Genomic DNA, 72,089 nt, shown 5'->3' with positions numbered 1-72,089 from the left:
GGGTACTACTGAGGGGTGTTGCGGTGCTCAAGGTTCAGCAAAGATTGCCTTGCTTTGAAACTATTCACCTTGTTCTATGGTCCCAAGGCACAGCTGTTTGTCTATCCTGAACCCCCCTCCATCCACAAGGAGTACAGTAGATGCCACCTTTGGAGTAGCATGAACCCAAAAAAAATTCATCCTTTCCTTAAATAGCTCAGGAGTAGGACCTACCTCAACAGGAGGAGTGTTCCATGACCAGGAAGGTGAGACCAAATTAAAGGGACAGTAACCTCCCTGTTACAGTCTTTTTATATCCTCTGCACATGATTGAACAATTCAACACAGCTTTACTGAATATTTTCTACTCCTTTATGGCTTGTTCATCTCATGTCTGCTGAGTTGTGTTTTTTTGAACACCACTGCACATGTATGGTGCGTTTATATGTGCCCTGTTCCAGTGGCGTAGCGTGGGTTGTCAGCGCCGGGGCAAGGTTAGTAATTTGCGCCCCCTACACAAACCTACTAGACCATTACACAGACCACTACACTGATCTAGCTGACCACTACACAGACCACTACACTGACCTAGCTGACCACTACACAGACTACTACACTGACCTAGCTGACCACTACACAGACCACTACACTGACCTAGCTGACCACTACACAGACCTACCTTATTCCTACACTGACCTACCTGATTACTATACTGACACCTACACAGACCTACCTGACCACTACACAGACCTACCTGACCACTACACAGACCTACCTGACCACTACACAGACACCTACATTGACCTACCTTATTCCTGCACTAACCAACCTGATCACTACACTGACCTACCTAATTTCTACACTGACACCTACACTGACCTACCTGACCACTACACAGACCTACCTGACAATTACACTGACCACTACACAGACCTACCTGTTTCCTGCACTAACCTACCTGATCACTATACTGACACCTACAGAGATCTACCGGATTCCTACACTAACCTACCTGATTATTATACTGACACCTACACTGACCTACCTCACCACTACACTGACCTACCTCACCACTACACAGACCTACCTCACCACTACACTGACCTACATGATCACTACACTGACCTACCTAATTACTATACTGACAATTACACAAACCTACCTGACCACTACACAAACCTACCTGACCACTACACAGACCTACCTGACCACTACACTAACCTACCTGATCACTATACTGACACCTACCTCACCACTACACTGACCTACCTGATTCCTGCACTAACCGACCTGATCACTACACTGATCTACCTTATTACGACACTGACCCCTACACTGACATTCCTGATTCCTACACTGACCTACCTGACACCTTCACTGACCCCCCCTACACTGACCCCTTCATTGACACCTACACTGACCCCCCCCTACAGTGACACCTACACTGGCCCCCCTACACTGACCCTTTATCCCTGCCGTCCTTCACTGACCCCCCTTCACTGACCCCCCCTAGACTGAACCCCATTCACTGACACCTACACTGACCCTCCCTACACTGACCCCTACAGTGACACATACACTGGCCCCCCCTACAGTGACCCTTCTTCCCTGCCCCTCCTTTACTGACCCCTCTTCACTGACACCTACACTGACCTCTACACAGACACCTTCCCTGACCTCTACACTGACCCCTAGACTGGCCCCCCCTACACTGACCCCCCCTACACTGACACTTACACTGACCCCTCTACACTGACCCCCCTACACTGACCCCTAAACTGAGCCACCTAGACTGACACCCTCTACACATTGACTCCTACAATGAACCCCCATACATTGTCCCCCCTACACTGACCCCCCTACATTGACCCCTTTACTGACACCCTCCCACATTGACACCTACACTGACCCCCCCTACATTGACCCCCCTACACTGACACCTACACTGACCCCCCCCTTCACTGAACCCTTACACTGACCCCCTACATTGACACCTACACTGAACTCCTACACTGACCCCTTCACTTACCCCCCCCCCCACATTGACACCTACACTGACCCCCCTTCATTGACACCTACACTAACCCCCCTACACTGACCCCCCTTCATTGACACCTACACTAACCCCCCCTCTACATTGACCCCCTTCATTGACACCTACACTGACCCCTTCACTGACCCCCCCTACGCTGACCCCCCTTCATTGACACCTACACTGACCCCTTCACTGACACATACACTGTCATCTACACTGACCCACCTTCATTGACACCTACACTGACCCCTTCAGTAACACCTACACTGACCCCCCCCTACACTGACCCCTTCTACACTGACCCCCTCCTACACTGACCCCTTCATTGACACCTACACTGACCCCTTCACTGACACCTACACTAACCCCTCCTAATCTGACCCCCCCACACTGACACTGACCCCCTACATTGACACCTACACTGAACTCCTACACTGACCCCTTCACTTACCCCCCCCCACATTGACACCTACACTGACCCCCCTTCATTGACACCTACACTAACCCCCCTACACTGACCCCCCTTCATTGACACCTACACTAACCCCCCCTCTACATTGACCCCCTTCATTGACACCTACACTGACCCCTTCACTGACCCCCCCTACGCTGACCCCCCTTCATTGACACCTACACTGACCCCTTCACTGACACATACACTGTCATCTACACTGACCCACCTTCATTGACACCTACACTGACCCCTTCAGTAACACCTACACTGACCCCCCCCTACACTGACCCCTTCTACACTGACCCCCTCCTACACTGACCCCCTTCATTGACACCTACACTGACCCCTTCACTGACACCTACACTAACCCCTCCTAATCTGACCCCCCCACACTGACACTGACCCCCTACACTGACACCTACACTGACTCCTCCTACACTGACCCCCCTTCATTGAAACCTACACTGACCCCTCCTACACTGACCCCCCACACTGACACTGACCCCCCCTACACTGACCCCCCTTCATTGACCCCTTCACTGACACCTACACTGACCCCTCCTACATTGACACCTACACTGACCCCCCCACACTGACCCCCCCCACACTGAAACCGACACTGCCCATCCCACACTGACACCTACACTGACCCCCCCACACTGACCCCCCTACACTGACCCTCCCACATTGACACCTACACTGACACCTACATTGACCCTCCCACACTGACATCTACACTGACCCCCCTACACTGACACTTACACTGACCCCCCACACTGACCCCCCCATATTGTTCCCCCTATACTGACCCCCCACACTGACTCCCCCTACATCATCCTCTGTCCTACTGTGGAGGAGTTCACTTACCTGTTCGTAAGGCACCTTAGATTTAAAAATGGCGCCGCCCGGCGTCAACACGTCATCCATCACCCGTCGCCGCGGCGCAGCGCCATTTTACATCTAAGGGGCCGCAGGAGCACATTTTTCGCCCGGTGCGGCTGGCCCCCCCAGCACCCCCCACGCTACGCCACTGCCCTGTTCACAGCATACATATGCAGTGGTGTGCCAAAAAAATGCAGCTCAATGTACATAGTGTTATCAGGCCCTCAGTATTTCAGCCCCAAAGACTCGCAGAATGAAAAGTAGCACGTACATTGTATAGAATTTCAAAGCAAGAAGCAGAGCTTATTTTTATAAAGAGCAAAAATGGTGGCATCCACAAACAAAATGTATATAATTAGGAATCCAACAAAAAAAATACAGGGGTTGATTTACTAGAGTCAAATAGACTACTTTGCAAGGGAATTTTTCCCAAAGCTTAGTGAATGAGGTGAAGCTCTGCCGACTTCCATCATCCAATCATGAGCAAACAAAAATGCTGTTATTTTATATTCCTTGCACGTGGTTGAGTAAGGTAAGCTCTTGGGAAAATTCCCTTGCAAAGTGCAACTTTCCTTGCAACTGATAAAGTCTATTTGCCTTAAGTGAATCAACGCCAAAGTCTTGAAAACATTTACAAGTATTATTATAATCATGTACAACATAAAAAAATAACTTGTTACCTTTCAGAATATTCAAAAACAGTGAAAACAGTATACATTACCTGGACTAAACTGGAACTAAACTATTAAAAAAAAAAAAAAAAACTACTAAAAGAAAACTACTAAAGTACTAAACTACTGGAACTAAATCCACTGCTCTTGCCATAATGTGCACTGCACATTATAGCACACTTACCGTCTAGTGTGCCCTCCTCAAGTGACACCGGGTTCACAATCCTTTTGTCACTCTGTCTACAGCCACTGATTTGTAAAAACTGTACTATATAGCATTTTTATCTTAGTTCTGCTTTGAATGGAATAATTATTGAAGACCTAAGGATGGCTACTTAAAAACATATCATTAGAGAAGTATGGAGGTTACTGTTACCGACTTTCTGTTCTGTTTCAAATGTCACTTTATGTACTCATTTACCTCCTCATACCCAGTCTGTCTGGACAGTATGGTCACCTGCTGACTTGGTATCATCCACAGGCAGCTTAACTCTTCAATTGCGACACAGAAGTTGAACCCAATGCAATTTTACTTCAGATAATTGCAGATCATTTTTCTACTCCTCAGGAGTGTAAGAAGACAATGATGTTGCAAAGCTGTCTCTATGCAAAAAACTAACACTGACTGAAAGAATATGGAATAAACAGGGCAGGTCTAGCCTAAGACTGAACAAACTAGCTTTAAACAGGAGGGGATTGTCAAAGGGAAATACCAAAGCTCTTCAGGAAGCAAGTTCTAGGGGCCAAAAACCATCACTAGATGTCAGCATACTATAACAATAGTAATCTGGTTCAGTTCAATACAATGCAAAAAAATACACGAGTAGGGACAGAACACCTTCTTAAAATACTAACGTCCTGCCTGTTTTTTTATTCATTCCATCTCTTTCTGAGGCACAGACCCAGAGCAGGTTTAAAAGCAAAATGGGCAGTGTGACAGGCAGGCAACTAGTATTTTAAGGAGGGATAAAAAAATAAAAAATAAATACAGCCTCTATGTTTCTTTCATAACAGGTTTTCTTTAATTTATTTAATTATTCTGTGCCCATTTTATATTTTTCCCCCGAAGCTGCATATCTTTGGATCTGCCCTGGTTCCCAGCACAGTTTATTTCCTTTATCTCTAAATTTAGTGACCGCAACGTTAAAGGTTGAAAAATACGTTTGATATTGTAATGGATCATTGCCATTTCATATGAGCTGAAAACAAAAAATCATAAATTATTAGGCTTAGCAACTTACTCATTTCAAGAAAGAAGTTAAAACATAAAAGTTTTGCTATTGCATAACCAGCATACAATAATTAGCATTTTATGACCTGACAATGCAGCAAAGGCAAAATATATTTCCATTTTAAAGCTTTGTTCACTTTTAAGTGGTGTAGAAGGTGTGAGTTTTTTAAAATATTTCGAGAGTAAATTAGCATATTTATGAAATAACAAAGCTTGTATTTTGTTGCAGCATTGACACGCTTACTTCCTTACTGTTCTATTTTTTAAAATTCAAAACTAGCTAAAGAGGTATAGGCATTGGAAAAATGTCCTTGAACCTGTGAAGTCCCTGGGGATTATTACCTTCTATCCAAAATGGGCCGTAGCAAGTGTGTGTCTATATACAGAAAGTAAGACATAGACCTAAAGCAGCAAAACCCTTCAGGGGCTATGATGAACATGCGTGGTCTATGCCAGGGGTATGCAACCTTTGAGGCGCAGAGATCTACCTGAACAACACAGAAAAGATCAAAGATCACTGGGGTGTGGCGCCCCCATTTTTTTTTTTTTTGAGAAGTTAACTTGCAAGCCCCTAATAAAAAGCATGACAGCATGAAGAAAGCTTAGAAAAAAAAAATAATAATGTCACAGTAAAAATATATACTTACCCTACCTTAAAAGTTAGCTTATGCAAAAACTCTGCATTCAGCTTCATTCACAATTTTTTTTCACATCTGGGGAGTAATTGGTCACCCCAAAAGTCTGATGCAGGAATCCATCAGGAAGGCAGAACATCTGGTACTGCAGGCTGACCTGGCTAACTAGTTTCAGGCCTGGCTGGCCTCAATGGTAACCTGGCTGTCTGCTCTAAATTATGGCCAATGTAAATAGTATGTAGGGCAGTGTCCAGGGGTCAGCAGAGGCCAGTAGGGCAGTGTCCAGGGGTCAGTAGAAGGTAGGGAAGTGTATAGAGGTCAGTAGTAGGTAGGGCAGAGTCCAGGGGTCAGTAGTACTTAGGGCAGTGTCCAGGAGTCAGTAGTAGGTAGGGCTGTGTACAGAGGTCAGTAGTACGTAGGGCAGTGTCAAAGGGTCAGTAGTAGGTAGGGCAGTGTGCAGAGGTCAGTAGTAGGTAGGGCAGTGTCGGGGGGTCAGTAGTAGGTAAGGCAGTGTCCAGGGGTCAGTAGTAGGTAGGGCAGTGTCCAGGGGTCAGTAGTACTTAGGGAAGTGTCCAGGGTTCAGTAGTAGGTAGGGCAGAGTACAAGGTTCAGTAGTAGGTAGGGCAATGTCTAGGGGTCAGTAGTAGGTAGGGCAGTGTATAGAGGTCAATAGTAGGTAGGGCAGTGTCCAGGGGTCAGTAGTACTTAGGGCAGTCTCCAGGTGTCAGTAGTAGGTAGGGCAGTGTACAGAGGTCAGTAGTTACGTAGGGCAGTGTCAAAGGGTCAGTAGTAGGCAGGGCAATTTCGGAGGGTCAGTAGTAGGTAGGGCAGTGTTGGGGAGTCAGTAGTAGGTAAGGAAGTGTCCAGGGGTCAGTAGTAGGTAGGGCAGTGTCCAGGGGTCAGTAGTACTTATGGCAGTGCCCAGGGGTCAGTAGTAGGTAGGGCAGTGCCCAGGGGTCAGTAGTAGGTAGGGCAGTGTATAGAGGTCTGTAGTAGTTAGGGAAGTGTCTAGGGGTCAGTAGTACACAGGGCAGTGTCCAGGGTTCAGTAGTGGGTAGGGCAGTGTACAGGATTCAGTAGTAGGTAGGGCAGTGTCTAGGGGTCAGTAGTAGGTAGGGCAGTGTATATAGGCCATTAGTAGGTAGGGCAGTGTCCAGGGGTCAGGAGTACTTAGTGCAGTATCCAGGGCTCAGTAGTAGGTAGGACAGTGTACAGAGGTCAGTAGTATGTAGGGCAGTATCAAGGGGTCAGTAGTAGGTAGGGCAATGTACAGAGGTCAGTAGTAGGTAGGGCAGTGTCTAGGGGGCGGTAGTAGGTAAAGCAGTGTCCAGGGGTCAGTAGTAGGTAGGGCAGTGTACAGAGGTCAGTAGTAGGTAGGGTAGTGTCAAGGGGACAGTAGTAGGTGGGACAATGTCCAGGGGTCAGTAGTAGGTAGGGAAGTGTACAGGGAAAAGCAGGGCAGAGAACAGGGCATTAGCATGGCAAAGGACAGGGGGTGAGCAGGGCAGTGTACAGGGAGATCAGGAGGGCCCAATACAGGGGGTTCAAGAAAGCACGATACTGGGAGGTTAGGAGAGCACAGTACTGGGAGTTCAAGAAGCACAGTACTTGGTGCTCAGGAGGGCATGGTACAGGAGGAATCAGGGGCACAAGAGGGCATGGTAGAGGGGGGCGCAGAAGGGCACAGCACATTAGGGCTCAGAAGGGCATGATAAAGGGAGCCTCAGAAGGGCACAGTACAGGTGGGTACACCACAGGGGGGCTCAGAAGAGAATAGAACAAGGGGGCTCAGGTGGGCACACCATGGGGGGCTCAGGAGGGCACACCACATGAGGGCCCAGGTGGACACACCACATGGGGGTCCAGGAGGGCATAGTACAGGGGTGCCCAGGAGGGCATGGTACAGGGGGGCTAAGGAGGGCACAGTATGGGGGGCTCAGGAGGCCACACCACAGGGGTGCTTAGGAAAACACACTGCAGGGGGGCTCAGGAGGGCACAATAGAAGTTTACTGATGCAGCACAGTGCAAGAAACCTACTGCAGCTGATCTTCTTTTTCTAGTCCCTGCCAGCCCTCCTCTCTTGTCCATTTCATATGATGTCATCTAAATACTCCTTAGTGGACTGAAGAGGAGGGCCAGTGGGGATCAGCACCATGTACTGTGGGAATGAGCACGGGCTCGTTCGGATAGAAGCCCGTATTCGCCCGAGCTATCCCAACTGAAATTTGTCAATGGCGGCGGCTAAACATAGGTGGCAGAAGTCCCTGCCCTGCAGCTGCTAGTAAATAAGAGGCACACTGTGGGGCAGGGATTAGATTTGACAGCCTTCCAGCCTGAGAGCACTTCCCTGCGCAGTCTGAGGAAGAAGTACTTGCAGGTAGGCAAGGCAGTGACTCAATTGCATTCTACCTGTCACCTGCCTGTGGTCAAACAGTAGAATGCAATCGACGGGTTGCCAACCCCCTTTCCATGCATTCTGCACTGCAGAATTAGTTTGTGTCAAATAAACAAATAAAAATCTACTCCAGCCTCTTACAGCATACATTTTACACAGCACTTCTGAGCTTCCAGAGGTAGGAGGTGGGGTTCTGATGTCACACACTGCACAGTATAGAGCAGGGAGCTTAGTGTAATCTGAGACATGAGTGGATGGAAAGGACATCCCCCCCCCCTTACACAGTATTATAGAGAAACATGCACAGCTAAGGCCGTCACCCACCTGCTGTGTGCTAGAGAGGCAGATTCTGGGATTCTGTGGTAGTGGCATAACCCACCAGCAGTGACTACAATACAGACAACAGAGAGAGGAGAAAGCAGATATGAATCACACTCTGTGCTTTGGATTAAGGCAAGTACACACTATAGAAGGATATGCTCTATTCATTTTTTTCATTTCAGAGGTTTACAACCACTTTAACTACAATACAAATCCAAAAATGTCTATGCTAGTATACAGTATATATTCTCTATTATACTGTATATGCAGATTGCAACAAAGACAGCAGTGTGTGTGTGTGTGGGGGGGGGGGGGGGCACTAAGAATCATAATTTACAACCTGTCATAATTTTTTCTCTTCTTTTGTTTCTATTTTTGGTTACCTCTTTGCATTTGTATCTACTTTTAGCACATTAACCCAAAAGAAGAAGCATATCTAAGGTAGGCTGAGAGGAGTCAGAAGACCCACAGTTCAAAAGACATAAAACCATATCATTTGTTGGTCTGTACAGGTAAAAAAGTGAATATAAGGGACTATGTCGATTGGCTTTCAGCTTTTTTTGATGGTTGTATAGTATGTAAAACCTGTCTCAAGGAACTAATTGCCAGTGGCAAGATTGCCACTGCCTATCTGCCCGTCTGTCCCTATGGAATTGTTCCCTCTGTAGCCAAGTGCTACAGACCCTTTTGAGAGCATTCAAAATTCATTCACAGGGGCATTTTACCTGCAGTTGTCCCCTTCTGAGAAATGACGAGCTAGCAATTCAATGCTCATTAATAATGAGTGACACTGGTTGGTATCATCCCTAAATAGACATATTGAACCAAAATCAAAAGGAAAAAGATGGGACTTTCAAAATACCTTGCCAGTGTCCTATGGACAGCATAATAACACCCAATTATATAAAATATACAATTTTATTCATAGACAGTATAAAATCCAACATTAAAGGAGTTGTAAAGTCAGAAGGTTTTTGATCTTAATGCATTCTATGCATTAAGATCAAAAACCTTCTGGGTGTAGCAGCCTCCCCAGCACCCCCTATTACTTACCTGAGCCCCATCTCTCTCCAGCGATGTCCATGAGTCCCTCAGCCATCCGGGACTCTTCCTCCTGATTGGCTGGGACACAGGCGCAGCGCCATTGGCTTCTGCGGCTGTTAATCAAAGTCAGTTAGCCAATCAGGAGAGAGAGGGGGGCGGGGCAGAATGGCAGCTCCGTGTCTGAATGGACACAAGAAACTGCAGCTCGGCTCAGGTGCCCCCATAGCAAGCTGCTTGCTTTAGAGGAACTCGATAGGCAGCAACGAGGGACCCGAGAAGATGAGGATCTGGGCTACCCTGTGCAAAACAAACTGCACAGAGTATAACATGTTTGTTTAACCACTTACCGCCCGCCCGCCGTCATATGACGGCGGGACGGTGCGGCTATTATCCTGGGCGGACGTCATATGACGTGACCCAGGAAATGCACGGCAGGCGCGCGATCGCGGGCGCGCCGCCGTCACCGGCAGGGGGGAAACAGCCACTGGGCGTGGCTGTTTCCCACGTGATCGGCTGTGTTCCAATGACACAGCCGATCACAATGGAGGCGGCCGGGAGATGACCGCGCATGCGCGATCGGGAGCGCGCAGCGCGGTCATGTCGGTGGCACTGTGTTCCGTAGGAACACAGCTGTCACCGGCAGTAGTAAAAAGTCACTGACAGTGACTGTTTACAATGTGATCGGCTGTGAATCCATTCACAGCCGATCAGAAAATGTAAACAAAGAGCAGTAACTGACTGTTACTAGCTCTTCTCCCCTCACACAGCTTCCAGTATGAGGGGAGCAGAGCTAGAAATAGTGAGTTACTGCTCTGTACACAGGTCAAAAGTAAAATCACACTAATAAAGGTCCCCACACAGTCCTCAGCCCCCCCCAATGTCACCTGTCACCCAACAGTCACCTCATCAGTGCCCAGAAATTGACACCCATAACGTTCACATGTGAGCGTAGCGATCGCGGGCAGAATCACCGCGATTCTGCCCGCAATCCGGAAATCATTGCAAATTGCGGGACGCCTGTGCGTTGCCCGTTTTTTGCAATAGCACCCCAAAAGCTGTGCAATGTTGCCACCATTTCCGCCTGCCGAATCGCGGTAACATCGCGCAAACAACGCATGACGCCCAAAAAAGGTACAAGAGCTTCTTTGGGGCGTCATGCGTTGTTTGCGTGATGTTACCGCGATTCGGCAGGCGGAAATCACAGCAACATCGCACAGCGTTTGGGGTGCTATTGCAAATCACGGGCAACGCACAGGCGTCCCACAATTTGCAATGATTTCTGGATCACGGGCAGAATCGCAGTGATTCTGCCCGCGATCGCTACGCTCACATGTGGACATAGCCTAAAGTTCACTGGTCACCAGAGACTGCCATCAGTACCGCCGTGCACCAACGCCCGTCACCTGTCACCCATCAGTGACCATCGCCCGTCACCCCATCAATCACCGTCACCTGTCAACCCATCAGTCATCGTCACCTGTCACCCCATCAGTCATCGTCATCTGTCACCCTATCAATCATCGTCACTTGACACCCCATCAGTGATCGTCACTTGTCACCCCATCAATCATCATCACATGTCACCCCGTCAGTGATTGTCATCTGTCACCCCATCAATCATCGTCACTTGTCACCTCATCAATCATCGTCACCTGTGACCTCATCAGTCATCGTCACCTGTCACCCCATCAGTCATCGTCACCTGTCACCCCATCAGTCATCGTCACCTGTCACCCCATCAGTCATTGTCACCTGTCACCCCATCAGTCATCGTCACCTGTCACCCCATCAGTCATCGTCACCTGTTTGCCATATACATGCAATCACTTACTGACCGCCTAACGACTATATGCGTCGGCCATTAAAAGCTAAATACTGGGGTTATGGCAGCAGATAGCCCCCATAACCCCGGTATTTTTTGAAACGGCGGGCGGTCGGCTTGCAGATAAGGGTGGTCCTAGTGGCGGATTCGCCGCGGAATTACCCTTACGGTGCAGGGGAAGAGGTGCCCCCCCCCTCCTGCCACGTCCCAGATGTTTTCCCAGCTTACCGGACCCGCCGGCAGCGGGGAAAACTATCCGGTCCCGGATCCTCAGAGACAGGAAGTCGAGTGAGGGCAAGATGGCCCTCACTCAACTCTATGGTCTTGGAGGACCGGAGCTACGTCAAAAGACGTTGCCTAGCAACCGGTTTAAAGGGCCGCTTTTTTTTTTTTCTTTTTTTTTTTTCCTCTTTCAACAATTTTTTTTTTTTCTTTTCTTTTTTAGTGTAGTTGTGAGGTGTGAGGTCTTTTTGACCCCAGATCTCACAATAAAGAGGACCTGTCATGCCTATTTCTATTACAAGGGATGTTTACATTCCTTGTAATAGGAATAAAAATGATCAAAACATTTTTTTTTTTTTAAACTGTGTAAAAATAAAAAAATAATAAATAAAATAAATAGGAAAAAAAAAAAAAAAAAAATTAAAGCGCAAGTCCCGCCCACATATGTAAACGGTGTTCAAACCATACATGTGAGGTATCGCCGCGATCGTTAGAGCGAGAGCAATAATTTGAGCCCTAGACCTCCTCTGTAACTCTAAGCTAGTAACCTGCAAAAATTTTTAAAATGTTGCCTATGGGGATTTTTAAGTACCAATGTTTGGCGCCATTCTGTGAGCATGCGCAATTTTGAAGCATGACATGTTGGGTATCTAATTACTCGGCGTAACATTATCTTTCACATTATGGAAAAAAATTGTGCTAAATTTACTGTTTTCTTATTTTTTAGTTAAAAAAAGTGAATTTTTTTCAAAAAAATCGCATCTGGAAGACTGCTGCGCAAATATGGTGTGATAAAAAATATTGCAACGATCTCCATTTTATTCTCTAGGGTCTCTGCTAAAAAAAAATATATAATGTTTGGGGGTTCCAAGTAATTTTTTAGCAAAAAAAATGATTTTAGCTTGTAAACACCAAGTGTCAAAAATAGGCCCAGTCTTAAAGTGGATAAATGGACAACTTTGTGTAAAGCGCTACTTGGATGTTAGGCCTATGTGTGTGGCCAGGCTGTGAAAAAGTGTTACACATGTGGTATCGCCATACTCAGGAGGAATAGCAGAATGTATTTTGGGGTGCGATTTTTGCTATGTACATGCTATGTGTTAGAAATATTGCATAAATGGATATCTTTGTGTAAAAAAAAATGTGTTTTCATTTTCTTTCCACATTTTTCAAAAACTTGTGGAAAAAAATGACATATTCAAAAGACTCATTATGCCTCAAAAATTATACGTTGGGCTGTTTGCTTTCCAAAATGGGGTCATTTTATGGGGGGTTTCCATTGTCCTGGTGCTCCAGGGCCTTCAAAAGTGCGATAGGTTGTCAGGAAATTATATGTGTAATTTGTGCTCCTAGAATGCCGGACGGGGCTACTTGAATGTTAGGCCTCTGTATGTGGCCAGGCTGTGAAAAAGTCTCACACATGTGGTATCGCCATACTCAGGAGGAGTAGTAGAATGTGTTTTGGGGTGTAGTTGCAAGTATACATGTGCTGTGTGAGAGAAATAACCTGTTAATATGGCAATTTGTAAAAAAAAAAAAAAAAAAAAAAAAAAAAATCTTCATTTTGCAAAGAGTTGTGGGAAAAAATGACAACTTCAAAAAACTCACCATGCCCCTTATTAAATACCTTGGAATGTCTACTTTCCAAAAAGGGGTCATTTGGGGGGTATTTGTACTTTCCTGACTTTTTAGTGTCCCAAGAAATGAGATAGGCCTTCAGTACATCAGGTGTGGTCAAGTGTGATCAATTTTCAATGATTCGCACCATAGCTTGTGGACTCTATAACTTTCACAAAGACCAAATAATATACATTTACTTAGGTTATTTTTACCAAAGATAAGTAGCAGTATAAATTTTGGCCAAAATTTGTGAAGAAAAATGACTAATTTGCAAAATTTTATGACAGAAACAAAGAAAAATGCGTTTTTTCACGATATTTTCAGTCTTTTTTTATTTATAGCACAAAAAATAAAAAACCCAGTATTGATCAAATACCATCAAAAGAAAGCTTTATTTGTGTGAAAAAAAGGACACAATTTTTGTATGGGTACAGTGTTGCATGACTGAGTAATTCTCAGTCAAAGTGTGAGAGCGCTGAAAGCTGAAAATCGGTCTGGGCAGGAAGGGGGTGAAAGTGCACTGTAGGCAAGTGGTTAAAAAAAAAAAACGAGACTTTACAATCACTTTAATGCTTCTTTCACACGGCCGCTCTGGATTTATTCTCCGCTGCGGGACTTTTTTTTTCACGGAGCGGATGACAGTTGTGCCATCCGCTCCGTGTGTCCGCATATCATCCCATCCATTTGCGGATGATATGCGGACATAATGTAAGTCTATGGGCATTGCGGATGTCAGTGGATGACACCGCTGACATCCGATTTTCCTTCCTTTCCGTTTTTTGAACGGATGAAAAAATAGGGTTCTGTTCCGTTCCAAAAAACGGAACAGAACTGAAAGGAAGAAAATCGGATGTCAGCGGATGGTATTCCGCTGACATCCGCAATGCCATAGACTTACATTATGTCCGCATATCATCAGCAAAAAAATAGGATGATTTGCAAACATACGGAGCGCCCGTGTGAAAGGGCCCTAAAATAATAATCATCAGAAAGATTTGCTGTAGATAATAAATGTAAACTATACATGTCAGCTTTTATCTACTTTTGCAACTTTCTTGGCTTCCTCAGGACATTTTCTAGAGCTGTTTCCATGTCCAGTACATAAAAAGACATTACTGGATCTGGAAAGAAATGAACAATATTCACATTCATTCATAAAAAAAAATGGGGGGGGGGGGGGGGGCAGGGGAGCAAAAGAGGGGAAGAAAAAAACTTGTATAGGAATGCAAAATCAGTTTAAACACTTCAATACACTGGACATGTTACACATGCCCGAAAAAGTAATCAAAGTACACAGGACATGTTTAGCATGCTTCCCCCTTCCATTTGCTGGCAATCTCAGCTCTGGAAATGTGGCAGGGATTCACTGTTTACTCAGAGCCTTGCTAGAAGCTACTGTCAAACAATAATAATTTAGTGTTTATCAACAGAGAAGAATTAGGCCTTGTTCACACTGGGGCGACGCTACTTGCCGGGGCGACCTCACACCGCGACCTCGAACATTGAAGTCAATGCAGGTCGCTCCAGGTCGCCCCAAAGAAGCTCCGGACCCTTTTTCTAAGTCGGAACGACTTGTGTCGCTCCTATTAGAACGGGTCCACAGCTTCTCTATGGCAGGCGACCTACGGCGACCTGTCAGGCGACCAGGTCGCCTGACAGGTCGCCCCAGTGTGAACGGGGTCATAGAGTGATACAAAGAAACATTACTACTTTTGTATCTAGTCTGATGTATTCACCGGTGGATCAGGGGGATAAGCGATTTTATTTTTAAAATATAATTAATTTATTTACCTCCTTCTTTCTCTTTTCCCTTCGACTATTATTTTCCAATTTTTATTCATAATTTTATTAACCTTTAAAATTTAAACATTTTTTTAATCTTTATTTGCTTTGTTTGTTCATTTTTTTAGTGTCATGCAAAATTAAAAGAAAAAAACATTTCATTTGTAAATAATTTTGCAATGTACCACAATCATAATTTTAGTGCCATTTGAATCAGGACAGATTATAAAATAATAATTATACTTTTACTCTACAGTAACATTATTATTATTTTTTTTTTTATGAACACTGGTCAAGAAGCAAAAAAGCAAAAAAATTGCTTTTTTTTTTTTTAGTTGTTCTATTTTTGCATTAAAATCGTTTTTTTTTTTTTTTGCAAGACAATATCACAAAAAGAAAGCCTTGCTTGTCAAAAAAAATGTATGTATTACTTTGTTATTTTAAGTAAAGTTTTTGCTGAATAAACAGTTTCATAGAAATGTAGAAGCTGCTGTGGTCCATTGAGGATGTAAATGGATGAGAGAGGAAGTGGCTAAAGCATACAAACGCCTAACTTTAATAAGTAAGAATGAATAAAAATAAATGCTATATACAGGATATGTAAGGAGAATATATTTCATTTTAGGGAGAAATTGCTGCCTAATCACATCCCAATAAAAACTAGCTCTATAATGCATTTGGGCTTGTACAAATGTTGATCATTATCTAGATGTGGCTAGACTAGAGCAGCATGATGTCTCAATATAATTCGGGATACAGGATCCCATCAATATCTTAAAGCAGACTGTCATCTATAAAGTTGTTGTCATTTGGCAGAAATCTTCCTCCTTTAGATGTCCCCACCTCCATCACTGCAATCTTTCAGTGTGGCGGGGGTTAATAGAAGTATGGAGTTGTGACAGGCATTCATCAAGATAGAAATCACTTGATTCCCCCATCCATGCATACCCACATGGATGGACAAATTTGCAGTGCCAGGTATTGTGTTCTGACAGCCAACACCCCTGGCTATCAGAGCCCCTAAACAGTGCCTGCGTTTGATTGGATAAAGAATATTCCGACTGGCTCCTCGGACAAATGTTGATTGAATAATTTCTTTTTCTTGAGGTGGTGGAATGAATTTTGATAGATTCTGCTTTAAGCAGTCAAAATTTGAATTTATTCATGTTTGCCAGCCTTTAGTATTTTCAAGCATGCTGCATATTGCTGCGATCACTTACATCAGGGGTCTCCAAAATGGTGTACTAAGGGGGGGAGGTTCACACTGGGTGTGGACTTGCAAGGGGTTCTGTGATCGCCTGACATTAATTATTTTGTGTTACACCCCGCTGTGCTAAGGGGTCTGTGCTAGGGTGAGTCAGTCTGTACTAGTGGGTTTTTTCCATCTGTACTGAGGGGTCTGTGCTGGAGGGGGGGGGGGGGGTTCTGTACTGAGGCTAAGGGGTTTATGCTGGGGAGGTCCATCTGTACTGAGAGGTCTGTTCTGGGGGGTTGTTCTGTTTTGGAGGGGTGGGTTTGTACTGAGGGGGTTTGTGCTGGCAAGCTGTACTGGGGAGTTTGTGCTGGGGGGGGGGGGGTGTCTGTCTGTACTGAGGGGTTTGTGATGGGTCTGTGCTGGGAGGGATCGATTTGTGCAGAGGGGTTTTGTTATGGAGGGAGGGGGTCTGTACTGATGAGCTTTGTGCTGGGGGGGGGGTGTTTGTACTGAGGGGTCTGTGGGGGGGGGGGGGGGAGCGGGGCTTGGTATGTGTTGGGGGATAGTCTGTGCAAAGGAGTCTATGCTGGGAGGAGTCGGTTTGTGCTGAGGGGTTTTGTTTTGGAGGTAGGGGGTTTGTACTGATGAGCTTTGTGTTGGGGGGGGAGTGTTTGTACTGAGGGGTCTGTGGGGGGGGGGTTGGTCTGTGATGGGGGATAGTGTGTGCTGGGAGGGGTTGGTTTGTGCTGAGGGGTTTTGTTTTGGAGGGAGGGGGTCTGTACTGATGAGCTTTGTGCTGGGGGGGGGGGGGAGGTGTTTGTACTGAGGGGTCTGTGGGGGGGGTTGGTCTGTGATGGGGGATAGTTTTGTTTTGGAGGGAGGGGGTCTGTACTGATGAGCTTTGTGCTGGGGGAGGGTGTTTGTACTGAGGGGTCTGTGGGGGGGGGGTTGGTCTGTGTTGGGGGATAATGTGTGCTTGGAGGGGTCGGTTTCTGCTGAGGGGTTTTGTTTTGGAGGGAGGGGGTCTGTACTGATGAGCTTTGTGCTGGGTGGGGGGGGGGGTGTTTGTACTGAGGGGTCTGTGGGGGGGGTTGGTCTGTGATGGGGGATAGTGTGTGCTGGGAGGGGTTGGTTTGTGCTGAGGGGTTTTGTTTTGGAGGGAGGGGGTCTGTACTGATGAGCTTTGTGCTGGGGGGGGGGGGGGAGGTGTTTGTACTGAGGGGTCTGTGGGGGGGGTTGGTCTGTGATGGGGGATAGTTTTGTTTTGGAGGGAGGGGGTCTGTACTGATGAGCTTTGTGCTGGGGGAGGGTGTTTGTACTGAGGGGTCTGTGGGGGGGGGGGGGGTTGGTCTGTGTTGGGGGATAATGTGTGCTTGGAGGGGTCGGTTTCTGCTGAGGGGTTTTGTTTTGGAGGGAGGGGGTCTGTACTGATGAGCTTTGTGCTGGGTGGGGGGGGGGGGGTGTTTGTACTGAGGGGTCTGTGGGGGGGGGGGGGTTGGTCTGTGTTGGGGGATAGTCTGTGCTGGTAGGGGTCGGTTTGTGCTGAGGGGTTTTCTTTTGGAGGGAGGGGGTCTGTACTGATGAGCTTTGTGCTGGGGGGGGGGGGGGGTGTTTGTACTGAGAGGTCTGTGGGGGGGGGGGTTGGTCTGTGTTGGGGGATAGTGTGTGCTGGGAGGGGTCGGTTTGTGCTGAGGGGTTTTGTTTTGGAGGGAGGGGGTCTGTACTGATGAGCTTTTTGCTGCAGGTGTTTGTACTGAGGGGTCTGTGGGGGTGGTCTGTGTTCGGGGATAGTCTGTACAGAGGAGTTTGTGCTGGGGAGGTATGTACTGAGGGGTGGGCTGGGAGGGGTATTTAGGGATGCTAGGTGAGATCTTTATTGTGGGGGGTATGGGCTGGGGGGGTTGATTTGTACTGGGAAATTGGGATAATTTTTGGTTGGCCTATGCGTTAGACACTCCTGACTTCTGAACAATAGACGCCAATGGCTTGTTCACACTAGGGGGGTAATAACCTGCAGCTGAGTTGTGCTTTTATCCCCCCAACCACCACTCCATTTAGCTGTAGAGGTAGGGACAAGAATTATATCCACTGTAGCCTGCGGAGCATGACCCAAAGGTAATGGGGTTGTTCTGCATGTGTTTGGAATCTGTGCAATGCGCGTGATTGCGGCACTCTAATGCTCTGAGCAATAGGTTAAAGTAGGCAGTACAATGCCTCCTCACCACCTGTCAAATGCTCTCTGAAGAGTGTTCCAAATGCAGACAAAAAAAGAATAGTAAATGACCCACCCCAGTTGCCAGATGTCCTAGGTACGTCACAGCTCCAACCTACAGTCTATGAGCCAAATCTGGACCACTGTAAGATTTTATCCAGCCCTCTGATGTAAGGGGAACTCTGACAGGTACTCTGATCGTGACTCTCATGTAAGGAGGAACTCTAATGGGGACACTCATTTAACCACTTGAAGACCAAACCTTTTCTGTCACTTTTTGTTTACAAGCTTAAATCAGTATTTTTTGCTAGAAAATTAGTTTTTACCCCCAAACATTATAATGTAGTCTTTTATCCCCTCTGTGACCAGCTGGCTGCACCATCCGATTGTTTCTCAGGCAAGCCGGTGGAAACGGTAAGCCCGAGAGACAATGGCGAGTGGCAGGACGGAGTGGGAAATTTCCCCTCCCACCGCTTCTGAAAGCGTCACAGCGGCTCATGTTTTGCTCGGAATGCTTTAAAGAGAAAGTCAGTCGCCAGCTGAAAAAAACAATACTGAGTTATGGCTGATATCCTCAGCCATAATTCTTGTAATCCACTTGCAAACCACAACATATAAATATGCACTGCAGTTGGCAAGTGGTTAACCAGTTCCCGCCCGTGCTATGGCGGAAAGACGCATACAGCACAGGCTTAGATTGCTGGGAGGGCAGCCATGGACATCCTCCCGTGATTGCGCTGCCCATGTGCCCCCTGTGGCATGTGGGTGGCCTGATCTGTGATCGCAATCACAGTGGCCCTTTATCACGTTATCAGCTGTGTCCAGAGATGTATAGTAACGAAGTAGAACTACTTAAGTACTGTACTTAAGTACCGAAATGCGGTATCTGTACTTTCCTAGAGTAGAATTTTTTTCTCCTACTTCTACTTTTACTTCACTACATTTTTTCGATGATTTCGATACTTCTACTCAAGTATTTTTTTTTGTGCTGCATAGTTACTCGTTACTTTTAAAAAAATTACCACTGCCAGAACAGTAGATGGCAGGTTGCATAAAGCTCAAAAAAATGTGTATAATGTCATTTGTAAATCAGCGCATACGAAAATAAAGGCTGTGTATAATAAAAGCTGCTATACCAAATCTTTCCAATAAAAAGAAAATATGAAACAAACAAATAAATGGTGCTACAGCGCTTAAAGTGCATCAAGAAACTACTAACAAACACAGGTTAATCATTTGAATAAATCATTTGAAATAATAAAAACAATATGATGTTCATACTTTTGACTTCTTTCTTTAATAACTACATAACACAGTACTTGTACTTCTACTTTCAGTACTTGAGTAGAAATTTTTTTTCAAAACTACTGGTACTTTTTACTTTTAGTACTTAAGTAGCAAATTTTTTGAAAAAACTACTTGCAATACTTAAGTAAAAAAAATGTTGAATACTTTAGTACTTCTACTTAAGTAACTTTTTCTGCGAGCACTTCCACTTCTACTCAAGTAATTTTTTGATCGAGCACTTGTACTTTTACTCAAGTAGAAATTTCGAGTACTTTATACAAGTCTGGCTGTGTCCAATGACAGCTGATCACGATAAACACAAGTCTGTTATTGGCATTCCTTTTCTCATGCTGATAGCATGAGGAGAGGAGAGGAGAGTCAATAACCGGCTTGTTTGAAAGAGTCTTCTTCTCTATCAGTGCAGTCCCAACCATACCCACCATTGCTGCCTATCAGTGCCCACCAGTGCTGTCAATCAATGCCCATCAGTGCCTCCTCATCAGTGTCACCTATCAGTGCAGCCTCATTAGTGCAATCTCATCAGTGCCCATCAGTGCTGTCTCATCAGAGCCCATCAGTGCAGCCTATCATTTCCCATCAGTGCAGCCTCATCAGCGCCCATCAGTGCAGCCTCATCAGTGCAGCCTCATCAGTGCAGCCTATCATTTCCCATCAGTGCAGCCTAATCAGCGGCCATCAGTGCAGCCTATCATTTCCCATCAGTGCAGCCTATCATTTCCCATCAGTGCAGCCAATCATTTCCCATCAGTGCAGCCTCATCAGTGCAGCCTCATCAGTGCAGCCTATCATTTCCCATCAGTGCAGCCACATCAGTGCAGTCAATCATTTCCCATCAGTGCAGCCAATCATTTCCCATCAGTGCAGCCTCATCAGCGCCCATCAGTGCAGCCTTTTTAGTGAAGTAGAAAAATTACCCGTTTGCAAATTTTTTATAACAAACTTTAAAAAACAGGGTTAAGCAGAAAGGGTTGTTTTTTCAAAATATTTGATCCCTTTTTTTTTTTTTGTTTGTTTATTTAGCAAAAAATAGAAAAATCCAGAGGTGATTAAATGCCACCAAAAGAAAGCTCTATTTGTGTGAAAAAAATGATAAAAATGTTCATATGGGTACAGTGTAGCATGACCGCGCAATTGTCATTCAGAGTGTGACAGCGGTGAAAGCTGAAAATTGGCCTGGGCAGGAAGTATGTATTAAATGTGATGCATTCATTTATAAAACTGTTTTTTTTTTTACCCTACAAATATCTGAATAATATATAATGGGACCCTTGTCCTGAAGTTTGGAGACCCCAGAAGTAAATAAAGAACTAAATGTATGCAAAAAAAAAATCAACTGCGTGTCACAGAAAAGGTAACAAAGTTATTGTGTGATTCCCTCTTCCAGATGGAATGTGTCATATGATTAGACATAATGGTGTGTGCTACTGCTGCATATAAAGTAGTGTGGGTGTGGGCATTCAATGTACACTTGCTGTTCTGCTGATAATCATGTTGTCTCTTCTTTCCAAGGCTTCATGGTAATTGTCAGTGAAATCGATAATGATGAATCACCCGCCAGCCATCCATGTGACACCATGAATCCATTCCCGTCACTGTGCACTGTGCAGGGACTACATCTCCAGCAGGCGGCGGAGGGATCCCGAGCACACCGCCTGCTTAGCGTCTCTGTCACCATGGAGACTAGAAAAGTTCCCGTGCTTCTGCTTGTCTTTTCCCCCTAAAAAACGAAGCAATCGGGTGACCAGCTCGCTTTTCGTGCTCTCGGAGCTTGCTTTGATTTTAGCAGTTATACAGAGAGTTGTAGAGTGCTCTGTGTATGAAGAAGCAGTGCGGATGAACACATGTGCAGTGTCCTGTCCCTGGCATACCTGCGGTGCTGCTGACAAGTTGGTGTATAGCCATGGCCATGTATGTGATGGACAGTGCAATCACTGGGGATATGCTGGAGAGGAAAGGCTCGCTGTATCTGCGATCAAACCACATGCACTATGACAAGCGCGCCATGGTGTCTGGCTGGTAAGAATGATCCTCCTGGGAAGGCAGGATCTGAAGGGTTAATGGATCCAGGTCATGGTACAGTAGGATCATGGTGATTGGGTTGGATTCAATTGGGACCTGAATAATAAAAAATGATTTCCAATGTATAGAGAAGATATAGGAATTATGCGTGCCTTTAGGCCCCTTTCACACTTGTGCAACTTATCCTGTGACTTGGGACTGCAAAATCGCATGAGAAATCATACTCCATGATGAGTACCATTCATATCTGTGCGATTTCAAGTCGCAACGACTTCAAAGTAGTCCCTGCACTACTTTGGTCCGACTTTAATGCAACTTGTGGTCCATAGACCTCAAGAGTACACAGGAATTGCTTCAAGTCGCATCGTAGACACCTCAACGTTGCCCAACTTTCAGGTTGTACAAGTGTGAAAGGGGCCTAAAACTCAACTCTAAAGGTAAAACTTTTTTTAACCACTTCAGGCCCACAAGGTTTTACCCCCTTAATGAACAGGCCATTTTTTGAGATTTGGCACTGCTTTGCTTTAACTGACAATTGCGAGGACGTGCGACGCCGTACCCAAATACAATTGATGTCCTTTTTTTCCTCACAAATAGAGATTTCTTTTGGTGGTATTTGATCACCTCTGCGGTTTTTCGTATTTGCACTATAAACAGAAAAAAAAGTGTAAATTTTGAAAAAACACCAATATTTACTACTTTCTGCTATAAAACATTCCCAAACATTTTTTTTAAAAAAAAAAAATCAATTTTTTTTATCAGTTTAGGCCAATTTATATTCTGCTACATATTTTTGGTAAGAAAAAAAAAAAAAATCCCCAAAAGCGTATAATAATTGGTTTGCGCAAAAGTTTTAGCATTTACAAACTACGGGATAGATTTATAGACTTTTTTTTTAATTTTTTTTTTTTATTAGTAATGGCGTCAATCTGCGATTTTTATCAGGACTGCTACATTGTGGCAGACAGATCGGACCCCCAACTGACCTTTTTGACACTTTTGGGGGGACCAGTGACATTACTACAGTGATAATTTCTAAAAATATGCACTGTTACTGTACTAATGACACTGGCAGGGAAGGTGTTAACACTGGGGGTGATCAAGAAGTTAAATGTGTTCCCTATATGTGCTTACTAACTGTGTGTGGGGGGATGGGTTGGACAGAGGCAGAGAGATGGGTGATTCAGCTTAGCTGAATCACATGATCTTTCCCTGCCTCTCTGACAGGAGAGCCATCTTGCATTGTTTACATTGCAGACAGCTCTCCTGGCAGTATTTCCGAAGCTCGCGGAAGGTCGGCGTCGATTGAGCCTGTTCCTTCCGCGATCTGCCGCCGAAATTGTGTGCACATAATCCCATAGATCTACGTGATTATGCGCAGCCGAGCCGCCCTGCCGCAGTAAGTCTACGTGGGGCTGTCAGCAAGTGGTTAAAATGTTGGATAGAGTTAGAAAGGGATATAACCCATGTCAGTATGTTTTTTTTTTTTGAACTGTGTCCCATTGGGGAAATTTACCTTGATGTACTGTCCCATAGCCAAAACAGAAAATGAGAAGAAATCATAGGTGTGCGCATGGGGTGTGCCGGTGTGCCTGGTCACACCCTAATCACCCTGTGCGGCATAGAGTCTCCCTGATGCCCAGGCCCCCTCCTGTAGTGCTTCCGGCTTCCCTCTTTTCCTCTCCTGCCGTTGCAGAGAGAGGCACTGGGGAATCTCTATCCTTAGTCCCTTTCGCTGTCTCAAAAGTGAGGGCCTTTTTAGACCTCTGATATTTTACCAAAAACCCCCATCTGGGCACCTAACAAAATTCTAAAGAAAATAAGCAAAAATAAAAATTTTAAAAATATTTTTGAAAATACACCTGTAAAAAAATAAAACAATGAAATAATGAAAATAAAAACAACTACTGACACCATCCACTGCCTTACTGACACCAGTCTCTGCCCTACTGACACCATCCACTACTCTGGTTTATAATCAGGATTTTATGTTGTTTTATAGAATGTTGGTATTATGTTAATTATTATTTGGGGTAATGTTAGAGAAAGGGGTGTATTATTTGCATTGGGTAGTTTAATTTTCTGTTATTTTAATCTGTGTTATTTATTCTATGCTGTATTTTAATTGTATGGATGGTTTTATTTGTAGTGTAGTTTTAATTAGATTTTTTTGTGTTTTTGTATCTTGTTCTGTTTATTGTTGTGATCTTGTGTGGTCTTTGTTAAGTGTGTCTGTGTCGCAACAATTTCCCTTTGGCAAAAATAAAGTATTCTGTATTCTGTAGTCTGCTGACACTGTCAGCTGTTTTACTGACACCAGCCTCTGCCCTACTGACCCCATATATACTGTATATATATCAATACACACACACACACACACACACACAAACACAGACAAACGCGTTTGCGCTTTTTGGTGCGCACCCTAATGCAATAGGCTGTGCACACCTATGGAGGTAATCCCTCCAAAGTGAGGGAGTCCCTGTTGGTCACCAAAACAAGTGTCCCTTTTGGAAGACTTCCCCTCTTTTCCTGCTCTGGCAAGCACACAAAATTTGGGATTTTCTTTCACTCTCTGTGATAATGGTCACCAGTACAAATAGAGAGGGTAAATCTCCCTAATAGGGACTCAAACAGCATGAAAATATCAGACAGGTTTTCTAATCTTTAAAAAAAGATTTGACTTTTCTTATACTTTTAATGCGCATTTAAGTTTAAGGCAGAAGTCTCCAAAAGTTTCAGTACGAAGGCCGCATTGTGTATTTTACAAAAAAATCCCCATCAGCGTACCTCTTAATCAGAGTTCCAATCATCAGGAGCCCCCCTGCATCAGGGCCCCCATTGAAGTACCCATTTTACATCAGGGTCCTCATCAGAGGCTCCCCTTACATCAGGGTCCTCATCAGAGGCTCCCCTTACATCAGGGTCCTCATCAGAGGCTCCCCTTACGTCAGGGTCCTCATCAGAGACTCCCCTTACATCAGGGTCCTCATCAGAGACTCCCCTTACATCAGGGTCCTCATCAGAGGCTCTCCTTACATCAGGGTCCTCATCAGAAACTCACCTTACATCAGGGTTCTCATCAGAGGCTACCCTTACATCAGGGTCTTCATCAGAGGCTCCCGTTACATCAGGGTCTTCATCAGAGGCTCCGTTACATCAGGGTCCTCATCAGAAACTCACCTTACATCAGGGTTCTCATCAGAGGCTCCCCTTACATCAGCGTCTTCATCAGAGGCTTCCCTTACATCAGGGTCCTCATCAGAAACTCAACTTACATCAGGGTTCTCATCAGAGGCTCCCCTTACATCAGGGTCCTCATCAGAGGCTCCCCTTACATCAGGGTCCTCATCAGAGGCTCCCCTTATGTCAGGGTCCTCATCAGAGACTCCCCTTACATCAGGGTCCTCATCAGAGGCTCCCCTTACATCAGGGTCTTCATCAGAGGCTCCCATTACATCAGGGTCCTCATCAGAGGCTCCCCTTACATCAGGGTCCTCATCAGAAACTCACCTTACATCAGGGTTCTCATCAGAGGCTCCCCTTACATCAGGGTCTTCATCAGAGGCTCCCCTTACATCAAGGTCCTCATCAAAAACTCACCTTACATCAGGGTTCTCATCAGAAGCTCCCCTTACGTCAGGGTCCTCATCAGAGACTCCCGTTAAATCAGGGTCTTCATCAGAGGCTCCCGTTACATCAGGGTCCTCATCAGAAACTCACCTTACATCAGGGTTCTCATCAGAGGCTCCCCTTACATCAGGGTCTTCATCAGAGGCTCCCCTTACATCAGGGTCCTCATCAGAAACTCACCTTACATCAGGGTTCTCATCAGAGGCTCCCCTTACATCAGGGTCTTCATCAGAGGCTCCCCTTACATCAGGGTCCTCATCAGAGGCTCCCCTTACGTCAGGGTCCTCATCAGAGGCTCCCCTTACATCAGGGTCCTCATCAGAAACTCACCTTACATCAGGGTTCTCATCAGAGGCTCCCCTTACATCAGGGTCTTCATCAGAGGCTCCCCTTACATCAGGGTCCTCATCAGAGGCTCCCCTTACATCAGGGTCCTCATCAGAGGCTCCCCTTACATCAGGGTCCTCATCAGAGGCTCCCCTTACATCAGGGTCCTCATCAGAGTTTCCTCTTACACCAGGGTCCTCATCAGAGGCTCCCCTTACATCAGGGTCCTCATCAGATGTGTAAACACATTACTGTGCTGCAGGCCCGGACTAGCCCAAGGGCACACTGGGCATTTTCCCAGTGGGCCAGGACTGCCGAGCCATATGTCCCGGCAAGAGCGGCCTGTTAGTGACCAGGCTGCCTAGGGGGAGGTGGGTGACGGCCACGGTCCGGTGGGACTGATGCGGGCCTCGGTCATTGCTCGCCTCCTGCTGTGCGCCCACGCCTGTGTCTCCTCCCCTGGTGTAGCATGAAGATATGTATCCTCTGCAGCAACTGCGCAAGTGCCAGATTCGGGCAAAACAAGTCGAGCGCCCAACTGCACCTGAAGAGGTAACTGAACTCAGTTATCTACTTACATAACGAATGGTTGGCGGGACACAGGCTTGATCACTTAACTCTTTACATGCCAAATGTTTGGTGGGGACACGGGTACGACACAAGCTTGGGCACCTTGACAGCGGAGCAGGGACCCAGTCATTACAAACAACAAGGAGCTGTTGGAGCACACCCTGAACATGCATTTCTAAAGCTGGTGCAGCTATAGACCAAGAGACATGCATATTTACAAAAAATAGCACACACATGCAAAAGAAATGACTATGAAATATAAAGGCAATCAATAAATAAAAATGGGGATTTAGTCCCACCATATGGCCATATCGTGCTCAAGCCTACCACTACGTCAAAGTACCCCATTGTCAGTGGGTCCTACACTATCCATAAAAAGAAGGATGAATCCAGCCTCTCAAACCATTGGAGATACTTACTCCTTACTGGGAGAGATGTGCAACTGCACTATAAGGGACTCCTCCTATATCTGCTAGCTAGTGGACACAGTCATGAGTTATCATTATTAACAGTGGGGATACACGGGGGATAAAGGATTTTACAGTGGCTGTAGCATGAATATCTGGTGGGGGGTTTGGGACCTGTCAGTGGAGGGAGGGGGTGGTATTTGGGGGGTTGGGGGTCAGTCAGTGGAGGGAGGGGATGGTAGTTGGTGGGGTGGGTGGAAGGGCAGTAGTTGTGGGGGTTGGTATTTGGGTGGTGAAGGTCTGTGAGGGGGGGGGTAGTTGGGGTGGGGGGAAGGGCAATAGGTGGTCTTTCAGTGGGGTGTGTGGGCCTTTTTGGGGGGGTTATGCATTGCAGTGCCGGGGACCAGCTCCGTGGGTGTCCCATCGCTGGCCGCCCGCACCCCCATGGTACCTGGAGGGATTGGCTGTTCGGTCTGGAATGCCCAGGCATGCTGTGCTGAGTTTGTTCTCCCTGCACATAGCTGGCAGAGTAACCGGCGGGTACTGGAAAGCTCCAGATGCATTCTTGCAATCAGGAGCTTTCTGACCATTTGTCTGCCAATCACAGCGGTCACATTATCAGAATGCCTGTCCCTGCCTCCCAGAATTTGGAACCTCTTTAAAGGCTGGGAGGCAGTAGTAGGGAGGGGTTAAAGCGGTATTTACCCCAAACCAAAAATGTATTAAATTTCCCCTAGGCTCCTGTAGATGGAGCAATGTGCTTTCAATCTAACAGACTGAGGGCAAATATATTTACTCACAGGGCAATCAACTGTGCCAAAATCTGAGTAACTGCAGCAGTAGCAAGGTTGTATTCACTGTAGAAGGAAGAGTGTTGTCAGTCTATGAAAGGAAAACCTATACAATAGTTCTGCTGGTAGGATCAACAGGAACTTACAAAGTGTTCTGGGGTGTACTTCGAAAAACATAGAGCCTTGTCGTCTTACAGTTATGGGTTGTCTTCTACACATAACTGGTTTTATAGTTTGACTCTATTTCTACTTTATAAGCAACCCTATGGGGGTGCAAATTGATGACGCACGTCCATACCCTTTTTAACCTGCATGAAATCAAAAACACAGCCAGGTTCTAAATTGTGTAAATTGCATCAAGTTTGTACTACCGCGCTCTAAATTTTTAGAGTGCTTCTAAGTATTTTTGATGTTTTGCTGTTATAATCAGTAGTGCACAACCCTTTTATCACTGCTACCAAGTCTTACTGTTCCTTTTGCTTACATGGCATCAAAAGCCTGTTTTTAGCTAAACACCAACAGTTACATAAGTAAATGTGTATTCTATCAAAATACATTTCAGTTATACGTATTCTTTCATTTTTGTTTCCATTTGATTTTTTTTTTCTTCTTCCATTAGGCATCAAAATCGTGAAGCTGAACCTAAAGACTATGATATTAGTGAAGTTCCTTTGGGCAAGAAGAATTTATGTAATTCTTCATATAGGAGATTTGGAAATGCGGATTCAGAAGTGAGTAGAATTTAGACTTTGTACAGCAAAGTGCGCATTTTTACATTTCGCCAAATTTCTGTTATAATTCAAGCCTTATAAAAGGAGGCTGCAGAAAAATGATCTCTCTTTTTTGGGTGTTTACAGAAATATCCAATCACATTTTAAGCATATAAACAACAATGTAACATATTAGTGTTACATCTTGTATAAAAGACTATACAGTAAACCCCCCTTCATCGCGGGGGTTACGTTCTAGTCCCACCCGCAATAAGTGAAAATCTGTGAAATAGAAATACCCTATTTAAATACACTGTAGGCATGTTTTTATAACTTTCACTGTACTTTTTAAAGCGTTTTAAGGTCTTTAAACACACTTTTAAAACAATAGAAACACATTTAAACACATAAAAGATACTGAGAGACAGAGCAATGGAAAACAAAAAATACTTAATTAAGCCTCGGTTCACACTAGGGCGACCTGTGAGGCGACCTGGTCGCCTCACAGGTCGCCGCAGGTCGCCTCCCATAGGGAAGCTGCGGACCCGTTCTAATAGGAGCGACACAAGTCGCTCCGACCTAGAAAAAGGGTCCGGAAGCTTCTTTGGGGCGACCAGGAGGCGACCGCCATAGACTTCAATGTTATGAAGTCCGTGGCGGCCGCTCCGAGGTCGCGGTGCGCTGCTCGCACCGCGATCTCGGAGGTCGCCCCGGGAAGTAGCGTCGCGGTAGTGTGAACCGGCACTAACAATGATTTAATTAGTAAAATAATATTAATAGGTCTTACAGAAAAAAAAACGCAAAATACCAGGACTGCGAAAACTGAACCACGATATAACGGGGGTTTACTGTACTTGTTTTACATGGCCTCCTATATAGAATTGTAGATATTTAGTAGTTCTACTTATGCACAGAAACTCTTATAAAGAAAGGGGGTCAGGAAGCATTATACTGTAAATTGGTTAATAAAAAGGACAAAGGAAATAAACAGAGAAACAAAAATAATAGGTTGGAAAAAAGTAAAATATTATCTTTTGTTTATTTAGTCATTTTCAGACATCTGTTGAAGTAGAACTCAGGCTAAAACCATATTTTATTTGGACAGAGTGGGTTTTCTGTTTGCTTTCTTGTTGAAATTTCTCTTCCGTTTGTGTCTCTTTGGTCCCCCTCCTCTGGCGACTGTAGCCTTCCCTATTGTCTTCAGCTTGGCCAATAAAAATATAATAGATAAAGTCCACAGCCAGGTGAGGATAAATAACATTTCTCTTTATTTCACCCAAGAAGAGCCAACACTAACACGTTTCAGCCTACCAAGACCTTACTCATAGTAAGGCCTTAATAGACTGAAATGCATTAGCTCAACCTGGCTTTATCTGGACCATACAAACATCCTACTCATATAGTACATAGACAAAAGCAATATGATTACATTTAGTACCTGGACAATGACAATATGATTATATTATATATATATTGTATTATTTTACTTTATATAATAACCATAATAATTGTCATCATAACAATAAATTAAAAAAAAATAAGCACTATCATAGTAAGGCCTTAATAGGCTTAAACGCATAAGCTCAACCTGGCTTTTTCTGGACCATACAGACATCCTACTCATATAATACACAGAGAAAAGCAATATGATTACATTTAGTACATGGACAATGACAATATGATTATATTATATATATATATATATATATTGTATTATTATACTTTATATAATAACCATAATAATTGTCATCATAACAATAAATGAAAAAAATAAGGAATATCATAGTAAGGCCTTAATAGGCTGAAACGCATAAGCTCAACCTGGCTTTTTCTGGACCATACAAACATCCTACACATATAGTACACAGACAAAAGCAATATGATTACATTTAGTACATGGACAATGAAAATATTATTATATTATATATATTGTATTATTATACTTTATATAATAACCATAATAATTGTCATCATAACAATACATGAAAAAAATAAGAAATATCGCTCATTTATTTCATTTTAGCCATAAATAAATGTTATCTCTGCCTAAAATACACGAAAAATAAAAAGAGAAAATAGTTTCTAACCTTTTGTGAGTTTTTTCCCCTCAGTGTCTCATGTTAGCACTAGGGGGAGTACTAACACTTGATGCTAAAGAGGGTTGTGATAACTCAGCTACACACTTATTTTTAGTACAGTTGGAACAAAGAATTGTCCTGTAAAATATTTTATAAATGTGCTAGGAAATATTTGGAACTGGCTCATTTTACAGTTTACTGCAAATGATTGAAAACACTCAGATGTAGCATATTATTAGAAGATATGAAAATGTGTTATATAAAAAGGATATAAAATATTTCGGATTGTGCCTAAGCTTTTGTTGTGTATAAAAATATCTGTATTTTCTATGTCGGTTTAGTAGAGATTTTATCTGGCTCAAAAATATGTTCAAGTGTACTGTATATAAAAATACACAGTGAGCTTCTCTTGTTTGCTCCCTTTTGGTCTGCCAAAATGCCTTTGAATGTGTTTTTGTATCTGTCTTTGATAACTAATCGAAAAATACTTGGTGATCTCGTCAGAAATGAATTTCTGTCCCGTGTTCTGTGCACTCTGCAGCCTTATCTTAAGCATTCTTATGTTCCTGTGCAGTTTATCTATAAGAACTACAGAACACCCTCTTTGTTATGGAAAAGAGAGGGAGGTTTTCTATAGTCCTTACACATTTCCTGCCATAAGGTGACATTCATAAATCTAGTGCAGTGAGTGAACCTTTTCACCCTAGAAATGCAAGCGTTACTGATGTAACACTGCCCCCTTGAGGGCTGCTCAATTCCTCACCTTTTCGGGTCCCTCTGGGTTTCCATTAGCAACTGCATGCAAAAACGTAACACTTTCCTTTCCGGCTCAGCCAATAAACAGTCTAGGGGTTTTGGTTGTTTTTGTTGTTTTATTTTATTGTTATTTAAAATTTTTAGGGATGGAAAAAGGGAAGAGTGGGATACTCCGGAACTTGAACTATTCACAATTCTGAGGACTTTTATCTGAAGATGCAGCCAGGCTGCAAATTTCACCTTGCCACTAGATGAATTGTAGATACTGAGTCTCTGAACAAAAGACTTGGTTGCACACTATCTTCAGGGTACTCGCTTAGCACCCCCTTTCATTCCACCAGCTGACACCCGTCCTCTAACTACTGTACTCCGAGGTGGCCCCCTTCCTGGTCAGGCCCTTAGACATGATCTCCTGTACTCACCATACTTTTTTTCCAGGTTTTCCAGTGTCTCAACCCCTCTAGTCTATTCTCCTGGACCTCTGGGTTCAGCTCCTTCCTTCTGGCTCACCAGGACAACTGCCTGTGACCATACACCAACTGCTGCAGAAGAGGAGGCAGCCGCCACCCTCCTTCCGGGACTCTGCTCACCAGCCAAAGACCCCAAGCACATCTGCTCCTGGCTTTTATACCACACCCCAGAATGCACCGAGACAACCAGTCTGTGCCAATCACTGGGGCTGTATCAAAGCCTGTGTACCCATTGGTCAGGTTTCCTCCACTGTCCAACATGCTTCCCTATTGAACCAGTGAGGATACTCCCCAGGCCAGATGAATTACACACTGAGCACCTTAAGCAGACCCAAACTCATAGATCCTCCTCCCTGTTAATCAAAGAGCCATATAGATTGTGCCTGCTGCTCCTCTGATAGGCAGACAGAGCCAAAACGATACTCTCTAACTAGCACCTACCTAGGAGGGTGCTACACTGACAAGATCGCTAGGTGTAAATAAAGGAAAAAAAAGCCAGAGAAAAACCAACACAGCCACAACAACTAAAGACTGATAAACTGAAATGTATTCATTTTTTTGTTCTTAGGTTTTTTCTTATAATTTTGGTGAATTAGTTATGAGAGATGTGCAAAAGGGAAAGCATTAACATAAAATAAAATAAAAATAAAGGCTAAGTTTAGTAAAAAAATAAATAAAAATCAGCACAAGACACATTACTATGACTGTGATGTGTCCCTTGTACTGCTGCCTTCTGCTTTAGTTGAAATCTTCCTCCACCGCCCCCCACCACCCTGCAGTCACAATCCATGTCCAGTGTGTATGTTACAACAGTGTCTCCACTTGTGTTAAGAATAAAAAAGAATTTGGAAGGAGCTTCTAAGGTTCAGAAAAAATATGCTGTAAAAATGTATGTACAGTGCTAGAGGTGGTACTGGACCATTGCCAATATATCTTTCCATTTCCGCTTAGTGTACATGGCACTTCTGCAAAGTTAAGATCTTTCTTCATATGAATTGGCCATGTACATACAGTATAGTGAGTATTGGTTACCCTAAAGCCCCTTTCACACATGCTGTCTGTTTGTCTGTTTGTTTTTCATCCATCCATTGACGGATGAAAAACAGACATCAAAGCATTCCTATGGAAAAACAGATGCAAATGGATAATGATCATTCAATTACATCTGTTTTCATCCGCTTCCGTCATTATCCGTTTTTTTTTTTTTAACAGATGAAAGACCTGTTTTTCATTCGTTAAAAAAACGGATCAGATAAAAAAGGGATGACAACAGTTGACAACAGATGAGAACAAATAAAAATAAGAGAGAAAATGGTTGACAACTAATGAAAACGGATGACAGCGGTGAAAAAAATGGATAACAACGGATGAAAAGTGGATGACAACAGATGAAAAAGGGATGACAAAGGATGAAAAGCATGTGAAAAACTGATGACAAAGGATGAAAAACGGATGAAAAACTGATGACAAAGGATGAAAAACTGATGACAAAGGATGAAAAACGGATGGAAAACTGATGGCAAAGGATGGAAAACGGATGGAAAACTGATGGCAAAGGATGAAAAACTGATGACAAAGGATTAGAAATGGATGGAAAACTGATGGCAAAGGATGAAAAACGGATGGAAAACTGATGGCAAAGGAGGAAAAACGGATGACAAAGGATGAAAAATGGATGGAAAACTGATGGCAAAGGATGAAAAATGGATGGAAAACTGATGGCAAAGGATGAAAAACGGATGGAAAACTGATGGCAAAGGATGAAAAACGGATGGAAAACTGATGGCAAAGGATGGAAAACGGATGGAAAACTGATGGCAAAGGATGAAAAATGGATGGAAAACTGATGGCAAAGGATGAAAAATGGATGACAAAGGATAAAAACCTGATGACAAAGGATGAAAAGCAGGTGAAAAACTGATGACAAAGGATAAAAAACAGATGAAAAACTGATGACAAAGGATGAAAAACAGATGGAAAACTGATGATAAAGGATGAAAAATGGATGGAAAACTGATGATTAAGGGCTCTTTCACACGGGCGGTCCGATCAGATCCGCCTGTCAGTTTTTTTGGCGGATCTGATCGGATCCTCCATGCAGCTCTATGGGGCAGCGGGTGTCAGCGGAGGTCACCTCCGCTGACACCCGCTGCCATCCGCATCCGATCCTGTGCTGAAATCTGGACGGATGGAAACCCTATTTTTCCATCCGTTCAGTAATCGGAGCGGAGCGGATCTGATGAGAGCGGACAAGCGGCCCGCTCTCCTCCGATCCCCCATAGAGGGCAGCGGCTGCTGAGACACCTCCCTCTCCGCTCTGCAAGCGGAGACGGAGCTGTCATCCGCCCGGCTCAGCGGGGATCGCGGATCGAAAATAGGGTTTCCATCCGTCCAGATTTCACGCACAGGATCGGATGCGGATGGCAGCGGGTGTCAGCGGAGGTGTCTCCGCTGACACCCGCTACCCCATAGAGCTGCATGGAGGATCCAATCAGATCCGCCTAAAAAACTGACAGGCGGATCTGATCGGATCGCCTGTGTGAAAGAGCCCTAAGTCAGTTTTTCATCCGCAAACGGATGGGATGAAAAACGGACATACGGAACGCCCGTGTGAAAGAGCCCAAAGGATGAAAAAGGGCTCTTTCACACGGCCGTTCAATTTTTTTTTTTCCGCTACGGTGCTTTTTTTTTTTTTTTTTACACAGAGCGGATGACACTTGTGTCATCCGCTCCGTATGTCCACATATCATCCCATCCGTTTGCGGATGATATACGGACATAATGTAAGTCTATGGGCATTGCGGATGTCAGAGGATGACACCGCTGACATCCGATTTTTCTTCCTTTCCGTTTTTTTAAACGGAACAAAAATAGGGTTCTGTTCAGTTCCAAAAAACGGAACAGAACTGAAAGGACGAAAATCGGATGTCAGCGGATGGTCCGCTGACAACCGCAATCCCATAGACATTCATTATGTCCGTAAATCAGCCGCAAATGGATGGGGTGATATACGGACATACGGAACGCCCGTGTAAAAGAGCCAAAACTGATGTTGACTGAAAAAAACTGATGACACAAGAACGTGACTGAACTGATGAAATGAGTGAAAGCGGCCTAACAAACCAGTATATCAATTTGCTTAGTATATCAATTTGCTTAGTGGCCAAAAAGGCCCATTCCCAACTGACAACAGTCTTGTAAACACTTTTTCCAAATCTATTTTTTTGCCAAAGTTTGGGGGTAGTCTAATTTTCAGTCCTGATGTTTTTCCCCTAAAGTTATGCATTAGTGTGATATTGGTAAAATTGTTACAGAGCCAGAGGCTGAAGGTAATCATGAAATAAATTGAATGAATGCAGAGATAAAATCATGTGACATTCCTAGCAGTTTGGTTGCATGCAGTAACGCAATGCAACAGATCATTCTTATTTTTATATAGCTCAATTTTACTCCATATGTGTTTTTATTTTTATAAATTCAGGACTGGAACACTACAACACAACAACATTTATCCCAGATTCAGTTAAAAGATGAATATCAAGTCAAAGAGGTCCCTAAGAAAATGATCAACGAGGACAACATCAGTATTCTAGATATTAAAAGGTACCTCTTTTTTGAATTCATTGTAAATATGAAATGTTGCTTTATGCTTACATTTGAACTATGGATCAGATATTTATATTAGACTTGCATATGTACAGTACGGGGGAGATTTACTCAAACTGGAGCACACAAAACCTGGTGCAGTCGTGCATAGTAACTAATTAGCCTCTATCTTCAGCTTGTTTGAGTAAGCTTTGACAATAAAACTTAAAAACTGATAGGTTACTATGCACATGCACCAGATGTATGCATGTTTAAGCCTTTCACTAGCCTGGGCAAGCTGCTGGAAAACTAACTGCATGCACATTGTCAGTTTACATACTGTATATTTTTTGATATCCAGTCAAAAGGCTAAAAATATAGAGAGTTGTCAAAGCAAACTGAATTGCTGAATCCAGAAAAATAATTGCTTATTGTGGATCTTAATCAAGAACTTTTTTTAGGTTTTGGATAGAGAAGGGTAATAGAACCCCTGTCCAGATTCTTTTTATTTTGTTTGTTTCCCACTTTAAGATTTCCCTACACTTATCTAGAAACACAATAGGAAATGAGAGAAAATCTGTCCAAAATAAGGGGAAAGCTCATCTAAACTGTGACCAAAACTGGTATCCCTCATTAGAAGACTTCCCCACACCTTCTGTTCCGGTTATAACTGTAACATTTTTGATTTTCCAACAAAGCACAAAAAATGTCTTGGATACACTTTAATCTGGAACTGTCACCTGTCTGGGTGTGGGGAAAATACACTGCTCAAAAAAAATGAAAGGAACACTTTGAAAACACATCAGATCTCAATGGGGAAAAATATCATGCTGGATATCTATACTGATATAGACTGGGTAATGTGTTAGGAATGAAAGGATGCCACATCATTTGATGGAAATGAAAATGATCAACCTACAGAGGGCTGAATTCAAAGACACCCCGAAAATCAAAGTGAAAAAATGATGCAGCAGGCTTGTCCATTTTGCTGAAATTTCATTGCAGCAACTCAAAATGGTACTCAGTAATTTGTATGGTCCCCACATGCTTGTATGCTTGAATGCATGCCTGACAATGTCGGGGCATGCTCCTAATGAGACGACGAATGGTGTCCTGGGGTAGTTCCCACCCAGATCTGGAGCAGGGCATCACTGAGCTCCTGAACAGACTGAGGTGCAACCTGGCGGCATTGGATGGACCAAAACATAACGTCCCAGAGGTGTTCTATTGGATTTAGGGCAGGCGAGTGAGGGGGCCATTCAATAGTATCAATTCCTTCATCCTCCAGGAACTGGCTGAATACTCATAACCCAAGGCGCAGACACCATGTCTCATTCTTGAGTGTCTCAGTCACGAGTGTTGCACAGTTTCACCACCGCAGTTTAACTACAGCAGGATAACTAAAGCTGTATGAAGATACAACAAGAACTCTTTGAAAAGACTCCCATTTCTCTAAGGATTGCAGCAATTTATCGGCCCCCTGGACCAGCATCACGCTTTTTTGATGACTTTGCTGCCTGGCTACCCTACTTTCTCTCCTCTGAAATACCCACTATCATTCTTGTTGACTTCAACATCCCTGTCAATATTAACAGCCCAGCCACAACTCAACTTCTTAACTTAACCTCCTCTTTTGACCTAACCCAATGGACACACACTTCCACTCACTGCAATGTTAATACCCTCGACCTTATATTCTCCCATCTCTGCTCTGTCGACAACCTCACCAATACCCCCTTTCCTCTCTCTGATCACAACCTCATCAGTTTCACTGTATCCTTGCCTCAAATCACCCATCCCCCAAAGCAGCAAACAATTACATGTAGGAACCTTCTTCACTTTAACCCCTCTCTCCTCTATTCTGCTACTGACCACCTAAATGACATAATCTCTCCCCTGTCCTGTCCTGACCTGGCCACCTCTGTTTACAACAGCTCACTCTCATCATCACTTGATGCACTTGCTCCTCTAACTACACGCAGAATCAAGCCCCGACCATTGCAACCCTGACAAACTGACAAGAGTAGAAATCTCAAGAGACACTGCCGTGCTCTTGAACGACGGTGGCATAAAACCAAATGCCTGCAGGACTTTACCCTATATAGATCTTCCCTCCAAAATTTATGCCTCCATGCTGCCAAACAAGCCTACTTTGTCTCTCTTATTACTACCCTGTCACCCAGTCCCCGTCGGCTCTTCTCAGCTTTTAACTCTCTGCTTCGTCCCCCACCCCCTCTACTCACAAACTCAATCACTGCCCAAGAGATTGCCAATCACTTCAAAGACAAGGTTGATGCAATATGTGAGGACACCGCCACTGTGCGCACATCTTCCCCACTCAACATACCTTGCCTAACAGTACCGTCAACACTCTCCTCCTTTGAACTGGCTACTACTGAAGAGGTTAAAAACATTTTCTCAGATGCCCACCTAACCACCTGTTCCCTGGATCCTGTTCCCTCACAACTATTACAGACACCCTCTTATTCTATCCTATGCTCCCTTACTCACATATTCAATCTCTCCCTCTCTAGTGGCACCTTTCCCTCCCCTCTAAAACATGATCACTCCCATACTTAAAAAGCCCTCACTGGACCCCATCAACCTGATCAACTTAAGACCCATCTCACTGCTCCCATTCACTTCTAAACTTCTAGAACGCTTAGTCTACAACCGTCTCAGCTCCTACCTTAGAGAAAATAACCTTCTTGATCCCTTACAGTCTGGCTTTCGCTCACAGCACTCCACAGAAACTGCCTTACTAAAACTCACCAACGATCTACTAACTGCCAAAACCAATGGCCACTACTCCATACTCTTATTACTTGACCTCTCTACGGCCTTTGACACTGTTGACCACCCGCTCCTTCTTAATAAACTCTGTTTCCCTTGGCCTCCAAGATTCTGCTCTATCTTGGTTCTCCTACCTATCACAGCGCTCCTTCAATGTTACCCACAACTCTACCTCCTCCCCATTGCCCCTTTCTGTGGGGGTTCCCCAAGGCTCTGTTCTTGGACCCCTCCTCTTCTCTATCTATACCGCCTCCCTCGGTCACTTGATAACCGCCCACAGTTTCCAATACCATCTCTACGCTGATGACACTCAAATCTATCTGTCAACTCTTCACCTCACTCCTTCAGTCTCCTCTCACATTGCTAACTTACTGACATATCAACATGGATGTCGCACCACTTCCTCAAACTAAAACTCTCTAAAACTGAGCTGGTAATTTTCCTCCCCCGCCCGTGCCCCCCTCCATGACTTTTCCATCAAAATTAGTTATGCAACCATCAATCCCTCCCCTCATGCCAGGGTACTAGGTGTAATCCTAGACTCTGACCTGTCCTTTCAGCCCCAAATCCAATCATTGTCAAAAACTTGTAGACTTCACCTCCGCAACATCTCTAAATTTCGCCCCTTTTTAACAACTGAAACCACCAAGCTACTCATTCACTCCCTTGTTATTTCTCGCCTCGACTATTGCAACTCCCTTCTCATAGGCCTACCACTTCATAGGCTATCCCCTCTTCAGTCCATCATGAATGCTGCTGCCAGGCTTATCCACCTTACCAACCGCTCAGTGTCTGCCTCCCCTCTCTGCCAATCCCTACACTGGCTCCCGATTGCCCAGCGAATTAAATTCAAAATACTAACCACAACATACAAAGCCATTCACAACTCTGCCCCGAGCTACATCACCAATCTTGTCTCCAAATATCACCCAAACCGTCCTCTGCGCTCCTCTCAAGACCTCCTACTCTCAAGCTCCCTTGTCTCCTCCTCCCATGCTCGTCTCCAGGATTTCTCCAGGGCCTCTCCCATCCTCTGGAATGCTCTACCTCAATCTGTACGGCTATCTCCTACTCTAGCTGCTTTCAGGGGATCCCTGAAAACTGATCTCTTTGGAGAAGCCTATCACACCGCCAGCTAATCTTCCATCAGCTCATTCCCTACTGTTACAACCTCTTGTAACACTTGCCCCACCCCATTAGATTGTAAGCTCTTCTGAGCAGGGCGCTCTTAATCCTCTTGTATTTTATTGTATTGTAACTATATTGTCTCCCTCTAACATTGTAAAGCGCTGCGTAAACTGCTGGCGCTATAGAAATCCTGAATAATAATAATAACCCAGGACCCACTGCACCAGCGTAGGGTCTGACAATGGGTTCAAGGATTCATTCCTGATATCTAATGACAGTCATGGTGCCATTGTCTAGCCTGTAGAGGTCTGTGCATCCCTCATGGATATGCTTATCCACACACTGACCCACCACCAAACCAGTCATGCTGAACGATGTTACAGGCAGCATAACATTCTCCACGGCTTCTCCAGACCCTTTCCGTCTGTCACATGTGTTCAGGGTGAACCTGCTCTCATCTGTAAAAAACACAAGGCACCAGTGGCGGACCTGCCAATTCTGGTGTTCAATAGCAATTGCGAATCAAGCTCCATGGTGTCAGGCAGTGAGGGCCCACTAGAGGACGTCGGGTCCTCAGGCCACCCTCATGAAGTCTGTTACTGATTGTTTGGTCAAAGACATTCACGCCAGTGGTCTGTTGTAGGTCATTTTGTAGGGCTCTGGCAGTGATTATTCTGTTCCTCCTTGCACAAAGGAGCAGATACTGGTCCTGCTGATGGATTAAGGACCTTCTACAGCCCTGTCCAGCTCTCCTAGTGTAACTGCCTGTCTCCTGGAATCTCCTCCATGCTCTTGGGACTGTGGTGGGAGACACAGCAAACCTTCTGGCAATGGCACGTAATGATGTGCCATCCTGGAGGAGTTGGACTGCCTGTGCAGCCCAACTGTGCAGCAACTCTTTAGGGTTCAGGTATCACCTCATGCTACCAGCAGTGACACTGACCCTAGCCAAATGCAAAACTAGTGGAAAACAGTCAGAAAAGATGAGTAGGGAAAAAATGTTAGTGGCCTCCACCTGTAAAACCATTCCTGTTTTGAAGGTAGTCTCATTGTTGCCCATCTAGTGCACCTGTTGTTAGTTGTTAATTTAATTAACACCAAAACAGCTGATTAACAACCCCCTCTGCTACTTAACTGACCAGATCAGTATCCCAGGAGTTTAATTGACTTGATGCTATACTCTGATTAAAAAGTGTTTAATTTTTTTGAGCAGTGTGTGTTTAAATCACAACATTGGCTGCACAGAAGAACAAATTCTTTAATAGATAACATATATGATGATGTATGATGGGTTTGATTGAATTCTGTTGGTTAATGCACAATTCTCCGTGTTTCCTAAACTGTTTTTCAGTAAGTGTGTCTGTGTAGAAAGCTGCAAAAATATCTTGGAGGATATAGAAATATCACTAAGTGGTTCAGGACAAATAAGGGGACCTTGTGAGCAAGACTGGGAGAAGGTGTGTGTCTGCAGCTCACATACTAGGCTACACCTAAGCACTGTAGTTTTTGCCATTGACTATATCCACATGATTGTGCACAATGCATGCAAGGCCTGTGTTTCAGCATGCTACAGTATCGTTTTTCCATTACACTAAAGAAGAAAATGCTGATACGCCACAAGAACCGTGTACTGTACTCTAAAAAGTAACACACATGATTTATCTTTTTCAGGTCAACTGGATGTCCAGAAAAAGGATTTGGAGCTGTTTTGCCACACCATAATAAAGATCATATGAAAATGTAAGTTTACAGAAGTTTTTTTAATTAAAATTGTTTAAAATTCCAAAATGTATTCTTTATTGTCCTTTAAGGCAGCAATCCCCAACCTTTTTGGTGCCAGGGGATGGTTTTGTGGCAGCCAATTTTTCTAGGGACTGGGGGGGGGGGTTGTTGAGTGATGGGGTAGGGGGATTGGTGGTGGTGATGGGGGCTGGGTGATATGGTTGCCACTCACTAATATGGTTTTAATAGGAATCTTTGTAAAGTGAAACCTAGAGTGGATCACTGTACAGAGCTTCACCTCAGATCATTAATTGTAATTAATTGTGGGGGTTTGCTATAGGCCACCTAAACAAGGGGAGGAGGTAGAGCTGGAATTTTTAGCACTTTTGGGTAAAGTGGCAAAGCTAGGATCAGTCATCATATTGGGGGACTTCAATTATCCCGACATTGACTGGGGAGAGGGGACTACACACTCACATAAGGGCCGTCAATTCACGGAAACCTTACAGGATAATTACATGTCACAGTTGGTGGATTCCCCTACCAGAGAAAACACAATCCTGGATCTATTGATCACTAATGACCCAGACCTAATCTCGGAGGTAGGAGTCCAGGACAACCTGGGCTCTAGCGATCACAGGATGATCACATTTAGCGTAAATAACAATATAGCAAGGCAAGTGGGGAACATAAGAACCCTTAACTTCAGAAGGGCAAACTTTCCAAAATTGTACTTGTTGATGGAAAGGGTAAACTGGGACCAAACCCTGGGATCACTGACCACAGAGGAAAAATGGGAATGCTTTAGGAACATATTAAGCAAAGGCATCTTGCAGTGCATTCCTATGGGAAATAAATTTAGAAGGGACAAAGCCAAACCTGGCTGGCTAAACCGGAGCGTTAAAAAACTTATTAGGGGAAAAAAATTGGCCTTCAGGAAATATAAATCAGAGGGCACAGTATTGGCTTTCGACCAATACAAGGAGGCAAATAGGAAGTGTAAACACAAAATCAAGATGGCTAAAATAGACTTTGAGAGACAAATAGCGGAGGATAGCAAAAAAAACCCAAAGAAATTCTTTAAGTATATCAACAGCAAAAAAACTAGGGCAGAGCATATTGCACACATAATTAACAATGATGGGAGGATGGTTACAGAGGACACTGAAAAAGCAACCGTACTGAATGCTTTTTTCTCATCAGTCTTTACACAGGAATCGGAGGGGTACACTGACCATGACTGTATAGTTAGTAGTAATACACAGGACTTGCCACTATGGCTAACAGAGGGGGAAATCAGGGAAAGGCTGGATAAACTCAACACAAACAAATCACCAGGCCCGGATGGCGTACATCCGAGAGTACTCAAGGAACTCAGTAAGGTTATATCCAGACCACTGTTCCTGATCTTTGCGGACAGTATTAGGACAGGAGATGTACCAGGGGAGTGGAGGAAAGCTAACGTGATTCCGATATTCAAAAAGGGTCAGAGGCATATACCGGGAAACTATAGGCCTGTCAGTCTGACATCAGTAGTATGTAAACTTCTGGAGGGGATGATAAGGGACTATATCGTAGAGTTTGCTAAGAACAACAGCATCATCAGTAGTAACCAGCACGGGTTTACAAATGGGCGTTCTTGTCAAACCAATCTCTTAACATTCTACGAGGAGGTGAGCTGTGAGCTAGATAGGGGCAGACCAGTGGATGTGGTGTACCTAGATTTTGCTAAGGCGTTTGATACAGTTCCCCATAAGCGCTTAATTTATAAAATAAGGTCTGCAGGTATGGACAGCAGGGTTTGCTCTTGGATACGGAACTGGCTAAAAGGGCGTATCCAAAGGGTGGTAATAAACAGCACATACTCAGACTGGTCTGAGGTAGTAAGCGGGGTCCCCCAAGGCTCAGTCCTAGGACCAACCTTGTTCAATTTATTCATAAACAGCATTGAGGACGGGATCAGTAGTTCAATATCAGTTTTTGCAGATGACACAAAATTAGGCAGGACAATAACAGCACAGCATGAAGCAGATATCCTACAGAATGACCTGGACAAAATAACGGAGTGGGCAAAGACATGGCAAATGAGGTTTAACGTGGAGAAATGTAAGGTTTTACACTTGGGGACTAGAAACATAAAAGCACAATACACGTTAGGAGGGGAACCCCTGTGGAGAATCAAAAATGGAGAAGGATCTGGGAGTCTTGGTTGATGATAGACTAGGCAACAGCATGCAATGTCAAGCGGCAGCTGCCAAGGCTAGCAGAATATTAGCATGCATAAAGAAAGGGATGTATTCCAGAGATAAAACTATAATCCTTCCACTTTATAAAACTCTGGTCCGACCTCATCTGGAGTATTCGGTCCAGTTCTGGTCACCAGTCCTCAGAAGGGATGTGTTGGAGCTGGAGAGAGTCCAGAGAAGGGCAACTAAACTAATTAGGGGATTGGAGGACCTTGATTATGAGGAGCGTCTGCAATCGCTTGATTTATTCTCCCTGGAGAAGAGACGCCTGAGGGGGGACATGATAGCAATTTTTAAATATCTAAATGGGAAACTAGGCTTAGAAAAAAAGCTGTTCAGTCGAAGGGATTGCATGAGAACTCGGGGGCATACAATGCGATTAGAGGAGAAGCGTTTTAACCTCAGGCAACGTGGGGGGTTCTTTACTGTTAGGGCTACAAGATTGTGGAATTCTCTACCACATGAGGTGGTTTCTGCGGGTAGTATGGTGGCTTTAAAAAGACTCTTAGACGTACATCTCAAGGATCAGAACATTCAGGGGTATGCAAGATGATTACAGCCACACACATCTACACAGGTTGAACTGGATGGACTTTTGTCTTTATTCAACCTCACCAACTATGTAACTATGTAACTATGTATGTAATTAGGGTCCTGCATCAATTCATCTCTCCTCACCTTATACCTGGTAGAAGGTTGTGTTCTTTGTACCCCGGGGTGTCAGAGGGAGGAGAGTACCTGCCACTGATTCACTCGCTTGCCTGCCACTCACCTCCCCCTGCCCCTGACTAGACAAAAGGCAGAGTCAAGGCGGCAATGCCAGTGGCTGCCAATACAGATCGAGCCTCGCTCCCCTGCTGCCAATCCCCCGCCACGCAGCCTGGCCCCGCACAGGTCATGGACAGACACTGGTCTGCGGCCCGGGAGTTGGGGACCCCTGCATTAAGGGACACAGGAAGTCTTTCCCTTTAGGTCATACTGCCACCTACAAGGGGACTGGACATTGACAAATAAAAAACTGTAGGGCAGCCCAGGATAAGCATTCAGTTGCATGCCTCCGAGCAGGATGGACAGCTTTTTTTTTCTCTATTGAAAGACTAAACTACTTTTGCTAGCACTTCAATCAAGACTTTTCTCTATGGTGTTGCTGGAGTTTAGTCTCTTGCAGCTACAGTGCCTTGAAAAAGTATTCATACCCCTTGAAATTGTCCACATTTTGTCATATTACAACCAAAAAGGTGAATGTATTTTATTAGGATATTATGTGATAGACCAACACAAAGTGGCACATAATTGTGAAGGGGAAGGAAAATGATAAATGAGTTTTCAAAAAGTTTTACAAAAAAATATCTGAAAAGTGTGATGTGCATTTATATTCAGCCCTCCTGGGTCAATACTACCACCTTTCGCTGCAATTACAGCTGCAAGCCTTTTTGGGTATGTCTCTACCAGCTTTGCACATCTAGAAAGTGAAGTTTTTGACTTCTTTGCAAAAAAGCTCAAGCTCTGTCAGATTGCATGGAGAGCATCTGTGAACAGCAATTTTCAAGTCTCGCAACATGCTCTCAACTGGATTTAGATCTGGACTTTGACTGGGCCATTCTAACACATAAATATGCTTTGATCGAAACCATTCCATTGTAGCTCTGGCTGTATTGCGTTTACTAACTACGGCAAAGATTTATGTCATTTTTATTTCTTTTTTTTTTGTTTTTTACTAGTAATGGTGGCGATCTGCGATTTTTTGCGGGAATGCAACATTGCGGCGGACAGATCGGACCCCTAACTGACATTTTTGACACTTTTGGGGGTACCAGTGACATTACTACAGTAATCAGTGCTAAAAATATGCACTGTTACTGTAAAAATGACACTGGCAGGGAAGGGGTTAACATTACTGGTGATCAAGGAGTTAAGTGTGACCCTAGGGGCGTGATTCTAACTGTAGAGGGGCATGGCTTGTGAGATCATCTATATAGTAGGATCACATAGCGTCTGTGGTAATCTAAGGGAGAATGACAGACGGCTGTGTTTACATCAGCGGTCTGTCCTTCTCTCTCAGCTGCAGGAGATCGCGAGTGGCCGGCGGCCATCAGAGCCGCCGGTCACACACACTGGCTCCCCAGCTGACGAGCGGGGACGGGAGAGCGCCGCTGGCGGCGTGCGCTCGCCCCCTAGAGTCTCCTGAACGAGCGCTTTGCCCAGGAGCGGCTGCCTGCCGCAGTAAAACTGCGGTGGGCGGTCGCTAAGTGGTTAAGGTCATTCTCCTGCTGGAAGGTGAACCTCCACCCCAGTCTCAAGTATTTTGCAGACAGGTTTTCTTCAAAGATTGCCCTCTATTTGACTCCATCCATCTTCCCATCAACTCTGACCAGCTTCCCTGTCCTTGGTGTGTTCAGGGTGATGTGCAGTATTAGTTTTACGCCACACATTGTTGAAAAAAAAAAGCAAAAAAAGCATCTTAATAAGCTGTTTGTTCCCCCAAGTGTTTAAATCTATTTGGTGAGGATTTGGTGCAGAAGTGCAGTGTCTTGTCTTAAAATGGAACTAAACCACAGTACTGTCCATGATACTTTTTTTAATTACACTAACATACAACTTTTCAGGACAAGCTTTTGGAGTATGTCCCCTTCATCAAGGTCCAAGTAGTAATGATTCACAAACGTTTTAGCAGAATGGTAAAAAAAAAAAAACACAATCTCTCAGGCAAAGGACAAACAAGCATAAAGGAAGGTACCTGGCAATGGTGATAAAACTAGCATAGTTAGTGAGATAAGACTGACAGAGGGCTATAGACTGGGGGGTGGGTGTTGATAGTCACAGAGTTGTAAAACTGTAGAATACTGAGTAAGGAAACCCATATCTAAATTTAGGTCATTATTTTTTGTGTCAAATAGAAGTATTTTTAATTAAAAAGTTTTCCTTTCCTGGATATTTCTGAAACTCCCTTTAACCGCTTGCCGACTGCTCACAGTATATTTACTGCGGCAGTCAGCCCCTCACAGGCAGAGTGACGTAGGTGTAGATGTCCGCCGGTCACTCGGCGATCGGCGGGGGAGAGGGAGAATGTCAGGCAGCTTGTGTAAACAAGCCACCTGTCATTCTCCTCGCTGTAAAAACACTGATCACATGGATCTACTATGTAGATCCGTTGATCAGTGTCCTTACAGCTCAAGCCACAGCCAATCACAGTAGAAAGCACGCCCCTAGGGACACACACAGCCCCTCCCTCCCAAATAAAGTTAACCCCTTCACTACCAGTGTATTTTTACAGTAACAGTGCATATATATAGCACTGATTACTGTAGAAATGTAACTGGTAACCCCAAAAGTGTCAAAAATGTCAGTCAAGGGTCCGATCTGTCCGCCCCAATGTCGCAGTACCGCAAAAAAAATCGCAGATCGCCGCCATTACACGTTAAAAAAAAAACTCCAAAAAATCTTTCCCTTTGTTAGTAAACGCGATAACTTTTGCGCAAACCAATCAAAATACGCTTTTTGCAATTTTTTTTACCAAACATAGGTAGCATAAAACAAATTGGCCGAAAATTTTAAAAAATTTTGATTTTTACATTTTTTTGGGGGGAATTTCAAATAAAAAAATGTGAAAAATATTGTTATTTTTGCAAAATGTACGCTCTTTTTTTTGTTTATAGCGCAAAAAGTAAAAATCGCACGGGTGATCAAATACCACCAAAAGAAAGGACGCCAAATTCGTTTAGATACAGCGTCGCACGACCGCGCAATTGTCTGTTAAAGTCACGCAGTGCCGAATCGCAAAATACCCCCTGGTCGTTTAGCAGGAAAATCCTCTGGGGCTTAAGTGGTTAAGAACTAAAACATTGAGGTCTTCTCTAGTGTGGTCCGGTTGTGAGAAATGATGTCCCATGTGATATTGAAGGTCCCATTTGTGTGTGTGACACTTTTAGACAGATTGATCTTTTTGCACAGTTTGCAGCGTTTTTTTATTGCAGGTTTTGCTTCCATTATTTGTGACTTCATAATCAGAATGAAGTTTCCTGCTGATTAGTTTATGTCTGAGGTTGGGTGGTTGTCTGAAAGCCAGTATTGAGGTTTGTTGGAAAATTCCTCTCAGAGTTTCATCCTTTGTTAGTTTTCATCAATCTGTCTAAAAGTGTCACACACACAAATGGGACCTTCAATATCACAGGGTCCTACAACTGCACCTCCAGTAATGCCATGTACCTCATCCAATGCAAAAGATGTAGCAAAGGATCTTATGTAGGCGAAACAGGACAGAAGTTGCAAGCGAGGATGAATTTGCACAGACATACCATCAAGGAACATAAAGAAGATAGTTTCTGCACACCAGTGGGACATCATTTCTCACAACTGGACCACACTATAGAAGACCTCAATGTTTTAGTTCTTAATGGGCATTTCAGAACTTTTCAGTAAAGGAAAACTTTTGAGTTAAAAATGATACAAAAAATAACGGCCTAACTAAGATATGGGTTTTCATTACTTATTATTCTACAGTTTTACAACCCCCTCTGTGACTATCACCCCACCCCCCCAATCTAGGACTCTCCCTCTGTTTTATCTCACTAACTATGCTAGTTTTAGTACCATTGCAAGGTACCTTTGTTTATGTTTGTTTTTCCCTTTTTTTTCCTTTTGTGATTGTGTTTTTTTTTTTTCCGGTTCTGCTAAAACTCTTGTGAATCAGTACTGCTTGGACCTTGGTGAAGGGGACATACTCCAAAAGCTTGTCCTGAAAAATTGTATGTTAGAGAAAAAAAAAAATATATCACAGACAATACTTAATTGTCTCTGTCGCAAGTAGACTGAGGCCCCGTTCACATAGGGGTGATCCGACTCCGAGGTCGCGGTGCGAGCAGCGCGCCGCGACCTCAGAGCGGCCGCCACGGACTTCATAACATTGAAGTCTATGGCGGTCGCCTACGGGTCGCCCCAAAGAAGCTCCGGACCCTTTTTCTAAGTCGGAGCGACTTGTGTCGCTCCTATTAGAACGGGTCCGCAGCTTCCCTATGGAAGGCGACCTGTGAGGCGACCAGGTCGCTTCACAGGTCGCCTTAGTGTGAACGGGGACTAATACGGCTACAATCACCTCAAGCACCGTGAATACTGGAAACAACTTGATGAGCTGTTTGTTTCCCCCAAGTGTTTATTACCCTTAGATCCATTTGGCGAGGATTTGGTGCAGAAGTGGTTTAATTACAGTGTCTTTTCTTAAAGTGGAACTAAACCCATCACTTTAACAAGTCCTCCTCGGCATGAAGGCGTGACCCCAACTTGAAGGATGGGGGAATTTTTTTTTTACCTTTGCAATACCAAGGCTATTAACTGGAATTTTGCTCCCTGCCCCTCAGTTTTTCACCTTTTAACCTTCTTCTGTTACCACATAGATTAGCAGATCTCCATCAAGGTTTCTCAAGTCTTCTGCATCAAGGTGTCATTGCCCCAGTTCCTGGGATAGGACAGTTTCAGGGTTTTATTCCATCCTGTTTACCATTCCTAAACCCATGTAGGGGGATGCATGCCATGCTGGATCTTAACCACTTTACCACCGGAGGATTTTGCTGTCTTCCGTCCAGGCCACTTTTTGCGATTCGGCGCTGTGCGACTTCAACTGACAATTGCGCGGTCGTGCGACGCCGTACCCAAACGAAATTTACGTCCTTTTTTTCCCACAAACAGAGCTTTCTTTTGGTGGTATTTGATCACCTGTGCGATTTTTACTTTTTGCGCTATAAACAAAAAAAGAGCGTTTATTTTGAAAAAATAACAATATTCTTAACATTTTTTTATATGAAATTCCCCCCAAAAAAGATGTAAAAACCAATTTTTTAAAAAATTTTTGGCCAATTTGTTTTCTGCTACCTATGTTTGGTAAAAAAAAATCGCAATAAGCGTATTTTGATTGGTTTGCGCAAAAGTTATTGCGTTTACTAACAAAGGGAAAGATTTCTGTCATTTTTGGTGTTTTTTTTTAACGCGTAATGGCGGCGATCTGTGATTTTTTTTGTGGGACTGCGACATTGCGGCGGACAGATCGGACCCTTGACTGACATTTTTGACACTTTTGGGGGTACCAGTGACATTACTGCAGTAATCAGTGCTATATATATGCACTGTTACTGTAAAAATGACACTGGCAGGGAAGGGGTTAATTTTATTGGAGAGGGAGGGGTTAATGTATGCCTGGTGCTTACTGACGTGTAGGGGGGGAGGTGACTGAGTGAGTCATGGACAGATCAGATGTCCAGCTATGCTGAACAGTCCGATCTGTCACTCCCTGTCACTATGGAGATCCGCCCACTTGTGTTTACACAGGCGGGCGGATCTCCACACTAGATCCCCGGCGATCGGGGCAGAGCAGCGGCGATCGCCGCTGCTCCTCCCCTGGCCCGACTCCCGCTGTGAATGAAAACAGCGGGAGCGAGCCTCTCACGAGTGTCTGACGACGTTAATACTACGTCGTCAGACGATAACGAACCACTTTGCCGCAGTAGTACTACCGTACTCAGACGGCAAGTGGTTAAAGCTCCGAATGCCTTAATTTGTGCCCAGTTCTGTATGGAATTTACCAAATATGTTATTAACTCCCTTCAGGGAGACTTCTGTGGACATCAAGGACACAAACCTGCATTTCTTCATTCAGTGCATCACCCTTTCCTACCTTTTGCTGTGGGCCCCCTACACTACCAGTTCATGGCCTCTCCTCTGCATCCCTCTAGTATTAGCCCTGATGCACTTTTGTGGCATATTTATTGCGTGACATTTAAAGCCTAATGTGTTTCTTACCCCAACATTTCATACTCTTGATATGTGCCTGCTGTACCATGTACTTGTATGAAAAAGTATCCTGTTCTTTTTGTATTGCTTCCTTTATATGAGATCCCTGGTGTTCCTGTCAGTCCCTCTGCTTTCCTATTAAAAACTGACCACACGAGGCAGGAGAACATGCTATGCTGGGAACTCAGCCTGCTCTCCTCAAATGATCAGACCCATCTGGACATGTGCCCCCGCACAGCCTTTCACTGGGAAACTTAATGTGCTGCTGCTGCTTCTCCTCCCCCCAATTCTTATGCAGCTGAGAATAGAGGGAATGTGATTGCTTAAAAAAAGTGAAAAAAGGTATTTTTATTGTTTTTTTTTAAATCTATACACAAATGTTTTGCATTTCATTTCCATTTCAAACTGAATGCTCTAAATGGGTTAATTCATGTTATAAAAAAACTCAGATTGGTTACACTGAACTGTAGAGACCATACATTTTACCTTAGTGTAACAAACTATGGAGAAATTATCTACCTAACTAATTTTTCTATATCTCATATGGCTTTCCCATAGCCATTTTCTTGGAAAACAAACTGGCCTTCCTATCTTTTTTCCCTATCTTATGACAAACATCAAATGTCAGAAGAAATGAGATTTGATGTTACCATATAGCAAAAGTGACAACTACAGAGCTTGCCATAATTAATGTTCTTTTCAACTAAATTCTATTTGGATTATTACAGTTAATTATGTGCAGACAAACCCACAGAACCTGCACTTTCTTGTGGCCTACATAGCAGTTTTTTTAAATGCATGTCAGACAAATAACATCAATTATCACTGCATTGTGTAGAGAAATCAAACACAATTGGGCTGAAATTGGGATGAAAATGTTAGACTTGCATTTGCCATAAATGATGAGTACACTGATCATTTACTGTGAAAAAATAATTAGCAATTAAAGTAACAAATTCATTCCCAACCTAAGAAATATGCCAGCTCTCAATGATCTCACAAGTCATACAGGCATTTTAATGTATCAATAACAATAACACTGTTATTAAATGGATAATATAGTGTCAGACTAATAAAGTGTAACATTAACTACTGCCTGTGTTTTCGTGCTTTTTAGCTGTCATTAAAGTAAAAAAAGGTAATAAGAGGTTTCATTGCCTTTTTTAAGCATAAAGTCCAACTCCAGCCAAAATAAATTTCCAGATAGAGTAAAGCATGGTTAGAACCTGCTTTCATTGTCTCCACTCTCATTATTTCCTAGGTGATCACTGAGACAGAAAGTATGGGGAAATCTTTCCAGATGGGCATATACAGCAATAAAATCGTGTGGTCACTGATACAAGAAGTGTGGGAAAACAACCCGAAAATGGTTACGATTTTTACTGCTGCTTTGCCCTCACTGTTGAGATTCATCTCATTTTTTCCACCTGTGACACCTTGCATGTCACCTACAGTAAAATATTGTTGTTATTAACTATCCCTTCTTTAATACACTGCTCAAAAAAATTAAAAAAACTATTTTAAATCAGAGTGTAGCATCAAGTCAGTTAAACTCCTGGGATAATGGACTGGTCAGTTAAGTAGTAAAGGGGTTTGTTAATCAGTTTCATCTGCTTTGGTGTTAATAAATTAACAAAAGGGGTAATTGATGGGCAACAATGAGACTAACTCCAAGCCAGGAATGGTTTTACAGGTAGGGGCCACTGACATTTTTTTCCCTACTCACCTTTTCTGACTGTTTTTCACTAGTTTTGCATTTGGCTAGGGTCAGTGTCACTATTGGTAGCATTAGGCGATACCTGGACCTTATAAAGGTTGCACAGGCAGTCCAACTCCTCCAGGATGGCACATCCATACGTGCCATTGCCAGAAGGTTTGCTGTGTCTCCCAGAACAGTCTCAAGAGCATTGAGGCGGATCCAGGAGACAGGAAGTTACTCTAGGAGAGCTAGACAGGGCTGTAGAAGGTCCTTAACCCATCAGCAGAACCTGTATCTGCTCTTTTGTGCAACGAATAAGCAGGGCACTGGTGCACATTTCTCTGACCATACAATGAGAAACAGACTTCATGAGGGTGAACTGAGGGCCCGGCATTCTCTAGTGGGCCCTGTGCTCACCTGCCAGCACCGTAGGAGCTCGATTGGCATTTGCCATTGAACACCAGAATTGGCAGGTCTGCCACTGCACCCTGTGCTTTTCAGATGAGAGCAGGTTCACCCTGAGCACATATGACAGACAGGAAAGGGTCTGGATAAGCCATGGAGAACGTTATGCTGCCTTTAACATTGTTCAGCATGACCGGTTTGGTGGTGGGTCAGTGATGGTCTGGGGAGGCATATACATGGAGGGATGCACATACCTCTACAGGCTAGACAATGGTACCCTGATTGCCATTAGGTATCAGGATGAAATCCTTGGACCCATTGTCAGACACTGGTCCAGTGGGTCCTGGGTTCCTCCTGGTGTACCACAATGCTTGGCCTCATGTAGCGAGAGTATGCAGCCAGTTCCTGGAGGATGAAGGAATTGATACCATTGAATGTCCCCCACGCTCGCCTGACCTAATCCAATAGAACACCTTTGGGACATTATGTTTCGGTCCATCCGACGCCACCAGGTTGCACCTCAGTCTGTTCAGGAGCTCAGTGATGCCCTGGTCCTGATCTGGGAGGAAATACCCCAGGACACCATCTGTCGTCTCATTAGGAGCATGCCCTGAGGTTGTCAGGCATACATACAAGCACGTGGAGGCCATACAAACTAAGTGGAGTACCACTTTGAGTTGCTGCAATTAAATTTCAGAAAAATGGACTAGGCTGCTGCATCCTTTTTTCACTTTGATTTTCGGGGTGTCTTTGAATTTAGCCCATTGTAGGTTGATAATTTTCATTTCCATCAAACGATGTGGTATCCTTTCATTGCTAACACATTACCCAGTACATATCAGTACTGATATCCAGCATGATATTTTTTGTGAGATCTGATGTGTTTTCCAAGTGTTCCTTTCATTTGTTTAAGCAGTGTATATAAAAAAGCCATTATTAATAAATTAGGCTGAATGACCTTCAGTATACTGTATAGATTACACAATAGATATGGAATGCAAACTTATGTTCATCAGGTATGGGGGTTGCGTTTTGTCTGTCTAGACAGCAAGTCAGTCTCATGTCAGAGGTATACATTTCTGATGACAGCTGTCCTTTCTGTCACCTCTCATCTGAGTTATATAGTAACTACTGAATAAAACATTTACTGGCTCATAAGGTAGTGAGCACCGTGGATGACATCTTCTTCCTTTGATTACTGAGCTGTACTATAATTTACAGCAGAGCCCCAGGAATTGATAACTCTTATTACACTAACCACTGCTTAATGTCCTCCCTTTTTTCTATTTTTCCTGGTATAAAAACAAGCATGACTCTCTCAACTCTATCAAAACTCAACTAAGAATTACATTTTATTTAAAAATACTAGTGATGTTATAATGACTTAAATAAATGTTAGATTTGGTGGAATCAAAGCTCATCTCTTTCAACTCATAACTCAAACTGTGCAAAATAACAGGGCCTTTTGTTTGCTAATTAAAAAAAGAGTCAGGCAGGATGTAAAGTCGGTTTCTATTATTTCTGTAGTTTTCCAAAGGAGCAAAGCATTATACCATGGTATACCATCAACACAGGGAAGAAACCTTGCAGTATTACATTTTATTTGTAAACTGAAAAGTGAAACATTTAAGACTTAGATTGCTTCATCAGGACACAAATTGCAAAATAGCAAAAGTCTTTTGTACTATGACTAAAGCCAGTTTTATCAAGACTATGAAATCATATAATTTTTTTTCTTTATAGATATGAACATGTATTTAAATGTTGATTGTGAATATTTTGCTTTTTGCTCTACTTTGTAGATATCTGGACACAACATATGCTAGAGACTATGTGGCCCCTTATCCTTGCACAGCAACTTTAGTAAGTATTTCTTTTGGTTTACATCTCTATTTATTTTAGTTTGAAATATTACTAAAACCCTAATATGTCTGCCCTAGATGGGATAGACACTGAAGGGAATGAAGGGGACATAGAGGGAGTATTGCAGGAGGCTGCGAAAATTTTACTTTCCCAAAATGCTGCTATATTGAAGAGGGAGCTTTATGCAACATGTTTACTAATGTGGAAATGCACATTGCTGTTGTCCGCAAGAGCCTTTGTATTGTGCAGTTTGATTTTCATCAAGCCTCTTTGGGTAAAAAGAGACTTGCTAAATCCTTTAAAACATCCCCTGCTTATGAACAGATAGAATGTGCAGTCTAAGATGTCCATCAAATCTTTGCGCAACTCTATCCAGTGAAAGAAGAGTTCACAAGTCTCAGTCTTAAACAAACATCTCACCATTCTTATTGAGAATGTTACTTCTTCAAAATCTGCAGCTAGAAAATGTAAGCCGTCAAACTGCAACTAACTAGACTAGGACAATGAACAACCAACATGATCCTGTTTATTAGAATCGTGTCTTAACACAGTGTTTCCAGCAAACATCTTATGCTCTGCTTTTTTGTATGGATGCGCTAGATTCTAGGGCCTAGAATATGTCATGAGACAAATTTCCAGAATAGCCATAATCTCCATTCACACGCTCAGAAATTAAAACTGAACCTGCCCGTATACAGTCTCTCAATTGTATGCATTTTCAAGGCAGACGTCTGTTTGGAGAGGCACTTGACCAATTCTTTAGAGATGTCACAGAAGGGAAGGTTTTACTACCCACAGGGAAAGATCCCAAAACCCCCCTCCTCAGGTGCCTCTACTTCCTCAAAATGCACAGTTCAGCCTTTTCAGTGCAAAACTTGAGCCATAAATCTCAGCAAGTCTTTCCCATAGCCCCCTTCCCAATGAAGGAATGCCCTCACTCTTACATACCTATAACGTCTGTTATAGGTTGCTTCTCTCTGGGTCACAGGTGTCCCAGAACTGTGGGTTCAGTGCTTGGTTTCAAAGGGGTACAGAGTTCAAAACTCTACCTTCTTCACTGTTTTCCTCTCTCAGATCACAAACTGCACAACTGCCAATACCTCCACAAGTCAGGTTCAAAGGATTTTGTTCAAACAACTTCATGGTATGAATGCCCAATTGGGGTATTTGTCCTATTCTGGATTTAAAATCCCTTAACAAATCCACAATTATGCATGGAATCTGCTAGGTTGGTGATTGCCCCTGTGGGACAAGGTGACTACATGGCATCCATAGACATCAAATATATTTATCTGCATGTTCCCATTTATCCACCTCACAGTGCTTTCTGTGCTTTACAGTAGCAGACAATAGTTTTCAGCTTGTCGCACTGGCCTTCACACAAGCACCTCTTCTTGCTCTTCTTGGAAGTCAGAGCATCCAGGTGACAGGCACTCTAGGCAACCTTCTCCTGAAGGACTTTTCTCCTATCCAGCTATCAGCAAATGTCCACAGGACAATTCAAATGCTCCAAGCTTTCAGTTGGATAATCAATTAAAAAAAATCTGCTCTCCAGCCTTCTCTGCACCTGTAAAACTTGGGCCTGGCCCTGGACACATCTCAAGCAAAGGTTTTTCTTCCAGAGCAGACGTTTTTTTCTCTCAGAGCCCACACTGGAGAATTGATATCAAAGAGACATCCCACAATGAGATTCTCCATGAGATTCCTTTGAGGCTGTATCATTTTCCCAGTTTTATTCAAGAGCTCTCCAACACATTATCATGCTCCAGCAAAGCAAGGAACTCCCTATCTCTGTGGATTTCAAGCATAGCCCGAACAATAGTCAGGTCTTTCCTCCCCTATCACTGGAAAATGTAACAACAGATGCCTGTCTTTCGGGCTGGGGAGGAGTGTCCTACACAGTGCAGGGAATATGGTCCCCTTTGGAAGCAAAGCCACCCATCAACATCCTGTTGTTCGGAGCAGTTCAGATGTAACATTGGACCCCCTTTCTTTGAGGATACCCAATTAGGGTGCATTCAGACATTTCCATGGCTGTGGCCTACAGCAACTATCAAGGGGGCACCAAGAGCTATGCAGCCTTGAAGAAAGTATGTCAGATAATCTCATGTACGGGAACTCACTGTCTAGCAATCTCTGCAGTTCACATCCCAGGAGGGGAAAACTGGAAAGCAGACTGTCTCAGCTGCCACCGCCTGGAAGGGGAACGGGTATTTTACCCAAGCATACTTCATACAGACAAGTATTATGCCTAAGACAATCCTATATTCCAAAAGTGGTACCGTATCTGTATTTCATTTTAATAGGGACACAGTCCTACTATCCTCATGCCCTGCTCCACAGCATCCAAAGGAAATTCTCTGTATTGCCTGGACTTAGGGCTATAAAGTACACCTTAATGCTGCAGCCCTGATCAGGAAGGAAGACCCTGCTTTCAAGTCCACTATTCCATGATGAATAAGAAATTTGATCGCTACAGCATACTACCTCAAGGGGAAATCTCCTGCACTTTTATGCACCCATTCCAACATATCGATGGGAGTTTCCTGACAGTTCAACACCAGACCTCTGTTGCCCAGCTATGCAAAGCAGTCAGCTGGTTCTCTGTTCATACTTTCTCAAAGTTCAACCAGGTAGATGTCTGTTCTTCTGAGGATGCAGCTTTCAGCTGCAAAGTTCTTGCAATAGGGTATTTTGATCCTTGTTTTTGAACCTGTTGGCACAGTTCTGTTTGCCTAATTGTTGCTCACCCTTCTTATTCATTACTTGGTTACTCTGCATTGCTTGCTACAAAACTGAGGATTCATTTGGTGGTGTAGAATTATAGGGCATGAGCCCAGGGGGTGTGTCCTTGAAGGCTTTGCCAGTTTACAATCACCTGAAGGTATGAGCTTAACCCAGGGTCTATAATGAATACTTTGCTTGTCTCCTGTACTGTACTCTAAGATATGGAATTTACAGATAAGTCTCTTTGTCCATTTCATAACCTAAAGATCAGTAGTAGCTTTAGTTTAGAGGGCCTATAGGATCATCTGCTTTGGCAAAGATGTAGGATAACTCATTTCATAAGGATGGGATGTCTGATTCTGTTGATTGCCTAAGCTGACCTAACAAACCCAAATTTCATGGTTAACAATTTTTCCAGATCTTTAAATGAAGGCCCATTCCACTCTTCATTTCCTCTAAACTGATTGAACAACAAGAAAATGTCACCTCTGATGAGAGGTGGTGTGTGAGTTTGTCACCTTGAAGAAGAGGTGAATTGGTCTGGGTCCTGAATTTGCCCTCTGTCACATACTCTAAAGCAAGTAAGCACTTGCTTTTGGATCTTGTAGCTTGTTTTCAAAGGTTTCTTTTGCCATGCCATATGATGAGTTTGCTGAAGTAAAGCCCCAGAACTCTTTATTTTGTAATGTAGGTTGGGAAAGACACAGAGCCGATGAGGGAGTAGGTTGAGGGTGCTATGTTCAAGTATGTGAGTAAATGTGTTTTTTGGGGAGAGGACAAAGTTGTGTTGAATATGACATCAGTGAGCAGCACTTTGTTCAGTGTTTTAGCTAACTAGAACAAAAACCTTAGTAATTGTTATGAACTCAAAAATGTTTTAGCCCATTGTGGTTTACTCCCAAAATAGGACAACAGGGCAGCATAACTGCATCATTGAGCTTTTTCTTGTGCGCTGAGTCAGCCCTATATCTGTTTTTAAAATAATTACAGTGAATATATCCATAATACACACACAAAGAGGGATTGTACATGCTCACGAGACCACACAGGCTGTTGGCAGATATTTTCATATTTTATCTTTTAGGACATACAGCCATAAATAATACCTAATATATTTTTTTTTTTTTACAGTTTTTATTCTGGAAGCTTTACAATTACACTGTTTTCTTTTTAATTCTTTGAACTTTATTAGCAAGGATATTTATATTACCAAGTTGATTCTAACCGTGATTAGCCTGAAAGTTATTTGTTGTTGAAACTCGATCATATCTGTGAATGATGGCTTAACAGATGTTAAAGAGAACAAGTTTTACTCTAATGATTTCATTTAGATGCATCAAATATTACCTACTAACTCTTCCAAAAATGAAATTTTCATTTACATCCACCAATCCCAGACTGCCATACTTTGTTCAGAAAATAATAATGCTTCATTATAATTGAAATGAAGAAAGAAGGGAGGGAAGGTGCCACCTGAGTGTAGTATAATAGTATAGGTTTTATTTTCACAGGATTAAAACCACAAAATATATTCATTAAAAGTGCTCATTATAGGGTACTCAGCCTGAAAGTCCTGCCATCCTGCAGGCTCCTCCAGTTGGATCCAAATCGCTAGACGTAGATGGATAGATGCACGGATGCCCTGTAGTAACAAGAAGTCTCACGCTGACCAGCATGGACCGCACTAAAAACAGGGAGATGTGTTGGGCGCTTGTGCCGACCAGTGGGACCCGTACTGGGATGTGGATAAGGTGGAGAGAAGTGCATAGATCCAATGTTGATTCCGAGGGCAGCGCTGTAGGCAGGCAAAAGCCAAAATCCCGCTGGCACACATAAATACAGAAGAGGACAGGCGCCACTCAGTAACAAGCAAAGTTTATTGCACAAAAGACATAGCACACTTACATGGAAATTAGGTTCGGGCTTCTCCTGATGGCTCCTCTACCCCTGTATGGCATGGCGCTTCTTCCTGTCAGCCGGACCGGCCGGACCAGCAGCCGGGAGATGACGCCACTGAATGAAATCCAATGGGGGAGCAGGACCAAACCACAGACGGCGGTGAACTGCTCGTCGGCTAGTGATGACGTAACGCGTTTCGGAGCATGCATACTGCGCTCCTTTCCGAAGACCAACAAGATACGGTCATATATGGGCTGGCTGCGCTAATCACAATACAGAGGCGGGGCAAAAAAGGGAGCTCTGATGCCATAATATTATGCCGATACTAGGAGCATACATCATATTTAACATAAAGCCAATAGAGTAACAATAAAAATGCAAGTAAATTACTATAAGCTAATTCCATAGCACTGTGATCTATAAAACAATATAAAAAAATATAAATAAATGGGGAAGGGAAAAAAGGGGAGAAAAAGGAAGAAAAGAAGAAAGAAAAACGGGAGGGGGAGAAATAAGAAGTTAAAAAGATTAAAAGGCACAAAATATACATATCTCAAAAATGTATCAAGATAAAATGCATATGGGGATAAAAACGCACGTTTACATAAAAGCGTACACTTCTCGTGTAGAAAATGTGAGCCTAGCCTTGTTATATTAGAATCAATAAGCATAAGAACAAATCATATGGACAACTCATTAGGAATATGTAACTGGCCTGACATATGGTTCACACCTTCCAGGATGGTATTCACATCCAATTCCTCGTTGAGTCCCCCAGGCGAAAGGACATCTAAGGCGTATATCCAATAAGTTTCCCTTTGGCAGAGTCGTTTGAACCTCTCTGCCGTAGGGAAACTCCTTGGAATAGATTCGATCACCCACACCTGCAAACCATCAGTGGATTTATCGTGATGTTGTAAAAAGTGTCTAGGGACACTGTGTATGTGCTGGCCAAAACGGGCTCGTGGTCTTTACTAACCACCGAAGTAAAGGACAGACCCATATCATTTTGATTGCAATGGGTTACAAACTCATCCACCTAAAGTGTCCATGCCGCCTACACTATGTAGGGCGTACTATACGTACACTACGAGCACGTTTTGGTCAACACAGACGGTACATACAGGAAGCAAGGACATACACAGTGTCCCTAGACACTTTTTACATCATCACGATAAATCCACTGATGGTTTGCAGGTGTGGGTGATCAAATCTATCCCAAGGACTTTCCCTACGGCAGAGAGGTTCAAACGGCTCTGCCAAAGGGAAACTTATTGGATATACGCCTTAGATGTCCTTTCGCCTGGGGGACTCAACGAGGAATTGGATGTGAATACCATCCTGTAAGGTGTGAACCATATGTCAGGCCAGTTACCTATTCCTTAAGAGTTGTCCATATGATTTGTTCTTATGCTTATTGATTCTAATATAACAAGGCTAGGCTCACATTTTCTTAATTGTTCTAGTCTTAATATTGCTAAATTACATCTTCTTCTAAAAAATGTTTTAATTTTTAAAATAGACTTTATTACTTTATTATACATTTATCTTATTGGTGAGGTTGCACGAGAAGTGTACGCTTTTATGTAAACGTGCGTTTTTATCCCCATATGCATTTTATCTTGATACATTTTTTAGATATGTATATTTTGTGCCTTTTAATCTTTTTAACTTCTTATTTCTCCCCCTCCCTTTTTTCTTTCTAGTTTTCTTCCCTTTTCTCCCCTTTTTTCCCTTCCCCATTTATTTATATTTTTTATATTGTTTTATAGATCACAGTGCTATGGAATTAGCTTATAGTAATTTACTTGCATTTTTATTGTTACTCTATTGGCTTTATGTTAAATATGATGTATGCTCCTAGTATCGGCATAATATTATGGCATCAGAGCTCCCTTTTTTGCCCCGCCTCTGTATTGTGATTAGCGCAGCCAGCCCATATATGACCGCATCTTGTTGGTCTTCGGAAACGTCTGAGGAAGAAGCGCAGTACGCATGCTCCGAAACGTGTTACGTCATCACTAGCCAACGAGCGGTTCACCGCCGTCTGTGGTTTGGTCCTGCTCCCCCATTGGATTTCATTCAGTGGCGTCATCTCCCGGCTGCTGGTACGGCGGGTCCGGCTGACAGGAAGAAGCGCCATGCCATACAGGGGAAGAGAAGCCATCAGGAGAAGCCCGAAGCTAATTTCCATGTAAGTGTGCTATGTCTTTTGTGCAATAAACTTTGCTTGTTACTGAGTGCCGCCTGTCCTCTTCTGTTTTTAAACGTGGACCGCACAGGCACAAATGACATCACCGGAAGGCCAACTGGCGGAGCCTGCAGGATGGTGGGACTTTCGGGCTCAGTAACCTATAATAAGCACTTTTAATTAATGTATCTTGTAAGTATTTTTAATCCTATGAAAACAAAACCTATACTATAATACTACACTCAGGTGGTGCCTCCCCCCCTCCTTTCTTGATGTAATTTTAGAGTTTGACACACTCTCAGGATGGCTGCTGCTACTACTAAATCTACATTATAATTCATGGATATTTGGACTGAGCTTGTCTCTCCCCCTTTTTCTCTAGTGATTTGCTTAGAGATTGTCTTTGTTTGTCTATTACCTAAGTCCCTGAAATCGTTCTTTAGGATCCTCCATCTACCTTTTACTTTGTCATTAGTGCCCACATGCACCATGACCGCTGGGTCATCCCCAGCCCCGCACAATAATCTGTCTGTCAGATCTGCGATGTGCCGAACGCGGGCGCCCGGTAAACAACATACTGTTCGGTTACCGAGATCTTTCTTACAGATTGCCCTCTCTGTCCTCTTGATAATTGAGTTGCCCACTACCACAACCTGTCTAACCTTTCCTGAGTTACGGCCCCCCTTCTTCCTGGAGCCGCCCCTCCCCTGGCAGCTGGGGGAGGGTGCATGCTCCAGCTCTGCCACCCCTGAGTTGATATCCCCTTCAACCTGCAACTCGGCAAATATGTTAGGGTGTACCAACTCAGGACTGGCCTCCCTCACACTCTTCCCACTAGGCTTCCTAACGGTCACCCAACTGCGTACCTCTGATGCCTGCATCTCCTCCACTCCTTCCCCCTCTATGTTGGCCCCTGCCAGCGCCTGATGGGTAATGTCCAAGCTCCTTTCCAGGTTGTTGATGCTACACAGTCTTGCCACTGTATTCTCTAGATCCACAATGTGGGCTTCCAGAGCAACAAGTCGCTCACATCTTGCACAGCAGTATTCGTCCTCGATTGGTTCATCAAGGAATGCATACATGCAGCAAGAAGTGCACTGAGTGGCATCCCCAATCCTGTCGGACATTATTACCCACTACTCTATGGGGATAATATTAACGACCTGCTCTTCCTTACCTACACTACCTCTAACTCCCCTGGTACTAAACCTGGGGTACTCACCAGTCGCTAATATACTAACCAGTCACTAAGATACTTACCAGTCGCAAGGATCCTCACCAGTCGCAAGGATCCTCACCAGTCGCAAAGATACTCACCAGTCGCAAGGATCCTCACCAGTCGCAAGGATCCTCACCAGTCGCAAAGATACTTACCAGTCGCAAAGATACTCACCAGTCCCAAGGATCCTCACCAGTCGCAAGATACTCACCAGTCGCAAAGATGCTCACCAGCCGCAAAGATACTCACCAGCTGCAAAGATATTCACCAGCCGCAAAGATACTCACCAGTCGCAAAGATACTCACAAGTCGCAAGGATACTCACCAGTTGCAAGGAAACTCACCCGTCGCAAGATACTCACCAGTCGCTAGATACTCACCAGTCGCAAAAGATACTCACCAGTTGAAAAGATCCTTACCAGTCACAAAGATCCTCACCAGTCCAAAGATTTTCACCAGTCGGTCAGTCACAGAGCACTGTCAGTCAGTCACAGAGCACAGTCAGACAGTCGCAGAGCAGTCAGACAGTCGCAGAGCAGTCAGTCACAGCGCAGTCAGTTAGTCACAGCGCAGTCAGTCTGTCGTAGAGCAGTCAGTCCGTCTCAGAGCAGTCAGTCAGTCGCTGCACAGTTGGTCAATCACAGAGCTGTCAGTCAGTCGCAGAGCAGTCAGTCAGTCGCAGAGCAGTCAGACAGTAACAGAGTAGTCGCAGAGTAGTTTTAAGCAGATAGATCAGCTCAGTGCAGATCGTACCACAGCTACCCCTCTCAGTCTATAGCAGCCCCTTAGCAACCTGTATTGCTTGTAGTGTTGTGCTTTTAGTCCCCCCACCAGCCCCACCCCCACCCCCCTACCAGCTGATCAGTTGTTACCTTTGTCCTTGCCGCCGCTGCTCTGTCACCCTGTCACACGCCCTCGGTCACCCCCGCCGCTGCTGCTCCATCCCCGCTCTGTCTCCCTGTCGGTCGGTCGCCTTCCGAGGCTCCTTCACCTGGCCCCCGGCTCCCTGGTGCGGCTTCCCCCGCACATGCGGCTCGCGGCTCCTCCTCCGCTCCTCCTCCGCTCCTCCTCCTCTCTCACACACACAGCTCCCTCGCTGTGCACCGATCACCCCGCAGCTTCCGGCTTCCGGCAAGGCTTCCGCTCCTCCTCCTCCTCCTCGCTGTGCTCTCTGATAGCCAACGAATACATGTCCATCAAAATTTTCGAAAAAAATTGAATGAAAATGTGACACCCGGTTTCCATGGAGCTCCATGCTTAGCAGTTAGCACTTTGCAGCATTACAGGCCTCCTAAAATGACCATCCAGAGCAGCACTGTGCATTACAGGGCTCCCGACAAGAGTCCTGTCTCCCGACCACCCAGAGCAGAGCACATTACAGGACTCCCCTCAGACTACCGTCCAGAGCACTGCGTACATCACAGGCCTCCTCTTATCACTGGAGCACTGTGCATTACAGGCCTCCCCTCAGACCACCATCCAGAGCACTATGCAGCTATACAGGCCTACCCTTAGATCCCTATCCAGAGCACTGTGCAGTATTACAGGCCTCCCATACCACCGTCCAGAGCACTGTGCATTACAGGCCTCCTGAGACCACTGTCCAGAGCACTGTGTGCATTGCAGCCCTCTCAGACCACTGTTCAGAGCACTGTGTGCATTCCAGGTCACCTGAGACCACCATCCAAAGCACTGTGCAGCATTACAGGCCTCCTCAGGCCACCCAGAAAGGGTAAATCTGTATCTGTGAGTTTGTTCTAACCCTAATACCTAAATAATAACATATTGGAATTTTTTTTTTTTACTCCAGGAGTATATAATAAGTTTGGAAATGTTATAGAAATGCTTAAATAATGCATTACAATTTAACTAAACCCTATTAGATTTTAGTTGACTCAAATGACTAAAATGTACTGCATATATATAGGCGACTAAATACAACTAAAACTAAAACAATTGAAGATGACTAAAATGGGACTAAAACTATGACACTTTAGTCAAAAGACTAAGACTAGAACTAAATCGAAATTTGCTGCCAAAATTAACTATACAGGAGCCAATTAACCTACCAGCATGTCTTTGGAGTGTGGGAGGAAACCCACAGAAGCACAGGGAGAACATGCAATCTTTAGGCAGGTAGTGCCATGGCTGGAATTCAGATTGGCGACCCTAGTGCTGCCAGGCGGAAGTGGTAACCACTTAGCCACTGTGCTGCCCATAAAGTAGCAAATGCACTACAAGGTTGCAGAGTTTAAATAATGCAAACATCTTAAAGAATAGACTTTTGGTTATAATCAAGCACAGAGGAGCCTAAAACAGAAGGTGTCAGAAGGTGTCTGCATGTCTGGTGTCACAAATCCAAAAGATAAGCTTCTCAGTTTAGTAAATACCAAAGAAGTCCTTCCTTTTTGCTGGTTTACAGCACATATGGAACACTCACGTTGCTTATATGTGTAGCTGTCTTGCTGGGAACCATGGCTTCTATGGAGTGGGGCTTGAGAACCCACAAAAAGTGTAACCAGGCAGGCTATGCTTATGTGGATTAAAAGTAACCAAAATCCAATAAATAAACCAACACAAATCACAGCAGAAAAAAATATATATACAAGAAAGGTAACCAGGGAAATACTGTGTTGTATTATTTTCAATGAATACAAGGCATTCTCTGAATGGATGAGGTGGAAAGGAGGGACAGAGGACATCACAATCTGCCCTTGTCCAATCAGAGAATGCCTTTTATCTAATAAAAGAATACAACACATTTCTGAATGGAGGTGCCAGGCAAGCGACTCCCTTTGTTCAGTGTTCCAGAGGGGGAAGTCCCTCGTCTGAAGCCCCTGGATGTGTTGTATTGATTATTACAGGTAACCAAGCTGGCCCAACGTAAATTTAAAAAATAAATTATTCCTGGAGTTATTCTTTATTTCATTCCTATGAGGATTCAAAATGCTAGTATTTGGCCTGATTTTCACTGACACTGCAACAGGGTTATAATGTTGTTTGCTTTGCAGTGAAATCATGCAGCAGGGTAGTCTTAATCTGGCCACACATTGATCAAAATTTGTCTGATTCAGCTGGTGACTTCACCATGCAGTTTTACTTCTCTTCAATCTCTGCAATCTTTATTATGCAACATAAACAAATACAACACTGAGAGCACCCCATAAAGGAATGAAGCAGCATCTTTTGACATGAATAGTGAAATAGTAGATACAATCATGGAGATTGTTGACTTTTTAACTATATTTTGAATATACATTCAAATAGTGCCTATTTGTCAGGGCCTGGAACCCAGTAACTCTGCTGTGTCTAGTAGTAACTCTTCTTGCTGAGCCACCTAAGATTCTAGATAGCTTCTTTCCTAATTGTTTAGGCAACCTTGCCTTATGTCTTGTTTCTTGTGAACCTTGAACCCTTTGCACCTCCCATGAACTCGCACTTCCTGTTTGCCAGATTATTGTGCTATCTCCAGCCAATATCTCACTCTTGTCATTCCTGCTGCTGTCCGTAACTTTGCTACCAGTCATTTCAACCTTTGGCTTGTCCTCTACTACGCTTCTACTTGATCCCAACCTTCAACTACTTGTTACTGACATTTCTTTCTGGCTTCAATCTGCTTGATCACTACCTGCTATATTTGCTACTGGACCCCAGCTTGCACACCTCCTCGTGGGGAAATCCTGAGGACCGCGACTTTGTACTAGCACACAAAACCCATCTCCACCATCAGGAGCTCTAGTGAATACTGGTTAGTGCTTAGAATCTACACCTCAGGTGAGCTTTTGTCATCCTCCAAGGTGACCTGCTTGTATATGATCAAAATTAACAAAATATAGATTTATCATATGTAAAAAGAAAGTAAACCCCTACATTTACCATCACTTAAAATCTATCAAATTAGAAGCAGGAGTTCCAGATTAGATGCAAGTGATTAGAACCCCCTTTTCAACGATACAGGGAGAACCTGTCTTATTTTTTCATGATGCTAAGATCAATAGTGCTCTCTTTCTGAGGCCCTCAGAGGAAAGGCTATGGATGCCTATACGTCTGACAAGAGACTTTAAAAAGGTCACCATATGATTTCAAATAAGTCATTCCACTGTAAGAGGTTGCATCATTTCAACCTGCATGTAAGGTGTGTTAACAAAAGACTGTAATTTTCCATTGGAAAGACCACACCCTTCTGTGCTGAAGATGGATCAATCAAAGTTAGAATTTTTTGGTCACAGTAACATGTTTGCCACAAACCAAAAACAATATTTCAGGAGAAGAATCTCTAACAACTGTTAAGCATGTTCATGATAATGTTATGAGTTGGGTGCTTTAGGACCAGTGCACTGTCACCGATTTGATTATTTATTCTGAAATGTAACAAAGGGTGGTAGATGTGAGGCCATCTGTCCAAGAGCTGACGTTGAACCAGGAATGAGTTTTTCAACATGATAATGATCAAAAGCACACTAGCAAATCCACAAGAAATGGCTAATAAAAAAAAAAAAAAAAAAAAGATATCTGTTGATATTTTTGATATATAAATGATTGAAAAAGGCACATTTTCTTGTGTTCTTATTCAAGTATATCAACTTTATCTGTAATCATTGTGGAACACGTTGAAAAAGTAAGCAATTTCCAAGGAAATTGTCCAATGACTTCTTGGGCCAGCAGATCTTGGAAAAATACTTAATTTTTCACATGACTGTACATCGAGAATGGAGATCATATTGTATGTTAGTAACAACCCACTTCCTGCCCTCCCAGCATGAAAACATACTGTACGTACTTGAATTCTCGGAGCTTGCCTTTGTATGTAATTGACAAAGACTCACAGCATCTTTCTGTACTATATGCTGGTGGAGAAAATGGAACAGTAGTCTATCAACTGTAAAATGTAACCCTGACTGATGGCCTATTTTAACTAATGATGGTGACCTAGGGATACCTGCTGCAATTTAAGCTGCCCCAAAGACAGCAATATCTTGTTGACAGGAATCAGACCTTTTATATTTGTCTGGAATTTCAATACCAGGATCCACACTAAGCTTCATTCATACTGTATTTTTATTTTACATTAATAACAGTGCAGCAAGAAGAATAAGATTTTGTTCCAAAAAGTAAGGAACTGGATACCCTGCTGGGGAAATCTCTCCATTGAAGTCCCCAAGGGACATAAAAAGCAATTGAATAATATATTTTCATCGGAGTTCAGTTTATGAAATATCAGTGTGTGTGTGTACATTTCGAAGCAGAAATGTAATAACAGTAAGTGAGCAAGCAGAGTTTAGGATTTGCCTGTTGTCATGGAGAGTTGTTCTGTTTAGTAAAAAAATGCACTTGGGAATTGGAGTATTCATGTCTATTTTTATTGTAAGGATTTCACTTAAAGGCAATTGTTGATGCTCTGGAGCTGATCCTCAGATCTTTATGTAGCTAAGTTGGTAAATAAGCGATAAATGCAGCATGAAACCCTGAAGGGAGAACATGAGAATAGATTCATGGAAAACTTTGCCTTATTAACTTTTTTTTTACTTTCTGTACTTTCTATCCCCTTTTATTTCTTCAAGCAATGCAGATTTTACGACTGAACTGTGTAATGATTTGTTAGTTAACTATTAATTTACTGTTTTTTAATATGTTTTATGAAAATGTACTTTTGTGTTTATCTAACAGAAAGTTCCAGAAGTCCCAAACTACTCTGCAGCCTACAAGAAATGCCATTCCCAGTTTACGGACACAGCAGATTATAGAAGGCAGGGTAGAAACACCTGGCAAGATGAAAGTGGCATGTATGCCAATAGTCAAATGAAGCAACTAGTGTTCAAGCCAATCTGCCCTATTACACCACACCTATGAACATAACATGCACAACATGGCCATCCATCTGTTCTCCATTTTGTTATGTTTTACTGAAAATAATTTTGAAACTATATTTTAGAAACCAAGAAACTAACCTAGAAAATGAAGTGGAATTACACATTTTAGTAACCATTATTCCACGACAGGATCTCCTGATCACATTCCCATCAAGGCAGGTATGTTAGTATGAGTTTCTGCTATTTATTTATAGAATCAAAAAGAATCTCTGTGCCCTATGCAAGTCTGTATTGTTTTTTTGAATATTTTGGAGAATATTGTCTATACAATAAATTGATTCAATGTCATAAACTTCAGACTTTGCCTAATTCGATTTTTTAATACATTTTCCTTGTGTAACGTAATAGGTGTTATCAAGAAAAAACATATAACTAAGGTTTGTAGTGATCATATTATGAGAGCTGGGAATTGTTGACATTTTAGCCTTAAATGACATTGAGAATGTATTACAAGAAACCTTTACCGACATAAACATGTAACTACCGTTGCTGTCTTGTGATTCTGAAGATGCTTGCTAAATAATGTAAACTCTCTGGCTTCAATAGTGTTTGTCGCTGACCTGGAACAAGTATGCAGATTACTTCTGACTTTACTCTTACTTTCTAGATATGCATATTTACTTAGGTTCATGGTTCAAATAGCAATCAAACCACTAGGACAACATAACAACCAGGATACTAGCAAAATAGCAATCAAACCACTTGGGCAACAAGACAACCAGGATACTCGCTGTGACAGACCCAACCAGGACAGGGGCTTTTGAGGCAACTGCAGGATAGCCTCTTTCCTACTTACTATGGGCCTTGGCTTTTGAGGGGGCTCTATTCTTGGGAGGTTTGTGCCTGGGGGACCCTTGGAGTGGTCTTGTTTTGGATTCAGGTCCATGTCTCCCCAAAACACACAGACTCTGGGAAACTAGCATTGGGATACAGATTTGGGGTTTTTCTTGCCCAAAACAGCAATGACTGCTTTAGACTGTGAGACTCAGAGCAGATGTTAATATAATCAGCTCAAAACAACCTGATGGTAAGGTCTCCTGCTATAATCTGTTTAAGATGTTATGTGTTAAGTGTCTTCATCCCATTGTATGCCTCCTAGGTGTAAATTCCCATTGTTAATTGAGTCACCTTTTGTTTCTTTCTGTCTGCTCATCTCTTGGAGATGTGAATAATATTGTGTTCATTTTACCTCGTCGTTGACCCATTGCGGGATGTTTATGTGTTAATGCTTATGATAATGTGTATGTCACGGAACCATGAACCAGACGTACAACAACAGATAAGTGAAAATAAGAAGGCTTTATTGAAAATCAAGCTGTAAAGCAAAAGTCCAAATGGATGGCGAAACCGAGGCAGAGTCCTTGCGAAGCCAGAGGTCAGGAACCAGGAGGGTAGTCAGACGAAGCCGGGATCAGGAACCAGCAGGGTAGTCAGACGAAGCCAGGATCAGGAACCCGCAGGGTAGTCAGACGAAGCCAGGATCAGGAACCAGCAGGGTAGTCAGACGAAGCCAGGATCAGGGACCAGAAGCAGCAGCAGTCTTAGAAGCATGTGAACACAGGAGGACCAAGCAAGGAACTGAAGCCACAGGCCTCCTATATATATGAGCTAGGCATCCAGCTCCTCCCAGTGGGAAGGAGGAGCCGCAGGGTGGGAGGCTACAAGAAACCCAGAAACCAAGATGGCCGCCAGCACATGTCAAACGAAGGAGAACAGCAAGAAGATAAGACCATGACAGTGTAATGTACTCTGTGTATTCAGAGCTGTAGACTGGTGCCGAATGGTGGGCACTGAGTCTCCTAGGCTTGTCTAGGTAGCTAGTTGTTTAATTAGCGTACTGTGTATGTTTATGTTGGCAGTTCCTGTCAGGGTGCCAGGAAACCAGACCACATGCAAGTAAAATAAAGCAGTTTATTAGAGAAACAACAACAAACACCACACAGCAAAAGATAGGAGTGAAATCAGGAAAAGCCGGGGTCAAGTACACAAGCGGGTAGTCCTCTAAGCTGGGATCGAGTCTGTAAGTGTGTAGTCATCCTAGCAGGGATCGAGTCCAGGTGCAGGTAGTCAGCCGATACTGAGTCGTCTGCCGTTGCGGGGACATAAGCCAATGTGGGATCATCAGCCAGGAAAGTCGTCAGCCAAGCCAGGTCATACACGGAGGAACACGGGGAACAGAAGACTGCTAGCGGTGATGCACCTTGGAGCACAAACACAAGGGCAAGGAGTGCAAAACATCAGGTGATATAAATAGTCAGATGTGCAACATCATTACCGAGCGACGCCCAGGCAGCAGGCAAGTGATGGGATAATATAGCGCTTGCTAGTAGGGACAGGAGCAAATAGGGTTAAAATACCAATTTAAAAAGCTAATATCATAAATATCTAAAATCTATACCCTTAAAAAATGCACAGTGGGAATGTGTATGTAAATAAATAGCAATATATATAATAAAAGTGTATAAATGTGCCAAGTGAAGTCCAAAATAGTTCATAGGTGACACTGTGATAAATAGTCCAAAAAGGTGCCAGAAAAAGTGTAAGTGCTTGGTGCTGAATCCTCCACTGTTCCAGGAAGTTCAATCATAAAGGTGACTTCAGAAAAAAGATAAGGTGTAAACTCACCAGATATGGTGGGTCTCAAATGCCTTACGACAAAGAGACCAGTAGTGCTTTATGACCCTCCTGGTCAGGGAAATGGTGACTGCTGGGCTCTGATCCCCCTAGACCGGAATCCCCCACACTATACGGATAGGGTCCTCAAGGTCCTCCAGGTCGGATTAGGGAAAGAGAAAGAAGGCTTCGGATGGTGCAGTACCGTTTAAAAAATAGTTTATTGAGGTTAAAAAACAAACATGGATAAGACACGCTATTAGCTGTCCGCCGGTAGAGTGTCTGTAGCGTGGAGAGCGGTTTGCTTTCCAGGCTGACTTCCGGGTTGACGGCGTGCGTTCCACCTGGAACGCACGCCGTCAACCCGGAAGTCAGCCTGGAACGCAAACCGCTCTCCACGCTACAGACACTTTACCGGGGGACAGCTAATAGCGTCCACCGGTAATACAGACCACACTATACAGTAGGACTTAGTTTATATACAGCTGGTTCCAGTGGTACAGGTTGGTTAATAATTACTGAACTCTGGTTCTCAAAGCCCCTCAAAACCCCTGTCACATTTATCTCATGTTTACACTTTCATCGTTATTTGATAGCGCTGTACTATATGTATATTAACCGCTTGCCGACCGCCGCACGACTATTTACTGCGGCGGTCAGCCCCTCACAGGCAAAGCGACACTACGTCGCTAGCCTGCGAGGGTCTCGGGAGCGAGCGCTCCCACGCGGTCACGGACCCCCCCGCGCGTGTGACCGGCAAACCCGATCGTCCGCTGGTCACTCGCGATCGTCGGTGGAGAGGGAGAAAGGCAGGCGACTAATGTAAACAAGCCGCCTGTCATTCTCCCCTGTGTAGGAATAGTGATCATACGGTTCTACTATGTAGGACCGTTGATCACTGTTCCTACACCTCAAGCCACAGCCAATCACAGTTGGAATCACGCCCCTAGGGACACACATAACCCCTCCCTCTCAAAAAAGTTAACCCCTTCACTGCCAGTGTAATTTTACAGTAACAGTGGATATTTATAGCACTGATTACTGTAGTAATGTCACTGGTAACCCCAAAAGTGTCAAAAATGTCAGTCAAGGGTCCGATCTGTCTGCCGCAATGTCGCAGTACAGCAAAAAAAAAAAAAAAACGCAGATCGCCGCAATTACGCGTTAAAAAAAAAAAACAACAAAAATTACAAAAATCTTTCCCTTTGTTAGTTAATGCGATAACTTTTGCGCAAACCAATCAAAATACGCTTTTTGCGATTTTTTTTACCAAACATATGTAGCATAAAACAAACTGGCTGAAAATGTTAAAAAATTTTGATTTTTACATTTTTTTGGGGGAATTACATATAAAAAAATGTGAAAAATATTGTTATTTTTGCAAAATATATGCTATTTTTTTGTTTATAGCGCATGATCAAAAAATCGCACAGGTGATCAAATACCACCAAAAGAAAGCTGTTTGTGGGAAAAAAAGGACGTCAAATTAGTTTAGGTACAGCGTCGCAGGACCGAGCAATTGTCCGTTAAAATCACGCAGTGCCGAATCGCAAAATAGGTCCTGGTCAGGAAGGGGGTAAAATCTTCCGGGGCTTAAGTGGTTAATCAAACCACTTGGAAAACATAACAACCAGGATACTAGCAAAATAGCAATCAAACCACTTGGACAACATAACCAGGCTGTTAGCATTTTTAGATGGAGGTAATTAATGGCAGCTTCCACAGCACTCTTAAATGTTTTAGTCTTTAGGATTTGAGTAGGTATATGCTTTTTAGAAA

The 72,089-nt window shown here is 43.7% G+C and overlaps 1 protein-coding gene across 1 annotated transcript; it reads left to right on the top strand.

Annotated features, from left to right (window-relative positions):
- Nucleotides 1-21,587: 21,587 nt before the first annotated feature.
- On the top strand, nucleotides 21,588-67,971 carry CFAP95 (cilia and flagella associated protein 95). The gene is made up of 6 exons (XM_082247944.1): nucleotides 21,588-21,825; nucleotides 28,176-28,287; nucleotides 35,052-35,173; nucleotides 40,748-40,816; nucleotides 53,731-53,791; nucleotides 67,495-67,971. The coding sequence occupies exons 1-6, from the start codon at nucleotides 21,710-21,712 to the stop codon at nucleotides 67,675-67,677; spliced, it is 663 nt and encodes a 220-aa protein (XP_082104070.1). The 5' UTR covers nucleotides 21,588-21,709; the 3' UTR covers nucleotides 67,678-67,971.
- Nucleotides 67,972-72,089: the final 4,118 nt, after the last annotated feature.

This window comes from Pelophylax lessonae (assembly GCF_965119305.1).
Source record: "Pelophylax lessonae genome assembly, chromosome: 1".
NCBI lineage: Eukaryota > Metazoa > Chordata > Amphibia > Anura > Ranidae > Pelophylax > Pelophylax lessonae.
The sequence above is the reverse complement of the archived record's forward strand: the minus strand, read 5'-3'. Positions and strand labels throughout refer to the sequence as shown.

Coding starts and splice junctions, on each gene's coding strand:
- CFAP95 (XM_082247944.1), top strand. CDS start 21,710: ATGGCCATGTATGTGATGGACAGTGCAATCACTGGGGATATGCTGGAG. Junction 35,174..40,747: donor AGTATTCTAGATATTAAAAG/GTACCTCTTTTT, acceptor TATCTTTTTCAG/GTCAACTGGATGTCCAGAAA. Junction 53,792..67,494: donor ATCCTTGCACAGCAACTTTA/GTAAGTATTTCT, acceptor TTTATCTAACAG/AAAGTTCCAGAAGTCCCAAA.